Source organism: Primulina tabacum, chromosome 2, assembly GCF_025594145.1.
Source record: "Primulina tabacum isolate GXHZ01 chromosome 2, ASM2559414v2, whole genome shotgun sequence".
Classification (NCBI taxonomy): domain Eukaryota; kingdom Viridiplantae; phylum Streptophyta; class Magnoliopsida; order Lamiales; family Gesneriaceae; genus Primulina; species Primulina tabacum.
Window position 1 is genome coordinate 17633065 of NC_134551.1, and position 72089 is coordinate 17705153.

At 38.4% G+C, this 72089-nt stretch overlaps 3 protein-coding genes across 3 annotated transcripts; all 3 read left to right on the top strand.

Annotated features, from left to right (window-relative positions):
• Positions 1 to 12779: 12779 nt before the first annotated feature.
• LOC142530749 (uncharacterized) lies at positions 12780 to 14935 on the top strand. The gene is made up of 2 exons (XM_075636559.1): positions 12780 to 12957; positions 13160 to 14935. The coding sequence occupies exon 2, from the start codon at positions 13288 to 13290 to the stop codon at positions 14773 to 14775; it is 1488 nt and encodes a 495-aa protein (XP_075492674.1). The 5' UTR covers positions 12780 to 12957; positions 13160 to 13287; the 3' UTR covers positions 14776 to 14935.
• Positions 14936 to 17718: 2783 nt separating this feature from the next.
• On the top strand, positions 17719 to 19701 carry LOC142537548 (uncharacterized). Its single transcript, XM_075643057.1, has 6 exons — positions 17719 to 18137; positions 18227 to 18470; positions 18525 to 18877; positions 18972 to 19083; positions 19195 to 19364; positions 19602 to 19701. The coding sequence occupies exons 1-6, from the start codon at positions 17719 to 17721 to the stop codon at positions 19699 to 19701; spliced, it is 1398 nt and encodes a 465-aa protein (XP_075499172.1).
• An 11168-nt stretch (positions 19702 to 30869) lies between these two features.
• Positions 30870 to 31466, top strand: LOC142537549 (uncharacterized). The gene has a single exon (XM_075643058.1). The coding sequence runs from the start codon at positions 30870 to 30872 to the stop codon at positions 31464 to 31466; it is 597 nt and encodes a 198-aa protein (XP_075499173.1).
• The last annotated feature ends 40623 nt before the right edge of the window (positions 31467 to 72089 follow it).

Genomic DNA, 72089 nt, shown 5'->3' on the forward strand with positions numbered 1-72089 from the left:
CCAAGTAAAAGCAAGCTCCAAAAACTTGTAAAGAACCAACAAAACCCGATAAGATAGAAGATGTTCACTTCCACTGCAAGAAACCAGAACATTGAAAATGCAATTACAAGAAATATCTACCGCATAAGAGTTCTGGTAAGCGTATGTTTTATATTGAAATAAATGTCTCAATTAATTCAACTTCTTTGGTATTAGATAGTGGATGTGGATCTCATCTATACAATGATTTGCAGATGATGACAAGAAATAGAAGATTAAGGAATGATGAGACAATCTTGAGGATGAGTAATGGAGCAAGAGTTGCTGTGAGAGCCGCAAGAGATATTTACTTAGTATTAAATAATAATTTTAAGTTACTTTTAAGAGTATTTTATATGTCCTCGATTAAGTTAAAAACATTGTTCTCATTTCTATGCTTGATAAAGATGGATTTTTTTGTTTATTTACTAAAGGTTTTTGCAATATTTACATGAATAAATGTTTAATGGAATAGGCTGATTACAAAATGATCTCTATAGTTTAAAAATAAAAAAATGTGACAATTAACGATATCCAAGTAAACACATTTTCAAAACAAACAAAAAACAAGAAAAACAAGATAGTCTAAATCAAACACACTTGTGACACACAAGGCTATAACATATTTCTCAAATAATGATGCACCAGCTAGTGGGAGATGGCATGTTTGACATATCAGATATTAACTTTCTTGAAACATGCGAATCCTATCTGAAAGGAAAGATGACTAAAGCTCATTTCCTAAGGAAAGTGAAACATGCAAATAATCTGTTGGATTTGATCCACACAGATGCCTTAGGAAATGAGCTTTAGTCATTTTTCCTTTCAGATAATCTGTTGGATTTGATCTATATAGATGTGTGTGTCCCGTTAAGTGTTGGCATGAATATGACCAATCTTACTTCATTATCTTTACTGATTATTTCTCGAGCTATGCGTATTTAATGAAATATGCATTTGAAGTCTTTGAACTTAAATACGCATCTGAAGCCTTTGAAAAATTCAAAGAATGTAGAGCTAAAATAGATAAACAATTAGGAAAGAGTATCAAACACTTCGATTGATCGAGGTAGAAAATATTTTAGTACTGGATTTCAAATCTACCTTAAAGAGAATTATATTATCTCACATTGGACCCCATGTGCCACACTGCAGTTGAATGGTGTGTCAGAACAACGTAATCAAACATTGATAGACATGTTTCGGTCTATGATGGGATTCACTAAATTACCGCAATCCTTTTAGAGATTTGTGCTTGAAACTGTTACATTGTTATTGAACCAAGTCCATACAAAGACAGTGGATAAAATATCATATGAGATATGAATGAGAAAGCCACCCAAATATTATTTTTTATGAATATGGGGATGTCCTACTTATGTGAATCAGGCAGTGAGAGACAAATTAGACAGTAGAAATAATTTGTCCTACTTTGTCGGATATCAATAGAATTCTGCTGGATATTATTTCTATGATCCCAAAGAAATAAAAGTGTTTGTTTCAAGGAATGTCACATTCTTGGAGAAGGAGTTTCTATCTGACGGACCAATAAAGATTCTGAAAGCTAACACAACAGTTGCAAACACCGATGGGGCACCTCACAGAATTGAAAAGCCCAGAGATGAATGGACTGCCGAGGACAAAAGAAAAGCAAATTTGGATAATGTGGCAAAGGAAATACTGTACAAAACGCTGGATAAAATAACTTTCAGCAAGACCAAAATGTGCAAGACAGCTAAAGAGATTTGGGAAAAGCTGATCCAGCTTTGTGAAGGAAATGAACAAACCAAGGAGAATAAACTTTTTGTTGCTGTTCAAAAGTTTGACAACATAAAGATGAGAGCTTGAGAATCGATGCATGAATATGATGAAAGAGTCAGCTGTATCATCAATGAACTCAATGCACTTGGAAAAGTGTATACCAACAAAGAAGTTGCTTTAAAAGTGATCAGAGGTCTTCCCAATGAGTGGGACATAAAGACCATGGCAATGAGGGAATCCAAGGATCTAAACAAGGTTGAGCTTCATGATCTATTTGCTGATCTGAAGGCCTATGAGTTTGAGCTGCAAACTCGAGAAGGAGAACCATCCACTCCAGCAGCCACAACTGCCTTAGCTGCTGTAAGAACAGAACAAACTGCTTCAGTCGAGAAGGTTGCTGATCAACTGAGCAATGACGCTATGTCATTGTTCATCAAGAAATTTGGAAGGTTCATGAGGAAGAATCAAGGGAACTACCAGAAGCATTCTCAGAGAAACAATTCTAAAGAGGAATCAAATGCTTGCTACAACTGTGGCAAACCTGGTCACTTCATTGCTGACTATACCAAACCCAAGAAGGACAGTCAAGGCTCGACTGAAAGAAAGAAGAAGTCATATGAGCACAAAAGGAGACCCAAAGATGATAAGAAGTCTCTCAGAAAGAAGCATGAGGTACTCTTAGCTGAAGAGAGTAAATTTAAATGGACAGAAACTGACAGCGAAGAGTCAGAGCCAGAAACCTCATGCAGTTCCAGTGATGGTGAAGAGGAAGTGAAGTGTCTAATGGCTGGTGACACAAAAGTAGAGTCAAGCAGTCAACAGGTATTTGACTTCACCTCAACTGATTTCACTAGAGAAGAACTTATTTCAACTCTTCATGACATGGTTAATGAGTACTAAAAGCTTGCCTTATGTTTTGAAAAGGCCAAAGCAAAACAAACTGATCTCATAGACAATAAAACTAAAACTGATGAATCAGTTGATGAGTTGAGTCTAAAAAGGGAGATTGCTGAGCTTAATGCTGAAAGAACCAGGAATCAATCAATGATTCAGAAGTTGATGCTTGAAAATTCAAAGCAAACTGAGCTTATTCAGGCTTGGAACAAATCATCTGCTGCATTAAGTGATATACAGAACTCTCAAAAATCAGTTACTGATAAAACTGATTTAGGGTTCAGCAACTAAGATGAAATGAATTCCAATGATACTCAACCAAAACTGAATATGGTCAAAGGGAAATACATTCACTTTGTCAAATCAGTTATGGTACAAAAACAACCTGAGCCAAGTAAACTGGTTGAACAGCCTACTAAGAGTACGAACAAAGCTAGAAGATATGGTACTGATTATAGCCCAAAAGTTTTAACTGACTCACGCAGTCAGTCGTCAAAAAGATTCAGCAGGAATTATTCAAATGGCTACTCCAATTACTATAACAACAAGCAGTTCAGAAAAGATATCGGCTGAACAATCATTTGAACAATGCTAAATCACATGTTGTCTCATCTGCACACTACGCACCTACCACACACAAATTGAGAAAGACCATCTGGAATACAGCAACTGGACAGTCAGTTAGACTGATCCAAGTCTGGATTCCTAAAAGACTAATCAATGTAGGACCAAAATAATTAAGGGTACCAAAATTATATCTTGTGTGTGATTGCAGGTAACAGATACAAGCAAGAAATCAATATGGTACTTGGATAGTGGATGCTCACGACACATGACAGGAGATGCAAACTTGTTATCTCAACTGATCAAGTACACTGGACCAAACATCAGTTTCGAAGATAATTCCAAAGGTAAAACTGTGGGTAAGGGTAAGCTTATCCATGGTAATTTTATCATTAATGATGTTTTATTAGTTGAGAATCTCAAGTATAATCTGATTAGCATTAGTGAGTTATGCGATAATAGATTCTCAGTTCAGTTTGACAAACATTCGTGTTCAGTCAAAGACTCAACTGATGAGGTCATCCTAACTGGAAAACAGTGTGGAAACACTTACAAAGTCAGTTGGAATGATCAACCTTATGCACCAGTATGTTTTATCGCTTCAAAATCTTCTAAAAACTGGTTGTGGCATAGGAGATTAAACCACCTGAACTTTAAATCCATTGCATATCTGAGTAATCATGATCTTGTCACTGGTTTGCCCAAAATGGATTTTACCAAAGATAAAATTTGTTCAGCATGTCCGTTTGGTAAACAAGTTAAATCTTCTTTTAAAAACAAGGGCAGTAAATCTTCTTCCCGATGCTTAGAGCTGTTACATATGGATCTATTTGGTCCAATACCGGTCATGAGCTTAGAGGGAATGAAATACACCTTGGTGGTTGTGGATGATTTTTCAAGATTTACTTGGGTTATTTTTCTAAAATCCAAAGACCAAACTGCTGCACAACTGATCAAGCTTTTCAAAAGACTATTAAATGAGAAATCATTTGGAATTGATAGAATCATATCCGCTCGAGGAACTGAATTCATCAATCAAATTCTTTCAAATTTTTTAGAAAATGTTGGAATTAAGCATGAGCTCTCAGCAGCTAGAACTCCTCAACAAAATGGTGTAGCTGAAAGGAGAAATCGGACCCTCAAAGAAGCTGCTAGAACAGTGCTTGCTGATTCTGGCATTTCTCAAAGGTTTTGGGCAGAGGCAGTAAACACTGCGTGTTACACTCAGAACAGATCAATGATTAATAAAAATCATTTGAAAACACCTTATGAGATCTGGCATGGACGAAAAAGTGTGATTTTCTACTTCAAAATATTTGGCTGCAGATGTTTTATTCTTGACAATGGCAAAAATCATTTAAAAGTATTTGATGCTAAATCTGCAGAGGGAATATTTTTGGGATATTCATCAGTCAGTAAAGCATATAGAGTGTTTAACAAGAGCACACTAAATGTTGAAGAGTCTATACATATTGTTTTTGATGAAACTGTACTAACAAATAAGCCAACTGATCCAGTTGAGCTAGTTGAAAGATTTACAGATATCAGTTTGGAGGATGATCATGAAGAAGAAAGCCATATCAATCGAAACATCCTTCAAACAGCATAACCTGAAATTATGGATCAATCAGTTGAACATGAAGTAGTTCCTGAAAATCAGTTGGTGGAGCCTATTGAAGATACTCAATTACCAACTGATGCAACATCAACTGAAAATGAAGAAAACACCCAGTTGCAAACTGAAGCAGTTGCTGACTTGGATACAACAAATGCTGAATACAGATAGAAGAAATCACATCCTCCAGAACTGGTGATAGGTAATCCATCTGATCCGGTGAGAACTAGAAATCAGATGCTCAACTTATTTATTCATTCAGCTTTTGTATCACAATTGGAACCGAAGAAAACTGATGAAGCCCTTGCTTATCCAAACTGGACAAATGCTATGCAAGAGGAGCTGAATCAGTTCACACATACAATGTCTGGAACCTAGTTCCAAGACCACTTTCAAAAACTGTTATAGGTACAAAGTGGGTGTACAGAAATAAACTGAACGAAGATGGTTCAGTTGTGCGCAATAAGGCCAGATTGGTAGCACAAGGATATAGGCAAGAAGAAGGAATTGACTACGATGAAACATATGCACCAGTTGCAAGACTGGAAGCCATAAGAATATTCCTTGCTTATGCTTCATTCAAGGATTTCAAAGTCTACCAGATGGATGTAAAGAGTGATTTCCTAAATGGTCAGTTACAAGAGGAAGTCTACGTTGAACAACCTCCAGGTTTCATCAATCACCTTTTTCCTGATCATGTCTACCATTTGAACAAAGCCTTATATGGTCTTAAACAAGCTCCAAGAGCTTGGTATGAAACTCTTTCAAAATTTCTAACTGATCACGATTTTTCTGTTGGATCAGTTGATAAGACATTGTTCAAATTCTCTAAGAATAATCATATTTTACTCGTTCAAATTTATGGTGATGACATTATATTTGGGTCAATTAACCCCAAATTATGCGAGAAGTTTGCTAAGTTGATGTAGGATAAATTTGAAATGAGCATGATGGATGAACTGACATTTTTCCTTGGACTACAAGTGAAGAAAATGGAGACATGAATGTTTATCAGTCAAACTAAATACACAAAGGAGTTGCTTGAAGAAATTTGGCATGGAATCGTGTTCTGCTGCAAATACTCCCATGAGCTCATCAGTTAAACTAGACACTGATCAAGGAGGATTATCAATCGAGGCGATACTTTACAGAGGTTTAATAGGTTCATTATTATACCTAACTGCTAGTCGCCCTGATATTGTATTTGCTGTCTGTATGTGTGCCAGAGTTCAAGCAAACCCTAAGCAATCACATTTTTCAGCTGCCAAACGTATTTTAAAATATTTGAAAGGCACTCAGAATGTTGGGTTATGGTATTCTAAAGACTCCTCTGTCAATCTAGTTGGCTATTCAGATGCAGATTATGTAGGGTGTAAGCTTGATCGAAAAAGCACAAGTGGATCATGTCAGTTTTTAGGAGACAGACTGATCTCTTGGTTCAGCAAGAAGCAGACATCCATTGCTACTTCCACAACTGAAGCAGAATATCTTGCTACTGGAAGTTGCTGTGCTCAACTGCTCTGGATTCAGCAACAACTGAGAGACTATGGAATCATCGCAAAAGAGTCGCCCATATTTTGTGACAACACAAGCACGATTGCAATCACCTACAATCCAGTTCTTCACTCTAGAACCAAGCACATAGATGTCAGGCATCACTTCATCAAAGATCATGCCTTGAAGAAGGACATAAGACTGGAATATGTCTCAACCGAACAACAAGCAGCTGACATCTTCACCAAACCGTTGTCTGAGACTAAGTTTTCTCACTTTCGCAATATAATTGGATTAATTGATTTATCATAATCAGTTTTATTGCTAATATGTCAGTTGTCGATTAACTTGCGTTACATATCAGTTCTTACTTTCTAAATGATGTCGGTTTGTTATTTGTCATTTATTATGTTTAGTTCGTGATTTATTAATCAACTGCTGAGATTAATCTTTGCAGGAAAATCAAAGACAAAGATAAACTGATAAACATTTCATTCATCTAAAGAAATTATTACGGATTACATCAAAGTACTCTTCCTCAACAAAAACCTCCACTTGGTCAACCAACGGTTAACTCTCCTGTGGAAGTCTTCAGGAAGCTATCTGAGTCAGCTATACGCTCTAGGACCCTCCGTTCCTTCCAGAGCATTAGCTGGTAGACATATGCATCTTCAAAGATGTCCACCGTATCAGCAACGTGCAAGTATTCTCGATATTTCCTTATTTTTGCCAACAGTTCGGGGGTTGTGGCCTCTCCACACACGTAGAGGAACTGGAGTCCTTGAAGCTCCTCCCAGTATCGAAGGATTTGGTGGAAGACTTCATCTTCCATAGTATTTTTCCTTCCCTCCAGAGCTGAGTTCATAAACGCCTTGGCCATATCTGAAGTCTTCGAGCTACCTGCATCTGCCATTATAACTTTTGATTGTTTTTTGCTGATATGTTTGAGACTAACCGAGTTACTATTATTTAGAGCCCAGGGTCAAGGAAGATGAAAGGACAACGTCATTACGGCAGACGATTAATCCTCTAAGCATAAGATTTAATTTAATTCATCTTGCTTATATTCTCGTAATCTTTTTATGCATTTATTAAGGGGGAATATTGGTTTAAGAGGTTACCTGAGAAGCCAGCAGTTAGTAAATCTTCAACTGAAAAGACACAGTTTTACAACTGATCGTTCAGCTGATTATTTCACTAATCTTCTCACATAAGTTAACAAATTAACCATCTTTTTTATTCCACATTAAGTGACGTGACTGATTATCCAAGCATTAAATGCTATCTTTCATCAAGTGACAGATTGTAACGTGGACCCTTTTAATCCATGTATTTTCAACACACGTTTTTACCACACGTACACACGTTTATTACTCAAATTTCCTGGACTAACACGTGTCCAATAATTTGAACAGTCACGTACATAAGTATTTTGCCCGCTCCATTTCAGTTCTTCTTCCTTACGCTTACCTAAAATTTTCAGAGCAAAAGCAAATTCATGCTTTCTTTTTCGCAGGAAATCATTCAGTTCTAATGGCCAATCAAATTCCCGCTTACATGTTGAATGCTATGGCTATCAATTTTGAATCAGTTTTATCAGTCGGCGAGGCCGATGTCAAGAACGTTTTTCTGAAGCTAGAATCCGCTGGACTAAGGACATTTTTGGGGCAATCTTCACAAGAGATCTACCCAAAGGAACTTCTGGATTTCTATTCTAATGGAAATATCAATTCTGATGGAAGCATCATCACTACTGTCAATGGTCAGTCATTGATCATTTCTGAAGAATCATTTGGAGAAATGTTCTTATTGCCTTCTGATGGGCTGGACAACCTTACTGAAGTTAAGGCATCTTATATTGAAGAGATGCAAACTCTTATCTCTGCCGATGGACGGAAAATCAAAGTTTCCGATCCAAAGAAGGAACTGAAGCATGAAGTTCAGTTGTTAGCTGATGTTGTAGCCAAGGGGCTATTAGCTAAAGCAGGATCATTTGCTGCACTAACGTTGGAAAAATTTCAAGCCATCACTGTTATTATGGCTGGTCAAAGGATGAACTGGAAGCACCTCATCTTCAATAACCTGAAGAACATGTTTCAATCCTCCAAGCAATCCAAAGGATTCGCCGTGCAACTGAGCTATTTGATAAAATTCAAAGGATTAGTGGCTAATGATTCAGAGAGATCATCGAAATTCAAAGTCTTTCACTCCAAGAATGTTCAGCAACCCAAAACTAAACTGGACATCTCCCCTGACCAGTTTGTTAAGATCAAAAAGGAGATTGGGATGCAGGAGGATGCTCCCAAGACAGTCAAGAAGGGAAGAACTATGGCTCAAGTGAAAGCAATCAAGCGAAAACTGATTGTCAGTAAATCAGATTCTGAGGAAACACCCTTTCAAATGGTTACCAAGAAACAAAGGACTCAGAAAACAAAGCCAGTAGCAATATTGGCATTTGTCCCAACTGATAGTTTTAAGCAAACCGACGCTCAGCAGCCCATCGAGGCTATTCCATTGAAAGCTATCCCAACTGAATCCTCAACTGAGGACCAGTTAACCCTTTCCAAGATTCTACCTCAGCAGAAAGTCACTGAATCTAGTGACAAGAAAAATCTTGTTGGAGTTACGGCTCCACTGATCAAAATCTTTGCATATAATCCTTTACCTTTTGCCCGACCGAAAGGCGTCGTGATCAGAGAAGGTATCGATGCAACCACCTCAGGATTAAGCATTCCACTTATCCTGACTGATCCAAAGGGCAAAGGCAAGATACAGGAAGAGCCCAGACCCACGAATGCTATTCAGACACACATTGATCTCATTTGGCAGGAGATTAATGAATTTGCAGCAGACAAGCTTAAAATCTATGATGAATGGGTCAAATTCAGGACACATGTTTTTGCCATAGAACTTCAGAAGCAATCTAAACTGAGGAGGTTTATTCATCTGGAAAAAGTGGTGATGAAGACAGTGAAGGCATCTACAGTTACTCAAGTTCTTGAAAGGAAGAAGTATTTCTTCGATCTTATGAAAGTACAGAGACTACAGTGGTTGGTTGCTAAGCTACGGACAAACTTTGATCCAACCAGTCCTCTCGCATTCAATGATAAAGCAGTGTATGCTCAAATGGAAACTGATCTTATCAGCCTGAAAACTGATATCAAATTCTGGGAGATGGATCAAGTGTTGATCATCCCAGCAACCACTCAAGATTTCTCAACTGAAGATTCAATTCAAGAGTCTCCTAAGGGCGATATTCCTTCCTCTCACCAAGCAACTGTTCCTTCAACTTCTGATGCTCCACAATCACCAGTGTCTGCACCTCTTACTGATAATCCTCAGCTTTACTCTGAAGCTGAACTGACATTGGCAAATTTAGATGAAGTCATCGAGTCAGTTTAGAATGACATTCTGCTTGCATCAGTCAGAACAAATGAAAATGTAGCTATAACTGAAGAACCAGCAGATGTTCACACTGCTGCCACTGAAGAACAAGCCGAGATGGCTAATTTTGAAGTACCTTCTGAACCAGTTCAGTCGGAGATTGTGACTGAACAGGCAGTTCTTAGTCCTCCAAAAGAGGTTCAACTGACTTCAGCTTCGACTGAACACATGCCAACTGAAGAACGATCTTCTTTGGTGGATCCTCCTACTATCTTTTCTCCTCCACATAATCTGCAAGAGTTGTTGCATGTTGAAACAGAGATTTCTGATAGGACTTTGGTAATATTTAATCAATCTACGAAGGAACAAGAACTAGGGCCGTCTGAATCTCCTCGTCCATCTTCTGACATGGACTTAGTCCTTGAGGAAATTCAGGACATTCAGCTCAATATGTCAAAAATAATGCAAGAAATAAAGGAGATTCAAAGTACTCAGCTTGCTCACTCCCTGAAGCTGAACTCCTCCAGTGAATTCAACTCAAAAAAACTAAAATCTATTCAAACGGCTGTGACCTCCATCTCTTTTGTGATCGACGAGCTTAAAAAGAACAGAGGCTTAGCTGAAAGTTTCTCACTTACTCAAGACTTAATTGGCAAGCGAGTAGAATCTATGGAGGCATCTGTCTCAAGGAAAATCGACTTGCTGCAAATAACTGTGTTGACTGATGTCAAAGATATTGCAGCTGATGTTAGGATTCTATCTCTCAAAGTCGAAGTTCTTGACAAAAAGGGGGAAGCAGATAGATTGATGAAGGAGTAAGAGAGGATGAAACTGAAGAGACAACCTTTGTCAGTTATTAGAATATTGGCTTTCTTTGTACGAATCTGTACATTAGAAAAATTATTTTATCTACAATGATTCATGATCAGTTTATTAAATTCTGAGTTTTGTCAATCACCAAAAAGGGGAAAATTGTTGGAAACTAAATTTCAGTGATTTGACAAACTAAGCTTCGAACTTATTGGAATAACTGATCAAAGTCATACGAGCTTAACTGACTAAAATCTTACAACTGTTAGTTGTCATTAGCTGAAAATTAATGCGTACCAGCTAAATATTATCTAGGTCTAAACTGATCAGTTGCGAGCAGAATCTAACTGACCGATCAGTTGCGAACTGGTCAGTTGAAACAATCAGTTATGAGTTTTCCAGCAAAGTATCTTTCAGCCAATCTCTCAGTTGTACACGTCTTCAGTTGAGAACAACAACCGACAAATAGTACAACAGACTGCAACTAGTAGTGGAACGCCGCATTTCAGAGTGCAGTGTACGAATGTCAAAGAATAATGACGTGGCAATCAACGGATATATGGATTCAAACGTTATTTAATATTACCGTTGAAAGGGAAGTCTATAAATAGCTGAAAAGGGCAGCTGAGAAGATATATACGAACTACTATTCTATTCAAGCTTGTTGTTACTCTGCTAAAATCACAGCTCGTATTCAGATATCGAAAGCTCACTCTTATCAGATATATCAGTAGCAATCAAGGCTATATTTACGAGCTTGCTAGCACTTTGAAATCTTTATTAGATTCATTCAGTTGTATTATATTCAGTCACGCACTGTAAAAAGTTTTTTGTGTACTAAGAGTTTCAGTTTGGCAGTGTTAAGTCCAAACTGAAGTGGGTCAATATAACTCTTGTATTCGATCAAAGTCTTTTAGTGGAAATCTTATCTTCGTGATAGAAGGGGTGACGTAGGAGTTATTCTATTCTCCGAACATCCAGAAACAAATCGTGTTCACTTTCATTTCAGTTATTACTTTCAGTTAGCTATTCTATCTATCAGTCAGTTTACTTCCGCAACTGTTTTTCTCAGTTAAACTGATTGTTATCGATCGACGAGATACCGAGAATCAGTTTGTCACTAAACTGAACTCAATATTCGAAAAGAATACAGAATTCGCAAGTGTTTATTCAACCCCCTTCTAAACACTTTCCACCTTCTAACCGATCCTTTCGGTGTGTGTGTGTCTAGGCTGATGAAGAGTCCTTGTGTGTGTTTGTGTGATGTGTGCGTGAGTTATGAGGGTTTGGTGAGGGTTTGATGTCTTTATATTTTAATTAAAATACATGGTGCAAGCTTAGGCCCACTAACTTAGTATATTAGGCTCATCAAGCCCATTAGATAATATTTAAAATATTTTGTTTAAGAAAGTTTGTGAAAATATTAGCCGAGTTCTCAAAAGTTCATATTTTTATCGAAAATCGATTACTGGTTTAAAATACGACCCGACGTATAAAAACACCCCATTCTCGAAAATACCTATTAAAATATACCATATATTAAATAATTTAAAATAATCATTTTGTATTTTCTCTCATATGGTCCCCATTCTCCGTTCCTCGATCGCGTCTCGAATAACCTTTAAAAACACGGTTTTATGCATTCTAGTGGAAAACTACATTTTAAACATATAAACATACCTACCATAATCAATTCATGCAATTTAAAAAAAGTATTTAAAATACATAAGAAATTTGATAACTTACATGCATGTGGTTCACGTGTACCTTAAATTTTCGGGACGCTACAATGTTAGTACATAGAGCTTCTACATTAATGGATTTCATGCTTAAATTATGTGTTTGCTGTCGTGAATTAACTAACCAAAAGGTTCTCTAGTCGTTTGTACTAGAATTATCTAATTTTTATAAAATAAAAATTATCGTGAGACGATTTTATAAGTTAATTTTGTGAGATAAATATTATATTTGTGTCATTCATAAAAAAATATTACTTATTATGTCAAAAATATTACTTTTTATTGTAAATATGAACAATACTGACTCATCTCATGAATAAAGATTCGTAACCACTCTTTGTAATTGTTTCTGTTTCAGAATCCTATCGACCAACCCTTTCTTCTACAAAATATTTATTGCCTCTATGATAGATTAGTAAGTAAGTGAAGAACATAATTATATCGGTCAATGGCTCCCACTTTTCTGTGCGTGTGGCCGCTTGCATATCATCATCGTTATCTCCTGCGGCCGTTATCACGGGCGTTTTCTTTAACGGAACCAGTAGCCAATTTGCTTTCGTCATTTTTTATCCCAATCTGAATTCGTTTCAGCTTCTTCTCCTCTCCCCTAGGTTGTAAATATTTCGAGATATTTGCTTGCACAGATGGTGGATTCACGATCCAATCCTCTGGAGAAAGGTAATTTCTGAGATCTTAATCCTCGTATTATGCCCCTTTCGCTTCTCTTTCTTTTGCCTTTCGTTGACTGTGCTGATTTTTATGTTTCTTTGATCTTTTTGGAGTTCATAAATTTGAGCTTCTTTTTAATTGAAATTAGATTAGCGGTGTTCGGTCGCGTTATTGATTTTCAGTTCAAATCGGTGCTGCGTTGTTTTTGTAGGGGTTCCTTGCTAACGGATTTTTTGTTGGTCCTCTTACCTTGAATTTGGTGGGTGTAAGAGTTAGTCCTGGAACTATATAGATTCCTGACTATAATTTCATAAACTTAGAAGATAAACTTTTTTGGAGATGGGAGAAGATTTGCTGACAGGTTTAACTATTGAGAATTATCCCTCAACATTTTTGTCAATGGATTCCATTGCTATCTCTCACGACGAGGGCGAAACCCATAGGCAGGTTGATCTTTCGGGACCCCCAGATATTAATCTCCCATTGTCGGTGGAACGTAGTCCTCCACCACTTGCTCAGTCTTGGAACCATGACTCTTTTGATATGCTCGAGGTTGGGCTCGGGCACCATGTTAATAATGATTCTGATAAGCTTCTCGATTTGCCTAAAATGGTGCGGAAATGTGCGAAGAGATTGGATAGTGTGTGGGGTGCTTGGTTCTTCTTTGCCTTCTATTTTAAGCCTGTTTTAAAGGATAAATCAAAGTGCAACATAGTTCGAGATAGTAATGGGGTTTCTGGCTTTGAGAAGTCTGATCTGCAACTCGATGTCTTCTTGGTACAGCATGATATGGAAAATATGTATATGTGGGTTTTTAAGGATAGACCTGAAAATGCGTTGGGTAAAATGCAGTTGAGAAGTTACATGAACGGCAACTCACGCCATGGGGAACGTCCATTTCCATTCAGCGTCGAAAGGGGTTTTGTTCGGTCTCATAAAATGCAGCGGAAACACTACAGAGGACTCTCCAATCCACAGTGTGTTCATGGTATTGAACTGGTCGCATCGCCCAAACTTACGAGCCTCGATGTGGAAGAACAAAAGAAGTGGATGGAACTGACTGGTCGAGAACTTAACTTTTGTGTCCCACCTGAAGCTAAAGAATTCAGTTCATGGAGAAACCTACCAAATACAGATTTTGAGCTCGAAGGACTGCTTCCTCCTTTAAAGAACAACCACGCAAAGAAACTGCTTAATGGGTCGGGTTTAAATTTATCAACTCAGCTATCAAACCATGTAAATGGTAATGGAATAGATCTTTCTGATTGCAACAAGAAAAGGAAAGATCTATTCTCACGTGGAAATGATGAAGATTGTTCTCTTCCTAATAATCTTAATGGAGATCTGCATCAAGATGCGGACTTCAATCCCATCGAACCTCCTTGGTTGAGCGAGTTCAGTGGAGTGATGAGAAATGTCTATGGTCCAGTTACAGCTGCTAAATCTATTTACGAGGACGATGAAGGATACTTGATATTCGTTACCTTGCCTTTTGTGGATCCCGAAAGGGTGAAAGTCCATTGGTGGAATAATCTCACCCATGGTGTGGTGAAGATTTCATCTATCAGCACAGCATGCATGCCATTTATTCAAAGAAATGATCGAACCTTCAAGCTTACCGATCCAGCACCAGAGCATTGCCCCCCGGGAGAATTCAAAAGAGAGATCCCACTACCGGCCCGAATTCCGGATGATGCGAAGCTAGAAGCATACTTCGACAAGAGTGGAACTGTTCTCGAGATCAAAGTGCCTAAACATCGTCTAGGACCAGAGGAGCATGAGGTTCTTGTTAGCCTTCGCCCCCCGAATGAATTTGTGTTGTCTTGAATGATAAGGTATTATATTATCATATTTTTTTACTGATCTTTTCAAGGGGTGGCATAGTGTTATTAAGCAGATCAAATTTAGGAAAATTGTACACAAATTATGTAATTCCTTCGACTTCAGCTCATATGAGAATGGTTTCTTATGAATCTTGATAACTTGAGCCAGAATTGCTCCTGTATTTTGAAGCCAACGCGATAGGGCCTGATATATTAGTGGATCGTTTGATAGCTCGTTATAATTATCAAGGTTCAATGAAAACTCATGTATTAATTTATTTTAATTCTTGAGGTATACAAATTTTTGCTCCTTGTGAAAGAATAATGCAGGGGGCGAGGAATGGGTGAGTTCAATCATTTAATTTTTTTGGTGAAAACCAGAGCACCAATCGAACCAAATTTTCCCCAAGTTCAACCAAACCAAATTAACGATATTGTTAAAAATTACCAATCCACACAAAACTTCAAATTAATTTTTACAATCGTACCTGAAGGGCAGAAAAGTCTTTTTGATCCACCCAGTTGGCAATATTTGTCATTACTCCCTCCCTCAAGTCGCCGCTCCATTTAGCTCATCCTATAGTACTTTAGTAGTGTAATTTCTGATATATTTTTATACGATATGTTCTCATATGAATTCAAACAAAATATGTGGAGTAATCACCACTTTTTTCTTTAAATTCATAAGTTCACATGAACATCTTATATAAATATATCGAGTGTGTAACACAGACGGTGTGTAACACAGACGAAGCCCCATTATTGTTACCACCAACGCCTCCGCCTTCACCTCCATTCTTTACAACCATGTCAGATTTTCACTAAAGAGATTTCGTTTTTTCCCCTATTTTTGGAGGAACAAATGTAATTGATTTATATATATTGATACCCCCGTAGGAGCCCGGGTCATCTATGACCCGAGAAACTAAATGAATAGCACAAATTAGATTCAATATGCAGATTACTTTCTTCATCAGCTGGGCATGAGATTACCCGGGATATTTTATTCCCGGGCAGTCGGGAGTCCGGGCTCTCATACCAAGCTCCCAGGAACTATCTAACTGGGCTACCTCGAGAAGCGTACCACACTCGAACGTATCGATATGAGCTATCTTATCTGTCAGAACAACATGGTTTGGCGTGTCAGAGAAGTTATCAGAAGCAGGGTATGGGCAGCCGCCTTACCTTACTTAGTAGGTGGGCCATGAAAACTAGGTAATGATGTGATTTCCTATTATAAATAACATGTATACTTCTCATTTACAGATTTTGAAACTTTGAATTCTAAAACAATATCGTATATTCACACATATACAAGCCATTTCACTTTTCTTCTTCACCTGCTGACTTAAGCATCGGAGTAGACACACCGGACACTCCTCCGACACCCATTCACAAGTTCATCTCATTGTTTGCAGGTCACGGTAGAATCCCAAAGTTAAAGAGATATATTTTTCTCACAAGATATATCATTTCCTTACTCATTTTCCTTAAACATTATATCACCATCCGGTGGATCGCCCCGACTTTGCTCACCTGATTTACTCGGAACACATCATTGTCGCCGTCTGTGGGAATTTGAGTTCAAGACGTTGATATGGCTTCTACCAGAAGAATAAATCAAGATACTCCCCGGGCTCTAGGAGACGATGCGCTTGTCTCTGGACAAGGTGGTCTTCCAGCCACAGGACCTCCACCCCTTATCACTTTATCCCTAGAGGAGTTGTCTTGGATTATATCCGAGACGGTGGAAAAGCCGTAGCCCGGAGAGATGCTTCTCATCAAGCTACGCATGCAGGAGGAGAGCAGGAGAGAGAGAGAGAGAGGGGCGGGGGAGGAGGAAGCGGAAAGGGAGGAGAGAGAATCAAGTGCCGGGTCCAAGTCCCTGACTGTGGTAGAGGAGTTTCAAGAGTTGAGACCGAAGATGAGGGTGTTGGAGGGACAGCTGGAGGGTAGAGCCCATTCCCGGATAGTCATTAAAGGATGCTCGTTTTCTGAAGCTGTTGTCTGAGAACCTCTTCCCGGTCACTTTAAGTCTGCCAAAGTTAAAGATTATGATGACAATGCAGACCCCGAGGAACATCTGGCCAGGTTCGAGAATATGACCCTGTTGCACTGTTATGCTGACAGGATCAAGTGCAAAGTGTTTTTGACCGCTCTGGTTGACTCGGCACAGAGGTAGTTTGAGGGATTGGCTCCTCAAAGTATCCATTCTTTTGAGGACTTTCAGAAGGTGTTTTTGCACCATTTTAGTAGCAGTAAGAAATACAAAAAGACTGCATTTAGTTTTTTTGAAGTGAAACAGATCTCAGAAGAGAGTCTTATGGCTTATAATCGGAGATTTAACAGAGTGGCTTTGGATGTCCCCTCTTGCGCCCCTGAAACCAAGACAACTGCATTCACCCAGGGGTTGAGGGAGGGTGAGTTTTTCCGGTCACTGACAAAGAGGACGCCTGGGGACTTTGAAGATTTGCTGGCCCGGGCAGAAAATATATAAATATGGAGGAGGCCCAGATGCAGAAGAGGGAGTCGGCGAGGGGAGAGAGAGGAGACAGGGTATCTAAGCCCGAGGAGAGGGGGCCGAGAAGGAGTAACCCGGGGCAATTTTTCGTCATGTGCCCTTGAAGATTATCCGAGACCGGGAGGTCCAAGAGTGTAGCAGGGATTTGCCTCCATCTCAACAGTATACCAGGCCTGAGAAGAAGGGATTCTGTACCCTTCACAGAGTGTGCTATCACAACACGGAGGACTGAAAAATGCTCAAGAGAGATTATGTCCCGCCCTTTGTCCAGGGACGTAATCAACCCAACAAGAAGCCGAGGTTCCCCCTGGGCAGCTCAACAGCCGATCCCCGTGCCAGGGAAGATTCAAGAACTGCCCCGAGGGGGATGAGAGATTTAGAGCTCGAGAGGAAGAGATCTTCGCCGCTGTCTTAGGGGTGATAAAAATGATATCCGGAGGCTCCATTGACGGTGATTCTAATCGGGCCAGGAAGACGATGAGTAGAAGAGATTGCATGGAGGTGGAAGGGGTGAGGAGAAGTGAGGTAGTGATTAGTTTTGGCCCGGAAGATTTGAAGTGTGTTAATCTTCCCCACAACGATGCCCTGGTAATTCAAGCCAGGGTTGCAAATTATGATATTATGAGGGTCTTCGTGGACTTGGGGAGTTTTGTAAATTTTATTTTCAAGGAGGTCCTTGTACAAATGGATTTGCATGGATATCATTTGGAAACAGTGGACACAACGCTTTTTGATTTTGCTGGCCATGTTGTCCATCCAGAAGGGGAGATTGTCCTGCCCTTATCTTTGGGCACCAGGGAGCTGAAGAAAACGGTGATGACCACTTTCACTGTGGTGGATGCCCCGTAATCATATAACATCATTTTGGGGCGGCCAGCCATGAACGAGCTAAGGGCCGTAGAATCCACCTATCACCAAAAGATTAAGTTCTCAGTGGGAAGCCAGATAGGCGAAGTCCGGGGAGATTAGTCTTCTTCTCAGAAGTGTTATGTAGAAGCGGTCCGGGTGGACCAGAAGAGAGCAAAAAAGGAAGGAAAGAAAGTTCAGAGTTGTGGGGAGATGGAGAGGGTAGTGGAGAAGGGAGAGGTGCAGTTTGTGGCAGAGGAAGAGCAGGAGAGGTGAAGATTGGGCCAGACAAGGAAATTCGGGTGGTCCGACACCTTGACTTATCCACTCGGGTTAGTTTGACAAATTGTTTAAAAACTAATCTTAATGTTTTTTCTTGGTCCCAGCAAGAGTTTATAGGGATCTCACCCCTGATAGCGGAGCATCACTTGAACATCCTCCCGGGATCTCAACCTATAAAGCAAAAGAAGAGACACTTTGGTCCTGAGAAGGACAAAGTGATTGATGTACAGGTTAAAGATTTACTGAAATCCGGCCATATTTGGGAAAAACAATTTCCTACCTGGCTCTCGAATGTGGTGTTGGTGCCAAAATCTACCGGGAAGTGGATTATGTGCCTGGACTTCAGGGATCTCAGTAAAGCTTGCCCCAAAGCTCATTATCCGCTGCCCATAATTGACCAGTTGGTGGATTCCACCTATGGATATGAGCTGCTCAGTTTCATGGATGCTTACCAGGGGTATCATCAAATTCCCCTAACCGAGGAATAATCAAGACAAGGCCAGCTTCATCACCTCGGGAGACACATTCTGCTATGTGGTCATGCATTTCAGGTTAAAGAACGCAGGGGCCACCTATCAGCGTCTCATGAACAAAGTCTTTGAAAAGCAGTTGGGCAGGAATGTAGAGGTGTATGTGGATGATATCTTGGGTAAATCCAAGGAGGTTGCTTAATTCATTTCTGATTTAGAGGAGACTTTTGCGACTCTAATGCAGTATGAGATAAAGCTTAACCCGGACAAATGTATCTTTGACGGAAAGAGTGGTAAATTTTAGGGATTTGTGGTTACTGATCGAGGGATTGAGGTAAATCAAGAAAAATTCAAGTATGTACTGGATATGCCATCTCCTCGGTTTGTCCGAGAAGTTCAAAAGTTGACCGGGAGGATTGCTTCTCTTTCCGATTCATATCTCGGTCAGCGCATCAGAGTTATCCATTTTTTCAGGTTCTTACGAAGGCCCAGAAGTTTGGGTGGGATGAGAAGTGTGAGCAGACCTTCCAAGACCTTAAAATACATCTGGCCGATCTGCTTGTCTTAGTGAAACCAGAGCCCGGGGAGAAATTATTTGTTTATCTATCAACTTCAGAGTATGCTGTCAGATCAGTACTGATAAAAGAAGAAGGCTCTAATCAGAGGCCTGTCTATTATTTCAGCCATGCTTTTAAGGGCTCTGAGCTCCAGGTACAGTGAAGTGGAGAATATCGCTCTCGCTCTCGTTATGACTGTCCCAGAAACCGCGAGCTTATTTTCTGTCGCATCAAATTATTGTGCTGACCAATAGTCTTTTCGTGAGGATTATGACTCATTCAGAAGTTTCCAGGAGTATGATCAAGTCGACTAGTTGAGCTGGAAGAGTATTATATTGAGTATAGGCCCCGGGTTGCCATTAAAGCACATGCCTTGTCAGATTTCTTGTCAGAGATGGTCCAGCCTGATGAAGGGGAGGTTTGGAGGGTATTTGTGGATGGGGCGTCTCGCCTTTCGGGGTGTGGTGTGGGAGTTGTGATAATAGCTCCCCCGGGAGAGAAGATTAAACTGGCACTCAGAATAGACTCCCGGGTGACTAACAATGAGGCAGAATACGAGGCTCTTCTCGCCGGTATCCGAGCTTCACGGGAAGTTGGAGCTTGCCGAATCATTTTATATTCTAATTCACAACTGATTACTCAGCAGATAAAGGGCATTTATGAGGCTAAGGATGATAGGATGCTTAAATATCTCAAGGTCATTAATGCCCAGACAGAAGTTTTTGTGGATTGGAGTATTGAACAGATATCCCGGGACAAGAATGGGGAAGCAGATGCTTTGGCAAAGATGGCCGCCTCTTTATCAGAGGTCAGCACCCGAGACTTATTGCACGTTTCTCGGCTAATCCTCTCCATTGAAGAAGAAACCTTGCCAGCACTAGAGGACTCGTGGATGACACCCCTGATAAAATTCATTGTAAACAATGAACTACCTGAAGATAAAGCTCAAGCTCAAAACATCATGAGACAAGCTCCCAGGTTTGTTCTCTTAAATAATATCTTGTACAAGATATCATTTCAGAGACCTCTGCTAAAGTGATTATCTATGAGAGAAGTGAATTATGTCCTCCGAGAGATTCACGAAGGATGTTGCGGAGAGCATCTCGGAGGAATAGCATTAGCCCGAAAAGCAATGCTCGCGGGATTTTGGTGACCTACTTTTAGCCAAGACTCTGCCCAAGTGGTCCGGGTTTGTGAGGGTTGTCAACATCATTCAAATTTTCAACACAGCCCGGCCACCCTCATGAAGACTATCTGGGCATCTTGCCATTTTGATCAATGGGACATGGACATTGTTGGTCACTTTCCAGTTGCCCGGTGTAGAGCCCAAAATCAGTACACGTAAAACCCGTGCATTTATTTAATTGTTAAATTATTTATTTAAGTTTAAATGATTTTTTTGAGATGATTGATTTATGAATTTGCATTATTTTAAATTATTTATGTTTTATGTGATGCACGTTAAATTTTTTTTTAAGTTTCATGTTTCAGGTGATTAATCGATGCAAGATCGAGGAAAAGAGACCAATGATGATTTTGACGATTTTAGAATGTGTTATTTTATTTTAAGTTAGGAATGTGGTATTTTAAATTATTTATTTATTTTTTAGTATTTTTAGAGCTTAATTTAATTATTAGGTGATTTTAGGATTTTAAACTTTTAAAGATTTGTCACTTGTGCATTTTATTTTAAATTAAGATATTTTATTAAAGTTAGAAGAGGGTTAGTATTTTAATTAGCTTGTTAATTATTAATTAAGCAAATTTTATTCCTTAATTTTTTTAAAACACACGCACACATACTTTTACACACACACTCACACGTTCTTTTGGTTGGAGAGTAGGGTTCTTGAGTTTTCATTTTAGCCGCCTCCATATCACCTTTCCTCTACATTTTTTGAGATTCTCGTCCCTTTTAATGGAAGAAATCGTGCCACGGTCGTCCCGGATCAACCCTCGCACCTTCCCCGCTTTGGTATCGTCGTTTCAGAATTGTTAAAGATCAAAGGCATGTATAATATATCATTTCTGCATCTATATCGTTATATTATGTGTTGTGATATTTACTATGCGTGAAAATCCATATATGTTGTGAAAAGTTTGAGCAGAAATGTTTGAAATGATTTTTGGATAAAAAATTTTGGATCTAAAAACGTATCTTCTGTCATTTCGATTACTGCAAAAATTCTGTCGCTTTCCTGGAAAATTTTTCGACATTTAAAACGTAGTACTATTTGATACCTTCGATTTGACAGTAAATTCGTAATGTTTGGACAAGAAACAAGTGAGATATGATTGTTTTTGCGGGACTGCTCAAACTGTGATTTTCTGAAAATACGTTCTTGACGTGTTTTTGATGTTTATTTGTTGCAGGCTTTGTTGGGGAACGTTGGGTGATCACTGCTGCGATTAAGCATATTGAGTATGAGGTTGAGATGATTTTTGGTGCTTCGTTTCGTGTCGATGGGCACTGGGTTGCATTAGAAGTCGTAGGAAACGTTTTTGTGTCAAAATGTTGTCTTCATGAGTTGTATTGCATTGCAGGTCAGTGTTTCATTGTTTCGGGGCGTTTGTGTGAGTTGAATCATTGCTATAGTGTTCTAGGATGAGTCTTGAAGTGTTAGTTCGAGTAGATTTGGTGTGGCATAGTGTGTGCATGAAATTTTGTTCTTTTGGGTCGAGTTTGTGCAGAGTTAGCGCTGCAGTGCTCACTATGGAGGGCCACAATGCCCGTTCTGCGCAAGTATAAGCGCAGCGGCGCTGCCCTTGTGGCGCCTCAGTGCTAGACCTGCAGCCTGGCTAGCGCCGCGGCGCTGGTGCTTAGCGCCTAGGCGCTTGTCTATGACTTTTAAATAACTATTTTTAGGCCCATGTCTTCTATATTTTGAAAAATGTTCACACATCATTTTAGGATTTTTTTCGGGGGTTGATGTCATGGTTTAGTACGTTGATTAAACGAGGTCAAGTCTCGAGTGATTTAGAATGTCATAATTAAAGTGTCATTTCAGGTGACGAGCATGACTATTACGTTTAAGTTATGAAAATTAAGTGCATGAAAATTGGGTTAGTATGTGCAGCATTGGCCCCAAGCGAGACCCAATGAATCCCTCAACGCCATGTAAGTATGTTCGACGTGCAAAAGAAAATATTTTATGTTTTTGAGGTATGCTAAATGTCTTGTGACCAATTATGAACGAGTTTGGAAGCCGGTGAACGTGGCCGGTGACCTCTCCACCTCGGTAAAACATGACCGGGTTTAGATTAGGATTGGAAAGCGGTAAAGCATGACCAGAGACCAATCTACCAGCTAAAGCATGACCGATTTAGTCTGATCACACATTTATGTATGAGTCACTTGCTTTGAAACATAATCTCTATGCAAAATGATGAAATTTATGCATGTTCAAGTATGTATGATGCAAGCATGTTTATGAAGTATGATGATGACATGTCTATATTCATGCTATCACGTTCACGTTTAAGTTTGTAAGTTCTCCTTTAAAGATGCATGTGGTTTTATTATGTATTACTTTTTACTTGTAGTTTATACATGTTTAGTCTTTAGACTCACTGAGACTTGATCGATGCAGGTGAGGACGAGTATGAGGAGTCAAGGGGTGGGGACTAATGAGCCGGCTCGGACTGCGCAGGAGGCTAAACTCGAGGACCTCCTACGTTTTAAGAACTTTATGCATGTTTTAAATACTTTGATTTTCAGGATATTTTTACGATGTTTGAACGTTTACTTTTTTGCAAACTTCGATTGTAATTCTTTTTATTTCAAATATTTTTAGATGATCAGTTTATTTTAGCGTATTTTGAATGATTACTATTCATTTAAGAAATTTTTATTTTTCCGCAAATGTTAAAATAGTTAAAAATTATTGTACGTCACAGTTGGTATCAGAGCGATGTTCTTGTAAAGGGTTATGCTTGCTGCCAGTTGCGAGAAGCTCACGAAGTCACACCTCAAGTATGTAAGTTTTAACGTTTTAAATTGTTTTATGTAATAAGCATCAAGTCACGATTTCAGCATGTACATGTTTTAAGTTCAAATTACGTGCATCTTATGATATTGATGTTATGTTCATGCGTGTTGGGTAAATTTTGGAACAGTATGCCTCCCAGACGTAGGATTCTGCGTGGAACAGGTGATGAGGATAGAGAGCCTCAGGATGGGAAGAGGGCCACTCCTCCTCGTCAACCCCCAGATATGCAGTCTCAGATGCTTGCATGGATGACTCAGTTCTTCGCACATTTTGTGGAGAACCAGACTACAGTAGACACAGGGGCGAGGCCCATACCTGAGGCAGTCTATGAGAGGTTTAGGAGAATTGACCCGAAGGAGTTCTTAGGGAGTACTTACCCGATGGTAGCCGAGGGATGGATTAAGTCCATCGAGGTAATTTTTGTGTTCATGGAGCTGCAGGATGCATATGGGGTCAGATGTGCCACTTTTCTACTAATAGGAGATGCCAGATTGTGGTGGGAGAGCGCATCTGTGTCAGTGAACCTGCAAACACTTACTTGAGATGGTTTCAAAGAGGTTTTCTACTCCAAGTACTTCACTGAGGAAGTACGATCTAGACTGACCAGGGAATTCATGACGCTGCGACAGCGAGACAGTAGCGTTGCAGATTTTGGTAGGAAGTTTGAGAGGGGGTGTCACTTTGTGCCCCTGATTGCAAATGATGCCTGGGAGAAGTTGAGGCATTTTATTGATGGGTTACGGCTGATCTTGCATCGTGATGTGAGAGTTTCTGGCCCCACTACCTACGTTATTGCCGTGACGAGAGCCCTGGCGGCAGAACAGGACCAAAGGGACATCGAGAGTGATAGGCAGGGCAAGAGGCCCTATTAGGCACCTCAGCAGCGACCTAAATTTAAGAGGCCTTTCCAGGGACAGCCGGGGAAGAGGCCATTTCAGGGACCGCCAAAAGGCAAGGGTCCTATTCCTCAACAGAAGGCTTCTCAGAGGCTGGGTGAGAACCCGGTGTGCCCGAAGTGCAAGCGCCAGCATCCGAGACAGTGTTTATGGGGATCAAGAAAATGCTTCAAATGTGGAGCCAACGATCATATGCTGAAGAACTGCCCACAGTGGAGGCAGCTGACTTAGGGGAGAGTGTTCGCCAAGAAGGCAGAGGAGGCGAACCCAGACACGACCCTGTTGACCGGTAACTTATTTAATTCAGCACCGTATTATTTTTGATATACACATTTCTAATTTTATTTGGGATTATTAATGTGCTAGTTAGTATTTTTGGTGATTTTGTGTAGATATTTTTTACTATGCATGAGGTTAAGATTAGAATTTTGGGATATAAGTTTCGTGTGTTGTGCTAACGTCTCTCAGGAAATATTTTCATAAAGAGGGTAGCTACGAATGCCTTGATAGATTGCGGGGCCACTCACTTTTTATTTAGGAGACATTCTCTAATCATCTGGACGTCAAGTCTATTAGACTCGACACGAGCTACTCAGTGACAATCCCATCAAGGGAAGAACTATCAGTTACTAGCGTGGTCAGAGACATCGATCTTGAACTGCAGGGCCACCTAATGTATGCCGATCTGATTGTGTTGCCGATGCCAAAATTTGATATCATCTTGGGAATGGATTGGCTGACGAAGAACAAAGTTCTTATTGACTTTCAGAAAAGGTCAGTGGATCGTTGGGCATGAAGCAGTTTCTCTTTGAGCCGGATAGATGGAGGAGTTTCCCTCACATGATCTCTTGCATGCAGGCACAAAGACTTATTCATAAGAGGTGTCAGACTTTTTTGGCTAGCAGAGCTTGACGCACTCACTCCGTCTATATCTGATGTAACGACTGTCAGAGATTTTCCGACGTCTTCCCAGACGACGTCACAGGCCTTCCACCAGAGAGAGAGGTGGAGTTCGCCATTGATCTTATGCCAGGCACCGTACCGTTTAGCTCCAACTGAGATGTTAGAGCTCAAGCAGCAGATTCAGGAGCTCCTAGATAAAGAATTCATCCGCCCTAGTTTCTCGCCATGGGGCGCACCAGTGCTCTTTGTAAAGAAGAAAGATGGGAGCATGAGGTCGTGTATCAATTATCTAGAACTGAACAAGGTAACGATCAAGAATAAATACCCACTACCGAGGATCGAGGACTTTCTCGATCAGTTGCAGGAAGTCTATAATATTTTCTAAGATAGATCTATGATCAGGGTATCATTAACTGAATGTAAAAGATGCAGATGTTCATAAACAACATTCAGAACTAGGTATGGACATTACGAGTTCTTAGTGATGTCGTTTGGACTGACGAATGCTCCAACAATTTTTATGGACCTCATGAATCGAGTATTTCAGCGCTACTTGGATCAGTTCGTCATAGTATTTGTTGACGACATTCTTATGTAGTCCGAAGAGCCATGAGGAGCATAGACAACATTTGGGTACAGTTTTGCAAGTCTTGTAGAGTCGTAAGTTGTTTGAAAAATTCAGTAAGTGTGAATTCTGGTTGGAAAAAGTGGCATTTTTGGGTCATATAATATCTAGCAGTGGTATCGAGGTGGATCCAGCTAAGGTGACAGCAGTTAAGGAACGGGTTGAGCCGAAGAATGCTTCAAAGATCTGCAGTTTCCTAGGTTTAGCAGGCTATTATAGGAAATTTATTCAAGGGTTTTCTTCGATTGCAGTGCCACTCACTTCATTGACCAAGAAGAATTCTAAATTTGTATGGAGTGAAAGATGTCAGAAGAGCTTTGATACTTTGAAGCAAGCTCTTATCACAGCGCCATTGTTAGCCATGTCTTCAGGGCAAGGTAATTTCGTGTTGTACACCGATGCTTCTAAGCTCGGGTTAGACGCAATATTGATGCAGTACGGTCGAGTTATAGCTTATACCTCTAGACAGTTGAAAGTGCATGAGAAAAATTATCTGACTCATGATCTTGAGTTAGCTGCCGTTGTCCCTGCGTTGAAGATATGGAGACATTATTTGTACGGCGATAAATGCCAGATATTCACCGACCACAAGAGTCTCAAGTATTTCTTCACACAGAAAGAGCTGAATTTGAGACAAAGACGGTGGTTGGAGTTAGTGAAAGACTATGATTGTGAAATTAGCTACCATACATGGAAAACTAATGTTGTGGCAGATGCTTTGAGCAGAAAAGTTGCAGTCGTAGCATAAATATCAGTGCAGAGATCTCTTCAGTCAGAGATTCAGAGGTTTGGTTTAGAGGTTTATCCTAACGGCAGGGCTCCTAAGCTTTCTAATATGACAGTCCAGTCTTCCTTACTAGACCGAATCCGTAGAGGTCAACCTTCGGATGAGCAGTTACAGAAATGGAGACTGAAGGATGAAGCCAAGGGTAGTGTACTCTACATAGTGTCTGATGGTATTGTGAATTACAAATGAAGGATGTGGGTGCCTAGTGTTGATTCGATCAAAGATGATATTTTTTCAGAGGCACGTACATCTCCGTATTCCATCCATCTAGCAGGTACCAAGATGTACAAGGATTTGCAGATCCTATATAGGTGGCCAGGTATGAAGCGGGACATCCATCGATTTGTGTCTTAATATCTCACTTGTCTGCAAGTGAAAGCAGAGCATCAGAAGCCAGCGGGAATGCTTAAGCCACTCCCTATCCCCGAGTGAAATGGGAGAATATCACCATGGATTTCGTTGTCGGCTTGCCGAGGGAAATTAGAGGATCCAATGCCATTTGGGTTATAGTGGACCGACTTACTAAATTAGCGCACTTCTTACCGGTGAAGACGACTTTCCCAATGACTCAGTATGCATAGCTCTATATCAGAGAGATAGTCCGATTGCACGGGATCTCAGTTTCTATAGTGTCCGACAGGGACCCCAGATTCACATCGTCCTTTTGGAAGAGTTTGCATGTAGACATGGGGACGAAGTTGCTATTCAGCACGACATTTCATCCTCAGACAGATGGCCAGTCTGAGCGTGTGATTCAGATTTTGGAGGACTTGCTGCGACCTTGTGTGATCGATTTCCATGGGAGTTGGGAATCGAAGCTACCTCTAGTGGATTTTACCTACGAAAATAGTTTTCAATCATCGATAGGTATGTCTACCTATGAAGCACTGTGTAGAAGGAAGTGCAGATCACTGATTCATTGGGATGAAGTCGGTGAGAGAGCAGAACTTGGCCCAGAGATTGTTCAGCAGACTGCAGATGTGGTGATCAAGATACGAGACATGATGAAGACCGCCCAGAGTCGTCAAAAGAGTTATACTGACAAGAGGAGAAGGGATCTTGAGTTTGCCGTAGGAGATCACGTTTTTGTAAAGATAACACCTATGAAGGGTGTTATGAGATTTGGGAAGAGAGCCAAGCTCAGTCCGAGATTAATTGGACTGTTCGAGATACTTGACATGGTTGAGACGCTAGCTTATCGTGTAGCCCTACCACCGAATCTGGCCGATGTACACAATCTGTTTCATGTCTCGATGCTGAGGAAGTACCTAGCAAATCCTTCGCATGTTTTGAGCTTTGAGCCGTTGCAGCTTGCTTCGGATCTGTTGTATGAGGAGAGACCTGTCCAAATCCTAGATAGACAGGAGAGCAGAGACTTCGGAACAAAGTGACCAAGTTGGTCAAAGTCCGGTGGCTGAACCAATCAGTGGAGGAGGCCATTTGAGAGGCCGAGGTAGATACGAGGAATCGCTACCTGGAACTGTTTGGTAAGACTTAATTTCGAGGACGAAATTTAATTAAGTGGGGGAGGAATTGTAGAGCCCAAAATCATTACACATAAAACTCGTGCATTTATTTAAGTCTGAAATGATTTTTTTGAGATGAATGATTAATGAATTTGCATTATTTTAAATTATTTATGTTAATGTGATGCACGTTAAAATGTTTTCTCGAGTTTCATGTTTCAGGTGATTATTCGATGCAGGATCGAGGAAAAGAGACTGGCGACGATTTTGGCGATTTTAAAATGTGGTATTTTATTTTAAGTTAGGAATGTGGTATTTTAAATGATTTATTTAGTTTTTAGCATTTTTAGAGCCTAATTTAATTATTAGGTGATTTTAGGATTTTAAATTTTTAAAGATTTGTCACTTGTGCATTTTATTTTAAATTAAGATATTTTATTAAAGTTAGAAGAGGGTTAATATTTTAATTAGATTGTTAATTATTAATTAAGCAAATTTTATTCCATAATTCTTTTAAAACACACGCACACACTCACACGTTCTTTTGGTTGGAGAGTAGGGTTCTTGAGTTTTCATTTCAATAGCCTCCATATCACCTTTCCCCTACATTTTCTGAGAATCTCGTCCATTTTGTTGGAAGAAAATCGTGCCACGGTCGTCCCGGATCAACCCTCGCACCTTCCCTGCTTCGGTATCGTCGTTTCAGAATTGTTAAAGATCAAAGGCATGTATAATATATCGTTTCTGCATTGATCTCGTTATATTATGTTTTGTGATGTTTAATATGCATGAAAATCCATATATGTTGTGAAAAGTTTGATAAAAAACGTTTGAAATGATTTTGGATAAAAAATTTTGAATCTAAAAACGTGTCTGCTGTCATTTCGATTACTGCGGAAATTCGGTCGTTTTTCTGGAAAGGTTTTCAACATATAAAACGTAGTACTTTTTGATACCTTCGATTTGACAGTAAATTCGTAATTGTTGGACAAAAAACGAGTGAGTTAGGATTGTTTTCGTGAGACTGCTCAAACTGTGATTTTTTGAAAATGCGTTCTTGAAATTTATTTGTTGCAGGCTTCGTTGGGAAACGTTGGGTGATCACTGCTGCGATTAAGTATATTGAGTATGAGGTTGAGATGATTTTTGGTGCTTCGTTTAATGTCGATAGGCACTTGGTTGCATTAGAAGTCGTAGGAAACGTTTTGGTGTCAAAATGTCGTGTTCATGAGTTGTGTTGCATTGCAGGTCGTGTTTCGTTGTTTCGGGATATTTGTGTGAGTTGAATAATTGCTATAGTGTCCTAGGATGAGTCTTGAAGTGTTGGTTTGAGTCGATTGGGTGTGGCATAGTGTTTGCATCAAAGTTTGTTCTTTGGGGGTCGAGTTTGCGAAGAGTTAGCGCTCACTAGGGAGGGCCACAACGCCCGTTCTGCGCAAGTATAGCGCAGCGGCGCTGCCCTTGTGGCGCCTCAGTGCTAGACCTGCGGCCTGGCTAGCTCCGCGGCGCTGGTGCTTAGCGCCTAGGCGCTTGTCTATGACTTAAATAACTATTTTTAGGCCCATGTCTTCTATATTTTGAAAAATGTTCACACATCATTTTAGGATTTGTTTCGGGGGTTGATGTCATGGTTTAGTACGTTGATTAAACGAGGTCAAGTCTCGAGTGATTTAGAATGTCATAAGTAAAGTGTCATCTTGGGTGACGAGCATGACTATTACGTTTAAGTTATGAAAATTAAGTGCATGAAAATTGGGTTAGTATGTGCAGCAGTGGCCCCAAGCGAGACCCAATGAATCCCTCAACGCCATGTAAGTATGTTCGACGTGCAAAAGAAAATATTTTATGTTTTTGAGCTTTACTAAATGTCTTGTGACCAATTATGAACTGGTTTGGAAGCCGGTGAACATGGCTGATGACCTCTTCACCCCGGTAAAGCATGACCGGGTTTAGATCAGGATTGGAAAGAGGTAAACATGACCAGAGACCATTCCATCCGGTAAAGCATGACCGAGGATTTCATGTATGTGGTAATGGATTTTCCCCGCCAGCCCTGTAATGTGGTTTAGTATGATCAGGCACATTTATGTATGAGTCACTTGTTTTGAAACATATCTCTAAGTAAAATGAAGAAGTTTATGCATGTTCAAGTATGTATGATGCAAGCATGTTTATGAAAAGTTTTATGATGATGGCACGTCTATGTTTATGCTATCACGTTCATGTTTAAGTATGTAAGTTCTACTTTAAAGATACATGTGGTTTTATTATGTATTACTTGTTACTTGCAGTTTATACATGTTGAGTCTTTAGACTCACTAGACTTGATCAATACAGGTGAGGACGAGTATGAAGAGACGAGGGGTGGGGGACCAATGAGCCGGCTCGGACTGCGCAGGAGGCTAAACCCGAGGACCATCTACGTTTTAAGAACTTTAGCATGTTTTAAATACTCTGATTTTTAGGATATTGTTTACGATGTTTAAAAGTTTACCTTTTTGCATACTTCGATTGTAATTCTTTTTATTTCAAATATTTTTAGATGAGCAGTTTATTTTAACGTATTTTGAATGACTACTATTTCTTTAAAAAATTTTTATTTTTTCGCAAATTTTAAAATAGCTTAAACGCTACACCCGGGCTTAGAAGAAATTTATGCTGGTAGCAGTTGATTATTTTTCTAAATGGGTAGAAGTCGAGCCCCTGGCCAGAATTACTGAGCAAGAGGTTTCGAAATTTCTATGGAAGAATATTGTATGTCGGTTTGGAGCCCCAGGAGACTAATCTCAGACAACGGGAGGCAGTTTAAGGGAAAGGAGATCACAGCCTGGTGCCAGAAAATGAAGATCACTCAATCATTGACTTCTGTTACTTATCCTCAAGCCAATGGTCAAACAAAGGTTGTTAATAGAATTATTGTGCAAGCCTTGAAAACAAGGCTACAGGGCATAGGAAAAGACTGGGTGGAAGAATTGCCTAGTATTCTCTGGGCATACAGAACTAACCCCCGAGCACCTACTCAAGAGACTTCTTTTAATCTGGTATACGGTTCTGAAGCAGTTCTTCCGGTTGAAATCGGACAAACTTATGCCCGGGTAGAATCTTACCCGAATGATAATACTCAAAGCCGGGCAATGGATTTGGATTTAGTGGAAGAAAAGAGAGAGCATGCTCTGATTCGAATGGAAGCTTACCGAGGCCGGGTTATGAAATCATACAACAAACGAGTCCGAATCCGAGACTTTCAGATAGGAGATCTGGTGATGAAAAAAGTCAATCCAGCCGGAGATATGAGGAAATTGGAAGCTCGGTGGGAAGGACCTTTTAAAATATCCCGGAAAGTTAGCTCATGAGCTTTTTATCTAGAGGATACTCAAGTACGCTCTCTCAAGCGACCATGAAATGTATTTCATTTAAAGAAGTATTTTGCTTGAAAGATGTAATTATTTGTTTGAAGATATAATGAAAGTTCTGTTTTTCTCAGAAAAGTGCATGAATGTGAATTATCTAAAACCGGGAGGTACAAAGCCTCGGTTAATAAAAATCATAGGGCTCTACACCCTGGCTCGGGGCACCATACATCGACTATTCCCAAGTCCCGGGACATGATCCCCGACCCAAGGCTCCGTACCTTGGTTATTAATAAGCCCAGGGCTCTACACCCTGGCTCGGGGCACCACACCTCGACCATTCCCAAGTCCCAGGACATGATCTCCGACCCAAAGCTCCGTACCTTGGTTATTAATAAGCCCATGGCTCTACATCCTGGCTCGGGGCACCACACCTCGACCATTCCCAAGTTCCGGGACCGGTCCAAGGTTTCACACTCTATCTATTAATAGAATCCAGGGGTTTGTACCCTGACTTAGGCATTTTACAACTCAATCAATTACTAAGAATGAGGATTTTATTCAGCTAAGGGTTCAACACCCCGATTCTTTATTTGAAGTGACCGGTTAATCTCCAATACTTGAAAATTTTATTTTATCATTTCGTGACTAAATTTTTCTAAGGCCCAGTTGTGAAGTTATGGAACAAGGGGTATGGGGAAAAACACAATATTGGAAGAAAAAGAAGGATTTTACTAATAGCCCGGAGGCAAATTTTACATCAAATAAAAGTAAAAGAAAAGAAAATTACAAGCCTATTCTAAATCTATTTGTATAGACCCCGGCTGGTCCTCCTCTTCTCCTTCCTAGGGAAGGGACGCTATAGCTTTATCCAGGTTAGGAAAACCTTTCCTATCCGCAGGCAAGAGCTTGGCTTCTTCAAATTGTTCCCGGCATTTGAAAAACCGGTCTTGAAAAAAAGATAGGCACGATCTTCCACGGCTGCCTTAAATTCTGGATCTTGGAGAAATGAGTCTTGCACGGGTTTCTCTAATGCTCGACAGCAGCCAGGGCATCTCTAGCAACAATTGTCAGGGACGTTTGTCTGTCTACCTCATTGGCTAAAGAATCAACCCTTGATTCTAGAACCAAGACAGTCCCTTGTAGAGCCTTCCTCCCAGACGAGGCCCTCATTGATGTCATCTCGAGCCTTTCCCAAGTCTTCATTGGCCCCGGAAAATTGCTGAGAGATTGTGTTTATTTGCTAGTTGGCCCTATCCAAAGTGGTGCGGAGGTTGGCCAGTTCTTCTAAATGAGTATCTCAGGCCCGGGACAGCTCTCCCTGGAGTTGCTCATGAAACTCTTGCATAGCCTAGGCCTGATTGCCTTTTATAGTGGGTGCCTCTGCCACCTTTTCAAAGGCCGAGATCATAATTCGACCACCCTATTTTGGAAGGAGTTAGTAAAAAAAAAGAAGAAGAAGAGAGGAAGGAGTGAAGAACTTACGGAAAGTATCCGGTTTGATCCCTTGAAGAGCTTGGGAGACGGGAGGGAGCCCTTCAGTTGCTCCTCTTTGACCGGAAGCCGCATCTGTTTCAGCAGTAACAGGCCAGTTGGAGTGGCCCCTCTATGAAGATATTGGCCCGGGAAGGCAGATTGGGCTGCAGAGATTCTTGGAGTGGCCGGCTTTGGAGAGGGGAGGGGGGGGCCCTGACTTTCTCCCTGAGTACTTTTAATTCGTACCAGTTTCGGACTCTTCTTGGGAGGCCGTCCGAGTTGCCTCCTGCTGTTGTTGAGTTTCTACTCGGGCAGATTTCTCTAGCCAGACCGCCTCCTCCTCGGCCACTCTCTTTTTCTCGGCAGCCGCTCTCCGGGCTGCGAGCTTTGCCTCTTTGGCTGACTTCTCAGCCGCCCTCTTCCTGGAAAAGGTCTCCTGCATCTCTATAGTATCTGCACAAAAAAGAAGGAAAGATGGTCAGGATGATTACACAATAATAAGACGATAAATAAAGTTAAGGAAAAGAAAGTTACCGGGTTGAGCACCCGAGCCAGCAACTTCATCTATTACCCGGTCAATCGGGTCTTAAACCCAGGCACTCAACCCATAGGCAGCCAAATTTTCATCTGATATGAGGGTGGAGGAATAAAATTTCTATCCCTCCACCAATTCCTGGTTTCGGGTGTATGGCTCCTCAAATTTGTAAGCCATGGGAAGGGAAGGTTGCAGGGGGGAAGGTAGAAACCCAGTCAAGCAAGGAAGGGGACTCGAAAGTTGAATAAAAAAGAATCGTCCTTTCCACCCCTTCTGAGAAGAAGAGATATCATCAAGGAACCGAGCATTTAGCCGGGCAGACAGGGAGAAGGCATTATCTCCTAGTATGCAAACAAAAAAGTAGTGAAGAATGAGAGGGTTGAAAAGAAGATTGTTCATTTTGAAAAGGACGTAGGCCGAAGCTATGATCCGAAAAGAGTTGGGGTGAAGTTGGTTGATAGGTACGCCAAAAAACTTGGCGACCTTGATATAAAAATAAGGAATGGGGAAGTGAAGCCCATTCTTAACCTGGTCTCGGAAGAAGGTAGTGAAACCAGGGGGAGGTAGGTTGGCTCTGTCAGAGGGTCTAGGAATCAAAATTGGGTAAGAAGAAGGGGATGGAACCAAGGGTCCTTGAGCTCCTCATCCACTCCCGAGCGCAAAGTGCTGCTCATTGAAGGGAACCAGGGAGCCCTCGGCGTATCAGAGATGGGTGGGGAGGAAATCTCGGGCTTTACCCTTGCTCTTTTTAGAAGCCCGAGAGGGACCTGCAGCAGAAGGCTTCACCCTTGGTTTCTTCGATTTCAGGGAGGGGACAATTTTAGAAATTCTGTGGGGAGGTGAAGAGGAGGAATCGGAGCGAACCACCACTAATTCATACTCGATGAACCTTGCGCATTCGCTCCGGAGGTGGAGGAGGTAGAATTTGACATTTTTAAAGAAATGAAGAAGAGAATACTTAAGAGGATGATGGAATGAAGGATTTTCGAGGAGTTCTTGAGCGGAAGTTCGCCGAAGGAGCGTTGAGTGTTGGAGGAGGTGAGGGAAATTTGAGAGAGTTTCGAATTTGGAAGTTGCGAAAATGACAAATGAAGAAAGTTTGTTGTTGTATATAGGCGAAGGAGGAATGATCTCAATCGTAAATCTAAATCAACGAACGGTTAATAGCCTCCTTGGAAATTGCGCGGGAAGATGAAAAGACATGTGCGGTTATCGAGGCGTCAAGCTTATTATTATCTTGGAATACGAAACGTTTCGGACCGTTGGAATTCCAGGGCATACGTCATCATGACATCATCCTGACTTCCTTGAGAATACTAAACGACAAAAATATTCAAAGTCCGAGAGACATGAGACCCCAACATCTTATTTAGAGTTCGGGAGAGATGAGGCCCGACATCTTATCTACAACCCGAGAAATTGAAGCTCCCGGCACGTCATCCCATCTCTGGGATATTTGAAGCCCCGATGCTTTTATAATATGGAATGGATAGTCTTTCTATGGAAGCCCAAGCATGACTGATCAGGACAGTGTGTAAGATTCTAGCCCGAATATTTAAGAGATGGGTGTTGATACCCCCATAGGAGCCCGGGTCATGGATAACCCGGGAAGCTAAACGAATAGCCCAAATTAGATTCAATATGCAGATTACTTTCTTCATCAGGCGGGCATGGAATTACTCGGGAAATTTTATTCCCAGGCAGTCGGGAGCCCGGGCTCTCATACCAAGCTCCCGGGAACTATCTATCCGGGTTACCTCGAGAAGCGTACCACACTAGAGTGTATCGATATTGGCTATCTTATCTGTCAGAACAACATGGGTTTTGCGTGTCAGAGAAGTTATCAGAAGCAGGGTATGGGCAGCCGTCTTACCTTACTTAGCAGGTGGACACTGAAAACTAGGTAATGATAGGATTTCCTACTATAAATAGCAGGTATACTACTCATTTACAGATTCTGAAACTTTGAATTCTAAAACACTCTCGTATATTCACACATATACAAGCCATTTCACTTTTCTTCTTCACCTGCTGACTTAAGCATCGAAGTGCATACGTCAGACACTCCTCCGACGCCCATTCACGAGTTCATCTCATTGTTTGCAGGTCACGGTAGAAGCCCAAAGTTACAGAGATATATTTTTCTCACAAGATATATCATTTCCTTACTGTTCGGATGCTCACAAATTTTTTCATTTAATGCTTTTAGCTATAGCATCTATGATCTTGCGGGAAGATGAGTTGAGCGGAAAATTAGATCTTTTTATCACCCTTGTTACAATTTAATAGTTATCATTTGTCTAAACATGTGAGTTATACTTGATCCATACAAGTGTGTAATCAGAAGTATTTTATTTGATGGGCAATATATAAATCGATATATACATATATACGTTATTTATATAAACATGGAAAATCAATATGTCGCAACATTAATAACAGGGCAATTTAGGCTAAAATTCTCATTCACTTTTTCAATTTATAATTAGTCTTCTGTCAGAAATATTTATTAAGGGCTCCAAGCCATATTTTCATTTTATGAATCAGTCCATATGTTAGATTTTCATATTAAGGGTTTCCTGTTGTAAAAAATTTCAAATTCTGGCTCCTCACTGCAATTAAATTGTACATTGACACTTTTTTTAAGTTTTAAACTATAATAAATTAATTCATAATAAAAATATTTCTTCTAGAACATAAATTGTTGTATACCAATGAGGTGTCATTCGTTGTGGAAGACTTGATTCAGCTTAAGGATGTAAACGAACCAAACCGTTTGTGAGCTATTCGAAGCTCGATTTGATAAAAGCTCGTTTGAGCTCGTTTAATGAGGCTCGTTAAGATAAACAAATCAAACTCAAGCTTTACAGTATTCGGCTCGTTAGCTCGTGAACTATGTTCGTTGATAAGTTCATGAGTAATCTTTTAGATGAAAAAAATAGTTTTGATATTTGATTTATTGATTTTGCATATTATTTATGAAATATATAGAAAAATCTATTAAATTTATTTTTTATAATAAATTTACAAATTTTAATAAGAATAATATATTTTTCTTTATATATATAATTTACTTTTTAATTAATTTAATGAAAATTAAATGTATAATTCATATTTATTAAGCTTGTTTAGGCTGGATAAAGGCTTGAATAAGCTCGTGAGCCATGTATATATTCGTTAAATAAAGCTCGAGCTCGGCTCGATTATAAACGAACCAAGCTCAAACATTCAAGAGTTCGGCTCGGCTCGACTCGATTACATCCCTAATCCAGCTCACGAGTGTATACATCATGATCCGTGCACCAAGAACTTGGCGAAGTCTAGGCTTCTTCTGTACCAATCTTTGAGCTTTCCCATGAATACCATTAATTTCTTCAATGGAATTAGACTGCAGAGAATTCTCAAAATCACTTTTATACCGAACGAAAATATCATTGGGTTTGCGACTGATTTCTGAGAATCCCCATAATCACTTCAAGACCATGATGTAACACACACACATATTCTAACTATATTAGTAAAGTAATTAGTTTAATTATATCAAAGTTGTCATATTAGTATTATGTAACAATGCAACTTGTACTGAAAATACATGAAATAACCAAGACCATGAAATAACACATATATGCATATGATACCATAATCTAACTATATTAGTACTACAAGTAGTCTTAATTGTATAACATTTTGCCACATTAATACTACGTAACAATGGAACTGAAAATGAACATATATGAAATAAACCAAGACGATGATGTTATATATATATGTACGTATATGATATCGATCTATTTTAACTTTATTAGTACTGCAACTAATCTTAATTATAACACAATTTTCCATATTAATACTATGTTACAATAGAACTCGTACTAAATATACTTGAAATAACCAAGATTCATGTTACATATATATGTATATGATGCCATATTTTAAAAATATTAGTACTGAAATTAGTCTTAATTGTATCACAATTTGCAACATTAATACTATGTAACAGCGCAACTGGTACTAGACATACGTGAATAAACCAAGATCATTATGTAACACATATATGCATACGATATCATATTTTATTTATATTACTACAACAAATAGTCTTAATTGTATCACATGTTTCCGTATCAGTATTACATAACTATGCTTCTGGTACTATACATGTTTGAGGATAAATATATGTTTGGTTGAATATGTCATTAAGGAACATGTATGTTACGTAAATCTTGGATGTATAAACATATTTTTGTGTGACTTATATACCATTAATTACCATAAATTTTACATTTGTCTTGGAGGTATAAACATATGTTTGATTGAATTATATGTTATTAATTACCATAGATGCTACATATATCTTGGATGTTGTTTGAGCTATTTATATTCCATTGATGACCATATATGTTATATATATCTCGGATGTATAACATATGTTTAAATGAATTATATATAATTAATGACCATAAATGTTACATATATCTTGGATGTTTAAACATATGTTTGAGTAAGTTATATGTCATTATATGTTACATATATCTTTGATGTATGAACATATGGTTGAGTGATTTATGTGTCATTAGTGACCTTAGAATTACATACATCTTGAATGTATAAGCATATTTTCACCACGAATTTTGAGAAAAAGGAATACTTCTCATTGATTTGTCTTACCTTGACAAAAAAATAAATTGTTTTATTTTAACAATGAATTTTTATAAACTTTAACCGTGAATCACTTTTAAAAAAGGGTAGGTGGTAGATGGAAGGTGATTTAAACGGTTTTAATTGTCTATTTTTCTTATTTATATCCATATTATCCCAATAATTTTTATGTATCACATTTAAACTCAAATGGGAAATATTCCTTTTAAAAAAGGAATAAATGATTGAACAGACGCAATTGAAGACTTCATTTAAGTTGAACTGAAAAACCTTATCAACTGAAGTTCTCGTAACCGATAGAAGATCAGTTTTACAAATGATAATGTTCAACTGAACTAATCGGCTGATCAGATGACTTCTAGTCAGTTGGCCTCGACATCAGTTAAAAGATCAGCAGAACAGTATGACAGGCCGTACCAAAACAGAATAGCTGTATCACAACAGAACAGTATGAAAAACCTCGTACTACTGTCAGATAAAGCTACTACACGATGAATCAACTGGATATCTGTCATTAAATAGACATTAAATGCATTCAATGTGACCGTTGAATTCGAGGATTATATATAGCTGATCAAATCAGTTAAAGAAGGTTGATGCACAAGAACAAGTGAATATACGAAGCAATCAAACCAATCAATGGCAATACACTTTACGAGCATATTCTCAAGATTTCCGATCACATATTCAAGCTCTACACTCATTGTATTAGTCAGTATCATTCAGGCTACGAATTAAAGCATATTTCAGTTTTACAAACTGTGTAAGAAGTGTTATACTAAGAGCTTCAGTTTAGCAGTTTGTAAGACCAACTGAAGTGGGTTATTACAATTTGTTGTAATATATCAAAGTCCTTAAGTAAAATATATCCTCGTGATATAAGGGGTAACGTAGGAATATTTGAAGTCTCTGAACATCCAGAAAAACTCTCGTGTTCATTTCAGTTATTAGTTCTGTTTATTTTAAGTATTCAATATATATTTCAGTCTTATTCCGCACTTGTTTAAGTTGACTAATTTATATCAACCCACAATATTCTTGGATTAGTTTTTCAAAGAATTGATTCACATTTATAAAAAGGAATTTTTATAAACCAAGGTATTTATTAAACCCTCTTCTAAACACATTATCCTTCTTAATCGATTAACAAGTAGTATCAGAGAAGCTATAGACACCACTAATTCGACACTGGACTTGCCTCATGCCCTAACTGATCCAAAGGGCAAGGAAAATTTGACTGAGAAACCAAGACCCAGCAATGGCATTCAGATGAAAATTGATCTTATCATGCAAGATATCAATGAGCTTGCTGAAAAAAAGCTGGGGCTCTTCAAAGAATGGGTGAAATTTCAAACATTCACCCTTGCCAAGAATCTAAGGAAGAAGAAGAATTTGAAGAAATTCATCTCCTTAGAATCAATAGTCATGAAGGCTGTTAAAGCCACTACAGTTGCCCAGGCCATGGAAAGACGACCATACTTCTTCGATCTTATGAGATTCCAAACGTTGGCTGTGGTGATAGCTGAATTGAGATCCAACTATGATCTAGCTAGTCTTACCACTCATGAAGGTAGAGTAGTTTTTCAACAACTGGACTCTGATCTCATCTCCCTTCAGACGAGAGTAAAGAATTGGGCGATGGGATAGCAATTGCATGTTGCAGTAAGGACCAATGGTTCACCATCAGCTGAGGAGAACTTTCCAACTGAAATTACAGAGGAGCAACCGATGGCTCTAGCTGAAGTAGAGTCAGTTGACGTTCAATTAGTTGAACCAGTTTCCGAAGTCCTTCCTCCACTCTCCATCGATGACCAACCCTCGTCATCTACTGCATTGATTATCCTTCCGATCTTAGAACCAGCAGTGCAGTTTTCTACATTCTCTGAAAGAGTTATGACACTGGAAAATGTAGATGATATGCTGCAATAAGTTACCGAGGATATTCAAATTGAATTCAAAGATGACTCTGCTGCTGATGAAGTTGTTGAACCTATTGAAGATCAAGTTATGATATCAACAACAGAAGCAAAAGAACAAAATGAAGGTATTCAGTTACCAACAGAACATATAATCTCTCTCTTAGTCCAGGAACAAACAGCTGCCACTACTATACTATCTATCGATCAGTTGCTTCCTGAGAATTTATTCATGACAGAAGCACCATTCAGTTATTTGTTGTTCAAAAGGCTGCCAAGGCATCCAGCTCTTCAACTTATCACCAGGATCACCCTCCCAGTCACTCAGCTCAAGAAACAACAGTCGAAGAATTTGCCACTGATATTGACCAAGATATTGCTCCAGAACATCTTGCGGTTGTGGAATATTCTCAGAAGGGAAAGGGGAAAGAAAAAGTCCCTATTGAAGAATTATCCCCTGAAAGACCACTCGACGCTGATATAATGTTGGAGACCATAGTTTCAGAACTGAACAATCTTGGTTCAAGCATCAGTCAAATAAAATCTACTCAGCTACCGCATTCCTTAAGTCTGGACTCCTTAAAGGAACATACGATGAAGGACTTAAAGAAACTGACCACAGATGGGATTTTTCTTTTTGATTCAGTTGAAAAGATTAAAAGAGAATTGGTTACAATCCATATTATGTTTTCCTCACAAGACCAACTCAGCAATCGCATTGATCTTGTTCATACTAGTCTATCTAAGAAGATTGATACAGCGCAAAAACAGCTAACTGAAGTGTCTGCTCAAGTAAGTTAAGCATTCCTCCTCTTTACAAGAGTGGCGGGTGTCGACAAAAAGGGGGAAGAAAAAAAGACAGAGGCACCGAGAGCATGAAACAAAAAGAGAATTGAACCAGACAAATAAACTAATAAAGGACCAACTGAGAAGAAGTCAAAGAAATAACTTCCTGAATGTCCTAAATCAGTTGAATAGTCTGGAAGCTTAATTTTTATTTGAAATATTTGTACAAATATGTACTTAAATCTTTCAAATCAATAAAAATTGTCATTGCTGAATATGTACGAATTTGTACATTATTTTATCTACAATCAGTTTTTCTATCATCAGTTCAAGAAATTTAGTTTTTTCAAACATCGAAAAGGGAGAAATTGTTGGAATATTATAGGTTTCAGAGTTTGACAAATTAATCTTAAAGGAACTGAAGAATTTAACTGAATGAACAGATGCAACTGAAGAATTCGTTTAAGCAGAACTGAAAACCTTATCAACTGAAATTCTCGTAAATGATAGAAAATCAGTTACAACTGATAATGCTCATCTGAACTGATTGACTGATTAGTTGAATTCTAATTAGTTGGCCTCGACATCAGTTAAAAGATCACCAGAACAGTCTGACAGGCTGTACCACAACAAAAAAGCTGTATCAGAACAGAACATTATGAAAAACCTCGTACTACTGTCAGATAAAGCTACTACACGACGAATCAACGGGTATCTGTCATTAAATGGACATTAAATGCATTCAATGTGACCGTTGAGTTTGAAAACTATATATAGCTGATTGAATCAGTTGAAGAAGGTTTTTTGCACAAGAACAAGTGAATATACAAAGCAATCAAACCAATCAATTGTGATACACTTTACGAGTATATTCTCAAGATTTTCGATCGCATATTCAAGCTCTACACTCATTGTATTTATCAGTAGCATTCATGCTACGAATTAGAGCATATTTCAGTTTTACAAACCGTGTAAGAAGTGTATACTAAGAGTTTCAGTTTTGCAGTATGTAAGACCAACAGAAGTGGATTATTACAATTTGTTGTAATATATCGTCGTCTTTTAGTAAAATCATATTCTCGTGATAGAAGGGATAATGCAGAAGAATTTGAAGTCTCTGAACATCCAGAAAAATTCCCGTGTTCATATCAATTATAAGTTCTGTTTATTTTAAGTATTCAATATATATTTCAGTCTTATTCTGCACTTGTTTAATTTGACTGATTTATATCGACACACAAGATTCTTGGATCAGTTTTTCAAAGAACTGATTCACATTTATAAAAAGGAATTTTTATAAACTAAGGTGTTCATTCAACCCCTCTTCTAAACACCTTACCCGTCTTAATCGATCCTAACAATATGTTACTTGTATGATCATCTGAATCGTTTTGTATATGTTTCTAGTCTTCAATACTGTAAAAATATATCACTGAAAGCAACTATAATTTTTATAATTTTTGGACTTACAAATTATTTATTATAATTTTATGAGTGATATATCCGTTATATATAAATAAAATATAAATTAAATAAATAAAAATTATTGTTATTATGATATTACTTTTGGAATAATATTTTTGTAAATTATAATAAATATTTAAAGTACATACATTTACTAAGACATAAGACGAGTCCAAAGATTTTATATATACCTCTTACTATAATATTTTTTGTCACCTAATAAAGTATAAAGTTATGGGCTAATACTCGTTATTTTTTGTAGTTTTATATTAAAAAGTGTTATACAATAATGATGTTAATCACCTTGATCAATATGATTGGCTTGAACTTTTGATTCTCACATTCATCTATTGTAAATTACTAAGATAAGGAATTTATTTTTACCATTCTTCCTGTAATCTTGGGATTTGGCCTGGAAATTATAATATGATATTTTCTTAAATGATATCCGCCATATTTTATTTATTTTTTGTGCATGTGCATAATTATTGTATCTCTTAATCTCGTTCACTTCATTGACCACTCCTTCTATCATAATAAATCCTCAATCATGTCGATATCCTTCTTACCGTTCAAATCTATCATCTTGATCGAATCGTATTTGAAATGTCTACTACTTGTTTTTCTTTAAAATGTAAATTTTTTTTTAAAACCTTCGACCATATATATATATATATATACATCTTTAAAATACTTTTGCACCATTTAAAATTAACTCACCAACTAATTATTTAAGAATCCCAAAAACACAATTCAAAACATAATTCTTAAATCGTAAAACCAAACTTAAAATAGCATAAGCATCTTAAACCATCTCAGATTCTCTCAAAAGCATCAAAAGTCATAAAAATCTTTAAAGTAATCTTAATGCGGAAAACTAGCAAAAGTCTTCGGGTTGTGTGCACCATCAGTCTAGGTTCAACCATCAAGTCCTCCATCAACGTTATACTCACTGCATCGATCACACATAGTGAGTCTAATGACTCGGCAAACCTTAATCATGATAACAAGTAGTACATATACAATCACATGCATCAATAAAAATACTTTTACTAAAAATAGCTTTTCATGAATATGCATAAATTTAAACCTTTCATCATATACGTTTACGTTTTCCTTTTATTGAATTCAGATCGTTAATTGTGACTTCATTTCAGTTGTAGGTCTACAGATCCATCTACGTATAACAATGGTATCAGGCAGCGGGGACATCAGCGACACTCTCACCCGTCAACTGAGCCTTGGCATTACATATCATCATATCCTTTCGATGAAAATACGATCGTCGGGCTCCCTCTGGGACCTTCTCCCGTAAACAAGCTCTCTCTGGCGCCTTTTCCATATCCTTTTATGTCACAACCAAGTCACATCCTTCAACCCTTTCATTATTTTCATCACTTATAAAAATTCATGCATATATATATATATATATATATATACATATATATATATATCATATTTTTTTAAACCAAACATGCAACACGTATTTTAGAATTACGTTTCATCATAAAATTCTATGAACATTTTAACATTCATTACAACATTCAGGGCACTGCTAGGACGTCTAACACTTTTCAGGTGTAAAATGACTGTTTTGCCCATGAAACCCTAACTTTTCTAATTTATTCTTAGACCTTAAAACGGCGACCCAAATCCATCCAAACTTAACATAACGCCTTAAAATACACCCATAAATATTTCTTAGATGTAAACTTACGTTCCTCGACTAGTTTTCCAATTCGTTTTAATAGTTTAGTCGTATGTCTCTTTTTAACCCGAATCGACTCGAAACTTAATCAAACTTTACCAAACTTGAACCATAGCTAATTAACACCTAACCATACCTTATACAACCCAAATCAACCCAATTAAAGCCCTTGCATAAGCTTAGAACAACCGCTGAAAATCTGCACTATTTCATTTGAACCTAGCTTGATCAACCAATATGTCCCTCAACACCAACCATTAACCACCACTTCCAGACCATAACCAGCCATCCTAGGGCCTATACCAAACCCTTAGGACACTCCTGGACTAGCCTCTACAGCCCTTCCACGATCAGCCCTCCAACCCGTGCCCTTCAAGCCTTACGCGACCCCAAACGACTAGCACCCTTCCACCTCCCCTTCCAGCCCTTGCACAGCCCGTATAGGACCATGACTAGACAACCCTAGGATCCTTGAACACAACCCAAACGACAGCCCACAGCTGTGCCCACCTAGAGCACAAGTTCGAAACCCTAGGACTTTAGAAACCAAATTTTTGTGCATCATGTTAACCTATCTTGTCCAGCCCTTAAACATGCACCTAAGGACCCTTAAAAATGTGGAAAAAAATCCCTTCTAGTAACCCTACCATGGTAGCCCCTTTGTGCATTGTGGGAAAGAGTTTTAAAAGATGAAAACTCTAGTTTTGATCATGTTATGCCATAAAAACAAAAATATACAAAGTGTATCATGTTTTCATACAATCATGTATCCAAACATATAATATGGTGCGAAAGATGAGTGAAGGAAGATTAAGGCGTTCCTTTGCGTATTTTATGCACGAAAAAAGTTTTGCAATGCGAGAGACGTCGATGTAGGGAGGAACTTGCTGAATTTATTAACTATTCACAGTGATGTGCTCCTCAAAACTCGTGAGTTGTGTGTGTTTGTGTGCTGATGGAGAGTCCTAGTGCTTTTGTGTGAGATGTACGTGTGTTTGTGTAGTAGGATTATGGTTTTGAAAGCTTTTAATTTGAGATAATTACTTGTGTAGCAAGCTAGGCCCAATAACATAGTATAAGAGACCCATTAGATGGTAATTAAAATATTTTGTTTATGATGATTTTCGAAAATATTAACCGAGCCTCCAAAAAGTCCTTATTTTCGTAAAAAATTGATTGCCTATTTAAAATACGTCTCGACGTGTAAAAACACCTCAAAAGTTGCCAGTTTTAGAAAATGCCATATAAAATATATCATATATTACATAATAAAAAATAATTATTTAATAAAAATATTTTCTCTTATATGGTCCCCAGTCTCCGCTCCTCGATCGCGTCTCGAATATCCTTTAAAACACAATTTTATTCATTCTAATAATATATTCGAATAAATATGAAATCATGACTTAAACATGCATTTAATGCAATTAAAATAAATTAATTAAAATACATAAGAAATTTGATAACTTGCATGCATGTGGTTCACGTGAACCTTCAAATTTTTGTGACGTTATAGTATTTTAAAAATTTATTCTACTTATTACGTAATAATGGAATGCTTCAGTGAAAAGTTCTCATTGTAATATCATCATAAGTGTGATTCTTATCTAGCTTTCACCAAATACGGTTTTTGTTAATTATCGAATGAATGAACGAATGATCGAATGATAAAATAATTGACCAACACAAGAGCCCTGGACAACGGATTTTGGTCGGAAAATTGATTCCATTGATCAAACGTGACCTTGGTTCGGGTATATTAGTTCACTTGGCTCGTTATTCTTTGTTAACCATATTTTCTATTATATCATTTTGTTAAATTTAACATCGAATTTATTATTATTTAATTCTCGTTAAGTCCTTAAAGACTTAACCTGTAACGTCCGAAAAATCAACCTATGTAAATCCCCACATGCATGCAAATTATTTTAATTGCTTAATTATTTTAATTAATTGATTTTAAATGCTAGCATGATTTTTAGTATATGATTAAATGTGTGATGCGTGATTAAATGATAATATGGACATGATTACATGAAATTTGAGGATTTTACCAGAATATTCGATAATAGGCAAGAGAATGGAGACTAGGGACGAGCAAGACAAGAATATGTATTTTTCGTTAAATAATGGCAAGACTTCCTAATATGATTTAAAAATGATTTAATTTTCCTAAAAATGTTGGAGTTCGAATTATTTTACGAGTCGAGTTCGATTTTTCTCGGGAAGCCGGTTTTGGGCAAACAAGGAGTTTTAAAAGATTCCAAAAATATTATATTTGGGAAACTAATTTTATAAACTTTTATTAATTAATTAATCAAATATTATTGGGCCCAATTTAATTATTTAAAGAAGGCCTAATTACCTTAAGCTTGCATACTCAAAACCAAAGCCCATTAGCATGTTGATTTATTTTATAAATAAGACTCCTAGACTTTCAAAACACCCCAATTCATTCTTGTACCAGCTGAAATACACCACACGCACACTTCATAATTTCGAGATTTTGGAGCAAAGAAAAGGCTTGTGTTCTTCGTTGTCCGGTCGTCTAACGTCGCACCCTCGCCAACGATCGTCTATTCGAGTATTATAAATGCAAATGCACATTTCCTAAACCCTTTTTAACATCATACAGATTATATTATGCTTGATTTAATTGTTTTTGCATGAAAAAATAGGTTTCGATAATTTTTACGGTAGAACTGTTAATTTCAAAAATACGTTGTTTTACGCTTATATGAAAAACGTTTTTGAATCCAACGAGTACGCTGCCAACGTATGATGAACTATGAATGAATTATGCTTAAAACATGTCAAAATTAAAGTTGAATTACAACTGGACAACCGAGGGAAAAGGAAAGAAGGAACCATGGGTTTTATTGGTGCAACTTCCTTGATGGCTTGAACTAGGTGGCTCGGTTGTGCATAGGGGCTAACGGCTTGGCTAGGCTTCGGTTGGGCCTGGGCTAGATGTGGGTCAGGTTTTGGGTCAAGTTCAGGGTCAGGTAGAGTCCTAGCATGGCTAGGGCTCAAGGGGAGTGGCTAGGGAAGAGTCACTTGAGCAAGGACTCTTCCTGAGCGTGCGAGAGGGAAGGGCTGAGAAGAGGGGCTTGCGGATGGCCTGGGGGTAAGCCAGGGTGGTTTGTCATGGTCCCAAGGAGATGTTCAAGGGGCGGGGGAGGGGCTGGAGTGGCTTGGTTGGCTACTGGCTCGAGAAAACGTGAGAAGCACCTTGAGCGTGTGCACAGCCCGTGCTTGCTTCAGGCGGCTCGTGCGTGGGTTCAGTGGCTGGGCTGGGCTTAGGCTAGGTTTGGAAGTGGTCCAGGGTTGGTTAGGGTCGGCTGGGCTTGGTGGTGACTCGGCTGGAAGTGTCCTATGTTGGCTAGGAGTCTTTGGGCGTGGATAGGTTCAAGGGCGCATCAAGGGGCTTCTGTCCAGGAGTGTTTGAGCGAGCTAGGGTTTGGTTCTATGGGCTGGGCTTGGTCAGTAGGGTGCCTAGGTGGGTAGGATCAGGTTTGGCTCGAGGTGGCTCGACCATGGCTCGAGTAAATTGCGAAATGGTTCGGTGTGGTCATATAAGGGTCATATTTTTTATTTAAAAGACTAAAATTGGAACCATGGGTCCACAGGTATGGTTCATGACTCACAAGGGTAGATTAGGTATTAAAAATGTTATGTTTGAAATTTAGGAAGAAAATAATGAATTTTGAATTTATTAGGGATTTAATCGCCTCACGAAACGTTAATTAAAGAGTTAATTGAAATGCCTAGATTTAAGCGGAATAAAATTATGAAAAATTATATTTAAACTTAAATAATTATTTATAATATGTCCATGTCATTTAAAGTGAGAAAAAGATAAAATCGATAATTTTTACAATCTAGGGGCAAAACGGTAATTTTACATTTAGGAAATTACGAAATAGCTTGGCAGCATCCCAAGGATCATAATGCATGTTAAATGTTATTTTATGATTTAAAATGATGATTTTGTTGAAAATATGTTATTTTATGATTTATGGTAAAACTATGCAATTTTTACTGTATAAAATGCTATTTTTGGAAAGCTGTGTTATTTTACGATTTTTAAAGAAAAAAAAAATATTTTGAGGTTGTGAATTGACTGTAACAAACGATATATGATTTTGTGGGGATGTAGTGAGGGGAAAAGGCCCCATAGGGAGCCCATTTATGGAAAAATGCCCCAGATGAAGCCCGTCTACGCGAGAAGTCTCCCGAGGGAGCCCCGACAATCGTATTTCCATGGTGGAGCCTAGTGCCCACCCCCATGGACTATGTTGAGCTGAAGACTGATTAGTCGACCGAAGGATAAAAACTAGTCACTTTCAAATATCAAACTTCACCTAAAATGATATATGATTGAAAGCTTTACGATTAAAATGATTTTATGATATATGATTTGTGATGATGATTAAAGCTATTTTTAAAATGATTTATTTATACTTAAAAGCTTATTTTAAATGACTTTAAATGATTTATTTATGCTCAAAAGTTATTTTAAATGATTTTACGATTTATGATTTAATTATGCTTAATGATTTTAAATGGTTTATTTATGTTTAAAAGCTATTTTTAAATAAAAGTATAATTTTTAATGCATGTGATTGTATATGTATTATTTGCTATCCATGCTTAAAACGTGCTGAGTCATTAGACTCACTAGGTTTGTATGATGCAAGATTTGATGATTTTATGGGAGGCGCTGACGATTGAGTGGATCGAGTGCAGCAGTACACTCCCGATGGACCTTTATGCTTCCGCACTAGATTGTTAGATAGAAGATTTAAAAGATTTATACTAATGATTTTATGAGAGATATTTTTATGATTTAATTTTATGTTAGTTGATCTTTTTAAAGGTCGACGTATGATTTATTGTTAATCGATGATTTAGGAAAATTTTGATACACTTGAGGTTTAAATGTTAAATATTATGATTTATGAAAATGTTAAGTTATTTTAATTAGTATTTTCGAGTCTATGATTTTAAAAAAAAAATTTCGAGGTTTTTTCATAACCTCTCGATTTTCTTTATCTATTGTAATTTCCAGAGGCAGGCATATAAGAATTGGATAAAGAAGGAAATGTCGGTGAATGATCTAGCAGTGGTTGACTAAAATATTTATAATAAATCGCTGTTTTTTTATCTTATGTTTTAGTTTGGTCTTGTAAAAACTGCATCGTAATTTACTAGTACTTTGTTCGATTCGCTTCCACTAATAAAGTTTAGAAGTTTTTTTACTGCCTAAAAAACTTCAAAGGAGCATTTCCGCACGAGATGCTATTAGGTATGGTGGCATTTCTCGATGCCTAAGTCCTGAGTTGGGTGCCACACAAGTACATGACAAGAAATTGAGGTGGAAAAATTCATCATATTTTGGTTAGAAAATAAGCAATACAAACCTTCGCCTTGTTTGGTTTTTTTCTGCAACAACTCTGATGAAAAACGTTAAAACTGAACTTGATGTTGTAAAACCAGAGTAAAACAGTGGAATAATATGTAAGGCCTGAGATTTCATTATTGTAATCCGAGATTATTAATTAATGAATTGACTTGATTATGAAAGGAAAAGCCCGAGAAAGAAAAGAGGAAAGCATGTATGCGCGCAGACGAGGCGCGCATATGCGCGAGCTGCTGTATGCCGAGGCAGAAGACCTCGCGCATATGCGCGAGACTAGGCGCGCATATGCGCGAGCAAGTGAATCACCCGAGTGCCGAGATATTAGGTCTCGCGCATATGCGCGAGCAAGATTATGGCACAAGCGCAGAGACACTAGGTCTCGCGCATATGCGCCGACATGGGATGCGCATATGCGCGAGATGGTGAATTCATGAATGCCGAGACTAGTAGGTCTCGCGCATATGCGCCATGGAGGGACGCGCATATGCGCGAGACGTGTTTTATAAATATTAAGCCACATGTCCTTGCCATGCATATAACATATGAAATCAATTCATTTCAATTCAGAATAGTAGCAAGGAAAAGAGGAAAGCCATAGGAATCTTCAAGTTTTCTTAAATTGGAGAATTGTGATTTTGCAAGATCCATCCGTCTGATTTTCGATCCGAGTTGAGTTCCGTGCTCCTCTCGTCAAAGACTTCAAAAGGACGTAAGTTTTACTACATTTTTTTATGGTTTGAAAACTTGACGTTTAAAGAATCATGATATGATTATTATGAGATTGTAGTAATCGTATAATCGAAACCAGATTGAAGAACGGATACCGTATGGAATTGTTATTATTTTCCAGAATTGATTTGATTGAGATTATACAGAATTTGCGAATATCATCTTGTTTGTTATTGATTATGAATTGTTGAGATTGGTATCTGTTGATATTTGAGTTTCTGGATATATCAAGATTGTGCTGTTATGCCGTTGAAACAGAATTAGATTGAGTTCTGATCGTATCTAGTATTGCTTTGAGTTGTATATTGATATTGTACTTCTCGAATATATGATTCCAGAATTGGTATTGAAGGCTTCGAAGACTGAACAGAGCCAGACTGATATTTGATTTCGTTGACCAGATTGATCCACGAAAAAAAGGTATAAATCAATGTTAAACCGGGAAGATATGACTCGAGTAAGAGATAGCTTGAGTTTCCCAAAACCACATACTTTATTGTAATTGCTTTAATATTTGCAATTCATGAGATTGATATGCTTAGTCTATTGATTTATAGCAAAGCATGCATAGAGTCTTTGACAGATGTACCATGTCTTTGGCAGAGGTGCCAAGTCACTGGACATTTGGTTTATATCGATATGCTTAGGAGTAGATCGACTCCTATTGTAGAGATTCGATATAGAAGGCCAAAGTCTGGGAATAAGAACATACAACCATCTAGCTGGGAAGAGTAGGTGGAAGACTGTTGCGTTCTTATTCGAACCGGGATCCCTATATAAGAGTCGAGTCAAGAGTAAGAGTCAAAGAATTTGATTTATTGCTTTATATCGATTTATGCTTTCCTAGACTACGATGCATATTGTTTTACAAATGTTATATGCTTTTGTATATGTTTATATGAAATGCATGTATACGTTGTTTATACTGGAAATATATTTCTCACCGGATTTATCCGGCTGTTGTTGTGTTTGTATGTGTACATGACAACATGTGGAACAGGATCAGGGTCGAGAAATGCTTGAGAGATCGAGATTAGAGTGGAGATCCGGGCCTAGAAGTAGAACTGAATTTCAACACTTGATATGTAGTTGTTGAACAGTAGTTTATTATGACTTCCTGTTGTACAAGACTTGTACTTTGGATCATGTTGTAGATATTAAACTTGATCTTGTAATTTAAATGAGATGGGACCTAACTTATTGTAGAACTTTGTACATTTGCTTATAAAGTGTTAAACATTAAAAAAAAAATTTACGACCCAGTTTATTTAATTGATCCATTTAATCCTAATGACGATTGAAGAGAATGAGTTAACGTCCGGGTCCCCACAGCGGTTCGTGTCAGAGCTGTATATTCCTTTAGACTGAGATAGAAGCGAGTGAGCGGGGTAGATTGAATTTTCTTTCCTTATTTTGTAATGCTAGCATCATAGCATGATAGCATGTTTTACTGCTTTGAAATACATGTTTAACTGATTATCTGATTTGATTGGAAACGTGTATTATTGAAAGAATGAATCAGAACCGATTCTTGATCAGAGGTATGATGATCAGAGGAGGACTGAGACAGATTTGTTATATTTGATTACTAACCCTTTTGATAATCAGATATGCCTCCTCAAAGAATCCCAGAATAGGGTAGTACCTCTACTAACCCAATGGATGTTACAGCTACACCCATGGAAACACTACTGAAGAGATTTCAGTCGTTCAAACCGCCGACTTTGAAGGGCACTGAGATCTCTATTGATTGTGAGAGTTGGCTTGATGATATTGAAATGCTGTTTGATTCTCTGGATTATACATATGAACGAAGAGTTAGACTGATTGGGCATCAATTGCATGACGTTGCAAAGAATTGGTGGCTCACGACTAAGAAAGCATTGGAGCATCGAGGTACAGTTATTACTTGGAAGATCTTTAAAGCTGAGTTCTATCAACGATTCTTCCCAGTATCGTACAGAAAGGACAAGGGTGCAGAGTTTACTAATTTAAGACAGGATCATCTGAATATTGAAGAATATGTGGCCAAATTCTCTACCTTATTACGATTTGCTCCATATGTTGCTGAGAATGATGAAGCAGTGGCTGATCAGTTCATTAATGGGCTGAATCCTGAGATCTTTACACTGGTAAATGCAGGACGACCGAATAACTTTGCTGATACCCTGAAAAGAGCAAAAGGAGCGGAAGCAGGCCTGATCAGGCAGAAAGGAGCTTCGTATGTTGCTCCAGCACAGAAACAGCAACCAACCTCAGTTCAGTTCCACCAACCCCCTCCCAGATTTGAGAGTGATGGTAGCAGCAGTGGGAAGAAAGATAACTTGAAAGCTCGAGGGAAACAATTTAAGAAGTCTGGTAGTAGTTCATCTAGCTCCAGTTGTTCACGACAGAGCCATAGTTATACCGGGGTCTATTGCAGAACTTGTGGAGGAAGACATCCCACAGAGCAATGCCAAGGAGTATTTGGTAGTTGCAATATCTGTCGACAGCAAGGACATTTTGCCAGAGTCTGTCCACAGCGAGGTTCTCAACGATCCCAAGGAGCAGAATCATCTAGATCAGTGGCTCAGGCTGATAGACGATCATCTGCTGTTCACTCTTTCCAGCCACCTACTACTCAGAAACAGCAGAGGCCAGGAGGAAGCCAGACTGTTAGCCAGCCTCCGAGACAGCAGGCCAGAGTGTTTGCATTGACTGAAGAACAGGCACAGGAAGCACCTAATGATGTTGTTGCAGGTAACTGTTCTCTTTGTGGTTACTCTACTTATGTATTGATTGATACGGGTGCATCCCATACTTTCATATATGAGCGATTTGCATTGACACATGATTTGCCTGTGGAGTCATTATTGTTAGAGTAGGTGCCCGTCGAGCCAAGTGTTGGCCGAGTGTTCACAATGAAACTCTATGTATAAACAATCTTTATTTTAATAATATTTGAAATTATTATTGGCACATCTTTATCTGTATACCCATGCTAATTGCATGAAAGAATATGAGATGCTCATATGATGAGTATCATGAAACTCATATTTGGAATACTGTATATTCTAAACAATTCCTAGTCGATTCAGCCGCCGCTAAGAAGGATATAGGCCGCTCGAGTTCGAGACTAGTATCTGCGATGTGAGTACCATGTTTCATTGGTAGGGGACATTGTGATGTCCGAGCATGCAGATTGGTGCTCCTGGTAGAGTGCACTGAACAACCCTCCATAAAGGACTTTCCAAGTGGTTCTCACTTATCGAGTGGAAACGTCCTAATTTATGGTTGTACACCATTAGTCCTTATGACCCGGGACAATATTGAGACTCTATGTGCTAGAATTACACTTTGACTTGTTTACCGACTCTCATGGGGTCATCAGGTGGCAAGGTTGGGTGTATCTGTCGAAACATATAGGAGTCGATGCATTGTAGTCGGGGATTCACCGCTTACCTTCGGGTATGGATATCCTATGTGTATGTAGTATGAAATCTCTGATCAGAATATGGTGGTAATTATGAAAGGGGTTTCATAGATTACACCATCGATGCAACTACGACATGACACATAGTATCGATTCATTGACAACTCTCGATATACCAATGGTTGTCGAATCGGTCGGGATATATGAGTTGAAGGGACCGTACTGTACGCTAACCATAATTGAATGGTTCTTGCAGGCACTATCATTTGATACCAAGGGAATCATGTAAGCGATGCTGCTAGGCGTTTAACATGATTGGTTGGGTACTATCAGACTTGAGTTCTGACATTCTTGTTATCAAGGAGTTGATAAGTAAGAATGGAGCAATTGGTGTATGCTCGAATAAGGACATGTTTAGTCTGAATCACATGGAGATGTGAACTCACGGCTAGTTGTGTCAATGAACCATTGAGGGTCACACAAGTACTAGCTTTCTAGATCCCGTTGAGAAGTAAAATATAGTTCAATGTGTTGAACGGCTTATAAATGAGTTTATAAGCGTAAGCAAAAATAGAAGTATGACTTCTATGAGGGAAATGTAATTTTAATTTATGAATGTGTTCCTTAATTAAAAGTTGGCAAATAAATAATGTATTTGAAAATTGTGATTTTCATAAACATTATTATGGACTAAATTAAATTAATTATGTTTGGGACATTTAAATTAAAGTTCATGGGCTTTGTAAATGTTACAAGCCCACTTACATTGCATGCATGGGAGGTGAAGGGTTGGAGATCACTTTTTCAATCTCCAAGGCTTGGCATGCTAAAGGGGTTTTAGCTTTTCCCACAACCAAGACAAGTGATTCACTCTCCCATTCAAGCATCACTATGGCCGAAATTTTGCCTTCAATTCTCTCCCAATTTTTGTTCTTCAATTGTTGAGGAATCCTTACACTTCTCATTTGAAAAATCCTCTTATTTTTCTAGTGCAAAATAAGAGGGGTTCTAGCTAGTTGGTGGTGGACCTAATTTTGGATCAAAGAGAGCTTGAAGATTGTCTTGCCATCAAGAGCTTAGTTGTTTGACAACTAAGTTGGAGCCATATTCAATCTTTCAAGATTGATAGGTATATTTCTTTAAAACACCCTATGTATGATATTTCGTGTTTTTGTATTTGCTACATATCCTAGTACATGTGGTGCTCGAATTTCTCTTGCAAAAACCAAAATTTTGAGCTTCCGTTGCCTTTCGAGCACCTAAAACTATTCCCCTTTCAAGTGGTATCAGAGCTAAGGATACTATTTTGTGTAGCTTATACAAGATATTATATTGAGGTCGATTTCTAACCGCATGAGATGAATTTTTGCAACAAAATCAAGGCCGTTTTTGGGGGATTTTGGGGCACTAGCTTTCTAGATCCCGTTGAGAAGTAAAATATAGTTCAATGTGTTGAATGGCTTATAAATGAGTTTATAAGCGTAAGTAAAAATAGAAGTATGACTTCTATGAGGGAAATGTAATTTTAATTTATGAATGTGTTCCTAAATTAAAAGTTGGCCAAATAAATAATGTATTTGAAAATTGAGATTTTCATAAACATTATTATGGACTAAATTAAATTAATTCAAGTGTTGAATTAATTTAACACTAGTGGGCCTAGTAGAGTCCAAATAATTAAATTAATTCAAGTGTTGAATTAATTAAATGACATTGGGCTTTGTAGAGCCCAATTAGAAATAATTATTAAACTAGTGGACTTGAGTAAAATCAAGTAAACTTTAAATGGACTCAAATATGTTTGGGACATTTAAATAAAGTCATGAGCTTTGTAAATGTTACAAGCCCACTTACATTGCATGCATGGGAGGTGAAGGGTTGGAGATCACATTTTCAATCTCCAAGGCTTGGCATGCTAAGGGGGTTTTAGCTTTTCCCACAACCAAGACAAGTGAATCACTCTCCCATTCAAGCATCACTATGGCCGAAATTTTGCCTTCAATTCTCTCCCAATTTTTGTTCTTCAATTGTTGAGGAATCCTTACACTTCTCTTTGAAAAATCCTCTTATTTTTCTAGTGCAAAATAAGAGGAGTTCTAGCTAGTTGGTGGTGGGCCTAATTTTGGATCAAAGAGAGCTTGAAGATTGTCTTACCATCAAGAGCTTAGTTATTTGACAACTAAGTTGGAGCCATATTCAATCTTTCAAGATTGATAGGTATATTTCTTTAAAACACCCTATGTATGATATTTCGTGTTTTTGTATTTGCTACATATCCTAGTACATGTGGTGCTCGAATTTCTCTTGCAAAAACCAAAATTTTGAGCTTCCGTTGCCTTTCGAGCACCTAAAACTGTTCCCCTTTCAAGTGGTATCAGAGCTAAGGATATTATTTTGTGTAGCTTATACAAGATATTATATTGAGGTCGATTTCTAACCGCATGAGATGAATTTTTGCAACAAAATCAAGGCCGTTTTTGGGGGATTTTGGGGCACTAGCTTTCTAGATCCCGTTGAGAAGTAAAATATAGTTCAATGTGTTGAACGGCTTATAAATGAGTTTATAAGCGTAAGCAAAAATAGAAGTATGACTTCTATGAGGAAATGTAATTTTAATTTATGAATGTGTTCCTTAATTAAAAGTTGGCCAAATAAATAATGTATTTGAAAATTGTGATTTTCATAAACATTATTATGGACTAAATTAAATTAATTCAAGTGTTGAATTAATTTAACACTAGTGGGCCTAGTAGAGTCCAAATAATTAAATTAATTCAAGTTTTGAATTAATTAAATAACATTGGGCCTTGTAGAGCCCAATTAGAAATAATTATTAAACTAGTGGACTTGAGTAAAATCAAGTAAACTTTAAATGGACTCAAATATGTTTGGGACATTTAAATTAAAGTTCATGAGCTTTGTAAATGTTACAAGCCCACTTACATTGCATGCATGGGAGGTGAAGGGTTGGAGATCACTTTTTCAATCTCCAAGGCTTGGCATGCTAAAGGGGTTTTAGCTTTTTCCACAACCAAGACAAGTGATTCACTCTCCCATTCAAGCATCACTATGGCCGAAATTTTGCCTTCAATTCTCTCCCAATTTTTGTTCTTCAATTGTTGAGGAATCCTTACACTTCTCTTTGAAAAATCCTCTTATTTTTCTAGTGCAAAATAAGAGGGGTTCTAGCTAGTTGGTGGTGGGCCTAATTTTGGATCAAAGAGAGCTTGAAGATTGTCTTGCCATCAAGAGCTTAGTTGTTTGACAACTAAGTTGGAGCCATATTCAATCTTTCAAGATTGATAGGTATATTTCTTTAAAACACCCTATGTATGATATTTCGTGTTTTTGTATTTGCTACATATCCTAGTACATGTGGTGCTCGAATTTCTCTTGCAAAAACCAAAATTTTGAGCTTCCGTTGCCTTTCGAGCACCTAAAACTGTTCCCCTTTCAAGTGGTATCAGAGCTAAGGATACTATTTTGTGTAGCTTATACAAGATATTATATTGAGGTCGATTTCTAACCGCATGAGATGAATTTTTGCAACAAAATCAAGGCCGTTTTTGGGGGATTTTGGGGCAGCAAGTTGCTGCCCATTTCGGGCAGCTTGGGCTGCCCGAGGGGCTGCCCGAAACGGGTAGCAAGGGCTGCCCGAGGGGCTGCCTGAAACGGGTAGCAAGGGCAGCCCAACAGCCCCCCTTCGAAAATAAAAAAAAATATTTTGCTTGTTGGCCGGAATCCAGCGACGGAGCTCCGGCGACGGCGATGACGACTAGGGTTTTCAAAAGGTGTTTGGAAAAATCAAAGTTTCATGGGCCTTGAGTTGTTGGGCCATTGGATGGCTAACATATTTGTGAATTTTAAATGTGCCAAAATGTTTTTGGTGAAAAATGATTTTTTGGGCCCTTAAGTTTAAATTTATAAAAGTTGCAAATATTTTCTCATGAAATAAATAATTTAAGTTGGACTTTAATTATTTATAGTAAATGGTGATTTACAAGAAATTCGGTTATAAATAAATTAATTAGAAAGTAGACAAAGGTGTTTGTATACTTTGTTAATTTAGTTTATAATCGTGGCGGTTAGTGATTGGATCAAGATATATAATATTGGATCAATGAAGGGATCAAGATATATAATATTGGATCAAGATATATAATATTGGATCAATTAATATTGGATTAATTGATGGTGTATGATATGTGATATTATGCATGAAGGATGATCAAAAGCCCAAGCCCAATTTGCTAGGTGTATGCTAAGATATTTTGTGTTGAATGATTGTAATAATTATCAAATTTAAAATGGACTTAGTTTATGGCCCGTTCCCACCCCATGAGATGTATCCCTATTTGCCATGGATATTTATTTGTAAATATTAGTATAGTGGAAGATCAAGATTGGAAGATGGTGGCCTTGATGATTATGAAGATCGAAGACATGTAAATATTGGAAGCATATGTAATAGTTGCATTTGCATCCCATGCATTTTCCTAGGATTGGACCTAGGCCCGTGTTTAGCTCACACGGGCCATTAGTTTTGGGGCGATTGATCATCCTTGTTTTTTTTACTGTTTATAATATATGCATGATATGTTATAAATAATGAGTATGTGCGTTATTATTATGATAATAACAAAGTTGCATGAATCCGGCAAACATACGATCAAACATGGCGAGTTTTTAAATAAAATTAATGATGAGACATTTCAAAATTAAAAACCATCATTTTGAATAAGATTCAAAATTAATATCAAGCCCGAAAAGGGGAATTATAAATTTGTATATAATTTCCATGTCTTCCATCGACAATGGGTGCATGATGAACGCTACCCGTGCTCGGGGCTCGGCTCATATTATTGGGGGGGCCCTGCGTGCCGGAAAGCTGTGACATCCATTGACATGGTGATGTGAACTACGTGGAACTCCCATGATTTCGGCTCATATTATTGAGGGAACTCATGGAAACCGTCCATTAAGGTTCAACATCGATGGGTAAGGCTTGACACGTAAAGCTGAACGACGTCATATTATTGGGTCCTAATCAAACGTGAGACAAAATTTTACGTAGAGGGTTGCATTGAGACACAATTGGAAACTACCTTTTAGAAATTGTGATTGGATGATATTATTCGGGATCATGATTCGCTAATTGGACCTTGTGTACCTACTGAGGAAAGGAGTTTCCCGTTTTCACTAGAGGGTAGTGAAAGATGTCAAAACAGTGGGAGTAAACATTTATAAAGTAAAAGTCCATACTTTATATCTTAATAAATATTTTAAAATAGTCATTAACATTTATCTGTTATACTTTTCAGTACAATTTTTGACAATGTCTTCGATTCGCAATCCGCTATCTGCAATACTCGACAAACACATATTAACCGGACCTAACTACCCCAATTGGTTAAGAAACCTAAAAATTGTCTTGAATTCGGAAAGGATAGCATATATACTGACTGAGTCGCCCCCTGTTGAGGCTCCGACTGACTGCACTCTTGATGAATTGCAGACTTACAAGGAATGGTGTGACCATGACTTGAAAAGCCAAGTGTTATATGCAGGCTTCTATGAAAGATGAGAAGTCGGTTCTTTATGTGGGTTCTTCATCTGGTACGAAGATTGATCCACATGGGAAGGGAAAGAAGCGTTCTTTCCAACGACCCAAGAAGAACGTGCCCTTGAAGAGGCAAGCTCCGAATCCCGTTGTGGCAGCCACACCAGTAAAGGCTGACAAGACTGTTGATGTTTGTCATCACTGCAAGAAGCCTGGACATTGGAGGCGTAATTGCAGAGAATATCTTGCCCGGAAGAGTTCTGGAAACGGTATGTTCTAAATTGAAGTAAACATTTCAATTAACTCTACTTCTTGTGTATTGGATACCGGTTGTGACTCACATCCCTGTAATGAGTTACAAGTGATGGGAAGAAGTAGAAGGCTTAGGGAAGGTGAGACCTTGTTGAGGGTGGGCGATGAAGCAAGAGTTGCTGCCAAGGCCATAGGAGATGTTTACTTGCTTTTGGACAATGATTTTAAGTTAATTTTAAGAGATGTTTTGTTTGTACCTGATTTGGTGAAAAACATTGTTTCCATTTCTATGCTAGATAAAGATAGATATTCTTGTTTATTTAGCAAAGGTGTTTGCAACATTTACAAGAATGAATGTTTAATTGGTACTGGAGAACTTGAAAACGATCTCTATAACTTAAAATTGAAAGATATTCCACTAAACAATGTCCAAGCTATAACAACAACAAACAAGCGAAAACAAGATACTCTAAATTAGGCACAATTGTGGCATGCTCGATTAGGACATATTTTCCTAAAAAGGATGAACAAGCTAGTGGGAGTGGGCATGTTTGATATGTCTGATATTAATGCTCTCACGACTTGTGAATCCTGTCTAAAAGGAAAGATGACCAAAATTCCCTTTAAGGGCCATGTGGAGCGAGCCCAAGGGTTATTGGATTTGATCCATACCGACGTGTGCGGTCCGCTTAGCATCACCACTAAGCATGGACATGCCTACTTCATCACCTTTACCGATGACTTTTTGAGGTATGGGTATGTATATTTGATGAAATACAAATCTGAAGCCTTTGAAAGGTTCAAAGAATTCAGAAGTGAAGTAGAGAAACAGTTGGGACGAAGCATCAAGACACTTCGATCGGATCGAGGTGGTGAGTACTTGAGTGCAGAGTTCCAAGAGTATCTTAGGGAGAATGGGATTCTTTTGCAGTGGACTCCGCCCGCTACACCACAGTTGAATGATGTTTCGGAGCGTCGTAACCGGACTTTGATGGACATGGTGCGGTCTATGATGGGGTTCACGGATTTGCCGCCATCCTTTTGGGGATATGCGCTTGAGACAACGGCACTGTTGTTGAACAATGTCCATTCAAAGGCAGTTGATAAGACACCATATGAGATATGGATGGGTAAGCCTCCCAAGTATTCTTATCTTAGAATATGGGGGTGCCCTGCTTATGTGAAGCAGGTAGTGGGAGATAAATTGGATAGTCGATCCATTTTATGTTACTTTGTGGGATATCCAAAGAATATGTTGGATACTATTTCTATCATCCCCAAGAAACGAAGCTGTTTGTTTCTAGGAATGCAACCTTTTTGGAAAAGAAATTTCTATTGGATAGAAAAGGAGAGATGATAGAACTCGAAGAGGTTCGAGAGACACCCACAATTGTAGAACCTACACCCGAAGAGCCAAGAGAAGAGATACAAGCTCCTAGAAGATCCGAGAGAGTCTCAAGACCACCTATGAGGTATGGTCTGCTGCTTGAAGAAGGCCATGATGAGTCTAACCATGGATGTGATCCAAGGACCTTCAAGGAAGCGTTATATGATGCCGATTCATCCAAGTGGCTTGAAGTGATGGAATCTGAGATGAATTTCATGCATTCGAACCAAGTGTGGAATCTCGTGGATCCACCTGAGGGAATTGTTCCCATAGAGAGTAAATGGATTTACAAGAGGAAACTTGGGGCGGATGGGAAGGTATTGACCTTCAAGGCGCGATTGGTAGCAAAAGGATATACTCAAAGACAAGGAGTTGACTTTAAGGAAACCTTTTCTTCAGTTGCAATGTTCAAGTCCATAAGGATTTTGCTAGCCATAGCTGCATGGTATGACTATGAGATATGGCAGATGGATGTTAAGACAACCTTTCTTAATGGGGATATTAAGGAAGAAATTTACATGTCTCAACCCGAAGGGTTTACATCTGTCGGAAGTGAGCATATGGTATGCAAACTTCAGAGATCTATTTATGGTCTAAAGCAGGCATCTAGGAGTTGTAACCTTAGATTCGACAGTACAATCAAAGAGTTTGGTTTTACTAAGATTCCTGAGGAACCCTGTGTGTATGAGAAGGTCAGTGGGAGTGTTGTGACATTCCTGGTGCTGTATGTTGATGACATTCTACTCATTGGGAATGATGTAGGAATGTTGCAATCAACTAAGATATGGTTAGCGAGTAAGTTCTCGATGCAGGACTTGGGTGAAGCATCTTTTGTATTGGGAATATAGATCTATAGAGATAGATCAAAAAGATTGCTTGGTCTCACCCAGTCCACATACATTGATACCATCGTGAAGCGGTTCTCGATGGATGAGTCCAAGAGAGGACATCTACCAATGTGTCATGGCGTGTCCCTATCCAAGTCTATGTCTCCCAAGACTGATGCAGAGATAGCGGCGATGACAAGCGTTCCTTATGCATCTGCGATTGGTAGCATCATGTATGAGATTATATCTACACGTCCTAACGTGGCTTTCGCACTAAGTGTAGTGAGTAGATATCAATCGAACCCTGGTCTTCCACATTGGAAAGCTGTGAAAGACATCCTCAAGTATTTGAGAAGGACCAATAAGTTGTTCTTGGTCTATAGGGTGGAGAACTGAAATTGGAAGGCTATACCGACTCTAGCTTCCAAAGCGATATCGATGACTCGAAGTCAACCTCTAGATTCATATTCATGCTCAATGGTGTTGCTGTCTCTTGTAAGAGTTCCAAACAAGACAGTACAGCGGATTCCACCACTGAGGCCGAATATATTGCTGCATCAGATGCAGCAAAGGAGGCTGTTTGGATAAAGAATTTCGTCCAAGAGTTGGACGTCATTCCTAATAGAGTTGCTCCAGTCCCGGTGTTGTGTGACAACACGGGAGCTATAGCTCAAGCAAAGGAGGCAAGGTCTCATCAGAAGTCCAAACATGTATTGAGAAAGTACCACATCCTCCGAGAGATCGGGGAAAGAGGAGATGTCTCGATTGACAAAGTCGGCTCCGCAGATAATGTCGCTCATCCACTAACTAAGCCTTTACCTGGACCATTATTCGAGTAGCATCGAGAATTGATGGGTTTGAAGCATATGGGTAGTTGGCTCTAGTGCAAGTGGGAGATTGTTAGAGTAGGTGCCCGTCGAGCCAAGTGTTGGCCGAGTGTTCACAATGAAACTCTATGTATAAACAATTTTATTTTAATAATATTTGAAATTATTATTGGCACATCTTTATTTGTATACCCATGCTAGTTGCATAGATAAAGCCCTTGAATATACAAATAGTAGAAAGAATATGAGATACTCATATGATGAGTATCATGAAACTCATATTTGGAATACTGTATATTCTAAACAGTTCCTAGTCGATTCAGCCGCCGCTAAGAAAGATATAGGCCGCTCGAGTTCGAGACTAGTATCTGCGATGTGAGTACCATGTTTCATTGGTAAGGGACATTGTGATGTCCGAGCATGCAGATAGGTGCTCCTGGTAGAGTGCATTGAACAACCCTCCATAAAGGACTTTCCAAGTGGTTCTCACTTATCGAGTGGAAACGTCCTAGTTTATGGTTGTACACCATTAGTCCTTATGACCCGGGACAACATTGAGACTCTATGTGCTAGAATTACACTTTGACTTGTTTACCGACTCTCATGGGGTCATCAGGTGGCAAGGTTGGGTGTTCTGTCGAAACATATAGGAGTCGATGCACTGTAGTCGGGGATTCACCGCTTACCTTCGGGTATGGATATCCTATGTGTATGTAGTATGAAATCTCTGATCAGAGTATGATGGTAATTATGAAAGGGGTTTCATAGATTACACCATCGATGCAATTATGACATGACACATAGTATCGATTCATTGACAACTCTCGATATACCAATGGTTGTTGAATCGGTCGGGATATATGAGTTGAAGGGACCGTACTGTACGCTAACCATAATTGAATGGTTCTTGCAGGCACTATCATTTGATACCTAGGGAATCATGTAAGCGATGCTGCTAGGCGTTTAACATGATTGGTTGGGTACTATCAGACTTGAGTTCTGACATTCTTGTTATCAAGGAGTTGATAAGTAAGAATGGAGCAATTGGGGTATGCTCGAATAAGGACATGTTTAGTCCGAATCACATGGAGATGTGAACCACGGCCAGTTTTATCAATGAACCATTGAGGGCCACACAAGTACTAGCTTTCTAGATCCCAGTTGAGAAGTAAAATATAGTTCAATGTGTTGAACGGCTTATAAATGAGTTTATAAGCGTAAGCAAAAATAGAAGTATGACTTCTATGAGGGAAATGTAATTTTAATTTATGAATGTGTTCCTAAATTAAAAGTTGGCCAAATAAATAATGTATTTGAAAATTGAGATTTTCATAAACATTATTATGGACTAAATTAAATTAATTCAAGTGTTGAATTAATTTAACACTAGTGGGCCTAGTAGAGTCCAAATAATTAAATTAATTCAAGTGTTGAATTAATTAAATGACATTGGGCTTTGTAGAGCCCAATTAGAAATAATTATTAAACTAGTGGACTTAAGTAAAATCAAGTAAACTTTAAATGGACTCAAATATGTTTGGGACATTTAAATAAAAGTCCATGGGCTTTGTAAATGTTACAAGCCCACTTACATTGCATGCATGGGAGGTGAAGGGTTGGAGATCACTTTTTCAATCTCCAAGGCTTGGCATGCTAAGGGGGTTTTAGCTTTTCCCACAACCAAGACAAGTGAATCACTCTCCCATTCAAGCATCACTATGGCCAAAATTTTGCCTTCAATTCTCTCCCAATTTTTGTTCTTCAATTGTTGAGGAATCCTTACCCTTCTCTTTGAAAAATACTCTTATTTTTCTAGTGCAAAATAAGAGAGGTTCTAGCTAGTTGGTGGTGGGCCTAATTTTGGAGCAAAGAGAGCTTGAAGATTGTCTTGTCATCAAGAGCTTAGTTTTTTGACAACTAAGTTGGAGCCATAATCAATCTTTCAAGATTGATAGGTATATTTCTTTAAAACACCCTATGTATGATATATTTCGTATTTTTGTATTTGCTACACATCCTAGTACATGTGGTGCTCGAATTTCTCTTGTAAAAACCGAAATTTTGAGCATCTGTTTCCTTTCAAGCACCTAAAATCGATCCCCTTTCAATTATCTACTGTAGTATCTGTCTCTTCACCTTTGGGGAGAGGTCTTATATAAGTGAAGTCTGTTAAACATTGTATACTGCAGTATGATGGCAATGAAATTGAGTTAGATTGTATTGTACTCGGTTTGTCTGATTTTGACTGCATTATCGGTATTGATAGGCTGACCAAGTACAGAGCTACCGTAGATTGTTTCCAGAAAATTGTGCGATTCAGACCTGAGATGGCTGATGAATGGAAATTTTATGGTAAGGGTTCTAGAGCTAGAATTCCTTTGATATTTGTGTTGTATATGACTCGATTATTACAGAAAAGAGTAGAGGGGTTCCTTGTGTATTCAGTAGATGTACTGAAATCGAGCCCGTCATTGGCAGATTTGCCAGTGGTATGTGAGTTTGCTGACGTCTTTCCAGGTGAGATTCCAGGTTTGCCTCCAATTCGAGAAATAGATTTCAGCATTGAATTGATACCAGGTACTGTTCCTATTTCAAAAACTCCATACAGAATGGCACCAATTGAATTGAAAGAATTGAAAGAGCAGTTAGAAGATTTACTAGCTAAGGGGTACATTAGACATAGTGTTTCTCCTTGGGGTGCTCCAGTATTATTTGTTAGAAAGAAAGACGGTTCAATGAGACTCTGCATTGACTATCGGCAACTAAACAAGGCTACGATAAAGAATAAATATCCTTTGCCTCGTATTGATGATTTATTCGATCAGTTGCAGGGTTCTTCTGTTTATTCCAAGATCGATTTGAGATTTGGATATCATCAACTGAGAGTCAGAGATTCTGATATATCGAAAGCAGCTTTCAGAACCAGGTATGACCACTATGAGTTTATAGTCATGCCGTTCGGTTTAATGAATGCTCCAGCTGTATTTATGAGTTTGATGAACCGTATATTTCATAAGTATCTTGATGACTTTGTGATTATCTTTATTGATGATATTCTGATTTATTCAAAGAATTTGAATGATCATGCTGAACATTTGAGAACTGTATTGAGAACTCTGAGAACTGAGAAATTGTATGCCAAGCTGTCTAAATATGAATTTTGGCTGAAACAAGTTTTATTTTTGGGACACATTATATCTGGAGATGGTATTTCTGTTGATCCTAGCAAAGTTGAGATTGTGATCAGTTGGCCTAGACCGACATCAGTGCCAGAGATACGCAGTTTTATGGGTTTAGCAGGATACTATCGTCGATTCATTAAAGATTTTTCCAGTATTGCTAAGCCGATTACTCAGCTGACTCAGAAGAATGCCCCGTTTATTTGGTCAGAGGAGTGTGAATCCAGTTTTCTGGAATTGAAAAAGAGATTAACTAGCGCTCCTGTGTTGACTATTCCATCAGGTACTGGTGATTTTGTTGTTTATTGTGATGCTTCTCACAGAAGAATAGGTTGTGTTTTGATGCAGTGAGGACATGTTATTGCCTATGCCTCGAGACAATTGAAACCACATGAGACTCGCTATCCGATTCATGATCTTGAATTGGCTGCCATCGTCTTTGCATTGAAGATCTGGTGACAATACCTATATGGTGAGAAATTTGAAATTTATTCTGATCACAAGAGTTTGAAATATCTATTTTCACAGTCAGAACTGAAAATGAGACAACGAAGATGGCTTGATTTATTGAAGGATTTTGATTGTGAAATCAAATATTATACGGGAAAATCAAATGCAGCAGCTGATGCACTGAGTCGAAAGGTATGTTCTTTATCCTTATCGACGATTGGTGTTTCGAATTTGATTGAAGATTGATGTTCTTCTGGATTGGTATTTAAGACAGATTGTCAACCTCTGAGACTTTATGCCATTCAAGTTGAACCAGAGTTAATTTTTCGAATTAAAGAAGCACATAAAGTTGATCAGAATGTTCAGAACTCGATATTGATGGTCAGATCAGGGCATCAATCAGAATATCAGGTTTGTGATGATGTATTGTATGTGAATAATCGACTTGTTGTGCCAGATGTTTCAGACTTGAAACAGCAGATTTTGACAGAAGCACACTTTAGTCGTCTGAGAATTCATCCTTGTGGCAGAAAAATGTACAATGATCTGAAGAAACAGTTTTGGTGGAAAAAGATGAAAGCAGACATTGCAGATTTTGTATCCAAATGTTTGAATTGCCAACAGGTGAAAGCAGAAAGAAAAAAACCAGGAGGTCTGTTGCATAGCTTATCTATTCCAAAATGAAAATGAGATCACATTTCCATGGACTTTGTTACGAAGCTACCACGATCCTCCCGAGGTTGCGATGCGATTTGGGTCATTATTGACAGATTAACCAAATCAGCGTGCTTTTTTTCTTACAGAAAGACATACAGACATGACCAGATTGTAGAGATTTATGTCAGAGAAGTGGTCAGATTGCATGGTGTGCCGAAGTCTATTGTATCAGATCGTGATCTTCGATTTACTTCGCACTTTTGGCACAGTATGCAACAAGCTCTAGGTACGAAATTACATTTGAGTATTGCATATCATCCTCAGACAGACGGACAGTCAGAGCGGACTATCCAGACATTGGAGGATATGCTGAGAGATGTAGTGCTAGATTTTGGCACTAGTTGGCAAGATTCTTTGCCACTTTGTGAATTTTCGTACAACAAAAGCTATCAGACGAGTATAGAGATGGCTCCTTTTGAAGTGTTGTACGGCAAGAAGTGCAGATCTCCTCTTTATTGGGATGAGATATCTGAGGTACCTGAACTTGGGCCTGATATGATTCGAGAGATGACTATGAAAGTGAAGCTGATTCAGCAGAGAATGAAGACATCTCAAGATAGACAGGCCAAATATGCGAATATTCGACGTCGACCGTTAGAATTTGAGCAAAGAGACAGAGTATTTCTAAAGATTTCTCCTTTCAGAGGCGTTGTCAGATTTGGCAAGAAAGAAAAGTTGTCTCCACGCTATATTGGGCCGTATGAGATTCTGGAGAAGATAGGTGATCGTGCCTATCGACTCGCTATTCCGCCTTCTCTATCTGGTATACATGACGTCTTTCATGTGTCTATATTGAGGAAATATCTTCCTGATGCTTCTCATGTTCTTCAGTCAGACGAGACAGAACTTGATGAAACTCTGAGTTATTTTGAGAAACTGATCCAGATTCTAGATCGTAAAGAAAAGCAGCTCAGAACGAAGACTATTCCGCTTGTGAAAGTTCAATAGAGTCGTCATGGCATTGAAGAAGCTACTTGGGAGACTGAATCAGATATGAGACAGAAATTTTCAGAGTTATTTCGTTGACGTGAGTTTCTTATTTAGCTTCTGTTATACCTACTTATTTTATATGATTGGATTGCCTGTGATTTCGGGGACGAAATCGTGTCTTAGAGGGGGAGAATTGTAAGGCCTGAGATTTCATTATTGTAATTCGAGATTATTAATTAATGAATTGACTTGATTATGAAAGGAAAAGCCCGAGAAAGACAAGAGGAAAGCATGTTGCAAGTGTGAGACCAGAAGGTCTCGCACATATGCGCGTAGAGGAGGCGCGCATATGCGCTAGCTGCTGTATGCCGAGGCAGAAGACCTCGCGCATATGCGTGAGACTAGGCGCGCATATGCGCGAGCATGTGAATCACCCGAGTGCCGAGACAGTAGGTCTCGCGAGGCGCGCATATGCGCGAGCAAGATTATGGTACAAGCGCAAGTACAGTAGGTCTCACGCATATGCGCCGAAATGGGACGCGCATATGCGCGACATGGTGAATTCATGAACGCCGAGACCAATAGGTCTCGCGCATATGCGCCATGGAGGGACGCGCATATGTGCGAGACGTGTTGTATAAAGATTGAGCCACATGTCCTTGCCATGCATATAATATATGAAATCAATTCATTTCAATTCAGAATAGTAGCAAGGAAACGAGGAAAGACCAAGGAATCTTCAAGTTTTCTTAAATTGGAGAATTGTGATTTTGCGAGATCCATCCGTCTGATTTTCGATCCGAGTTGAGTTCCGTGCAACTCTCGTCAAAGACTTCAAAAGGACGTAAGTTTTACTACTTTCTTTTATGGTTTGAAAACTTGACGTTTAAAGAATCATGATATGATTATTATTATGTGTTCCTGAGATTGTAGTTATCGTATAATCGAAACCAGATTGAAGAACGGATACCGTATGGAATTGTTATCATTTTCCAGAATTGATTTGATTGAGATTATACAGAATTTGCGAATATCAGCTTGTTTGTTATTGATTATGAATTGTTGAGATTGGTATCTGTTGATATTTGAGTTTCTGGATATATAAAGATTGTGCTGTTATGCCGTTGAAACAAAATTAGATTGAGTTCTAATCGTATCTAGTATTGCTTTGAGTTGTATATTGATATTGTACTTCTCGAATATATGATTCCAGAATTGGTATTGAAGGCTTCGAAGATTGAACATAGCCAGAATGATATTTGATTTTGTTGACCAGATTGATCTACGAAAAGAAAGGTATAAATCAATGTTAAACCAGAAAGATATGACTCGAGTAAGAGATAGATTGAGTTTCCCAAAAACACATACTTTATTGTAATTGCTTTGATATTTGCAATTAATGAGATTGATATGTTTAGTCTATTAATTTATAGCAAAGCATGCATAGAGTCTTTGGCAGATGTGCCATGTCTTTGGCAGAGGTGCCAAGTCACTGGAAATTTGGTTTATATCGATGTGCTTAGGAGTATATCGACTCCTATTGTAGAGATTCGATATAGAAGGCCAAAGTCTGAGAATAAGAACATACAACCATCTAGTTGGGAAGAGTAGGTGGATAACTGTTGCGTTCTAATTCGAACCGGGATCCCTAGATAAGAGTCGAGTCAAGAGTAAGAGTCAAAGAATTTGATTTAATGCTTTATATCGATTTATGCTTTCCTAGACTACGATGCATATTGTTTTACAAATGTTATATGCTTTTGTATATGTTTATATGAAATGCATGTATACGTTGTTCATACTGGAAATATATTTTTCACCGGATTTATCCGACTGTTGTTGTGTTTGTATGTGTGCATGACAACATGTGGAACAGGATCAAGGTCAAGAAGAGCTTGAGAGAACGAGATTAGAGTGGAGATACGAGCCTAGAAGTAGAACTGAATTTCAACACTTGATATGTAGTTGTTGAACAGTAGTTTATTATGACTTCCTGTTGTACAAGACTTGTATTTTGGATCATGTTGTAGATATTAAACTTGATCTTGTAATTTAAATGAGATGAGACCTACCTTATTGTAGAACTTTGTACACTTGCTTATAAAGTGTTCAACTTTTAAAAAAAAATTTACGACCCAGTTTATTTAATTGATCCATTTAATCTTAATGAAGATTGAAAAGAATGAGTTAACATCCGGGTCCCCATAAAATATGAGATTGAAAAGGTCCAAAATACAACATCGGGACAAAATCCAGTTCAAAATCATCGTCCACTATCAAAGGCGTGAAAATTTAAATGCTTCTTTTGTTAGAATAGGTGTCTAGCAAGCCAACTTATGACATGTGCATTATTGACTCTTGTGGAAAATAATCTTTATTTTAATAATATTTTATAATTTTGTTGTGATGGGTTAAAAGGGTCTAACTGTTTAGAACGGAGGTTGAATAAACACTTTGAGATATTGACTCTTTTTCGATAACGGTGAATCAGTTTAGTGATAAACTGAATTCAGAAATCCTGTTGTCGATATCAGTCAGTTAACTAGTATAAGTGCGGAAATAAATCAACTGATAGATTGAATACTTAACGAATAACTGAAATAATGAACACAAAGATTTTATGGATGTTCAGAGACTTCAAATGCTTCTACATCACCTCTTCTATCACAAGGATAGGTTTTTTGTTAGGATCGGTTAGGAGTGAAAAAGTGTTTAGAAGGTGAAGCTGAATAAACACTTGAAAATTTTAACAAACTCTTCGAATAATGAATCAGTTTGGTGACAAACTGAATTCTAGAATCTTGTTTGTCAATGTCAATCAGTTGACTGATGAAAGTGCGGAAATAAACTGACTGACAGATAGAATAAAAACTGAAATAAAGAAGCACAAGATTTATGGATGTTCGGAGATTTCAAACACTCCTACGTCATACTTCTATCTCGAAGATATGATATTTACTAAAAGACTTTGATCTATACAATGATTTGTACAAACCCACTTCAGTTTTTGGACTTAACAATGCCAAAACTGAAACTCTTACTTTCAATACAATTATCAGTACTCAACTGATACATAACTACTTAGCACAAATGATCTATGCAAGATCAAATAATACAGTAGTAAGTTTGTGCTTTTAAGTTCGAACTATAGCCTTGAATGCTATGAATATATATATTAAGCGTGTGCTTTTTGAGAGATATAGAACAATGGGTTTTGCTTGAAAACTGATTGCTTGATTTCTAGATAACAGATTTCTCTCGATTATGGATTGTTGATATATATCTTGATCAGCTGATTTTCTCGGCTATTTATAGGCTTGCTTCCAACGGTAACAATAAATCCATTTGAAACTTTATATCCGTTGTATAGCCACGTCAACATTTTTCTGACAATCGTGCACTATAGCTTTTCTGATATGCGGAGTTCCCACTATGCGTTGCAGCCTACTCTTGTACAATTGTCGGTTAATAGCTATGTTCCATAACTGATGACGTGTCAAACTGATTTATCAGTTGACAAAGCCGATAGGATTAACTGATTGATCTCAACTGATTATAGTTCAACTGATCAGTTTCCAACTTATCATCCAGTTGACTATGTAGTTCAGTTAGGCTTGATTCAATTGCCTTAAATACGCACTAATCTTCAGTTCGGGCAACTGCCAGTTTACGATTTGTTTTAGTCTTCTTGATCAGTTGTTCATCCTTTTTACGCTCAGTTTGTCAAACTCCGAAATTTACTTTCCAACAATTTCTCCCTTTTAAGTGTTTGACAAAACTTAGAATATATGAACTGATCAAACTGAACTCTTTGTAGATAAAATAATCTTTTATTAACAACTCTTTCAATGTACATATTCATACAAAGAATGAAAGAATAAAAGAATCTTCTACTGACTAAAATCCTCTAAATCTGCCAAGATTTCTCAACTGAATATGAAGATTGTCTTCTAATGATCTGGACTTCATCAATGCTTGGCTCGTTTATCAGCTGGTCCTTGATCAGTCAGTTGACTCGGTATTTTCTTGGATAGCTTCTTGTCTTCTACCTCTTCCCCCTTTTTGTCAAACTCACCAACTCTGCTGGATAAAGTGCAAACTTCCGAGGTGACATTTGATATAGCATTCATTATTTGTTCTTGCATCAAATCCATTCTCTTTGTCACGACTGTTTCCAAGAATTCAATGCGATTCTTGAACATGTCTTGAGTTTGGAAATGTGCTTGAACTGTCACTCAGTCTTTCTTCAATTGATCTAGCTAGAGAAATAAAGTAGTGATGTCCTTTGTGACCTGTTGCAGGTTTTTCATTGTGGTCTCCTTCATAGAATCAATCTTTAAGGTGTGCAGCAGTTGAGTTGACTTGATGTCGAAAATAGAAGAGACTAAAT

Bases quoted from the DNA above. Each gene is read 5' to 3' on its own strand.
- LOC142530749 (XM_075636559.1), top strand. From the start codon at position 13,288: ATGGGAGAAGATTTGCTGACAGGTTTAACTATTGAGAATTATCCCTCA.
- LOC142537548 (XM_075643057.1), top strand. From the start codon at position 17,719: ATGATATCCGGAGGCTCCATTGACGGTGATTCTAATCGGGCCAGGAAG. The intron at 18,878-18,971 runs GTATCATCAAAT...CATGCATTTCAG, and splicing joins TTCATGGATGCTTACCAGGG to GTTAAAGAACGCAGGGGCCA. The intron at 19,084-19,194 runs GTTGCTTAATTC...GGTAAATTTTAG, and splicing joins TCTTGGGTAAATCCAAGGAG to GGATTTGTGGTTACTGATCG.
- LOC142537549 (XM_075643058.1), top strand. From the start codon at position 30,870: ATGTCGGTTTGGAGCCCCAGGAGACTAATCTCAGACAACGGGAGGCAG.